General features: G+C 38.3%; 1 protein-coding gene and 1 non-coding gene across 2 annotated transcripts; one reads left to right on the top strand and one right to left on the bottom strand.

The window, feature by feature from the left end:
* Positions 1–32,798: 32,798 nt before the first annotated feature.
* On the top strand, positions 32,799–46,282 carry LOC130949963 (uncharacterized). Its single transcript, XM_057878549.1, has 7 exons — positions 32,799–32,850; positions 32,935–33,165; positions 33,357–33,461; positions 33,585–34,396; positions 45,212–45,538; positions 45,731–45,792; positions 45,907–46,282. The coding sequence occupies exons 1-7, from the start codon at positions 32,799–32,801 to the stop codon at positions 46,280–46,282; spliced, it is 1,965 nt and encodes a 654-aa protein (XP_057734532.1).
* A 17,312-nt stretch (positions 46,283–63,594) lies between these two features.
* On the bottom strand, positions 63,595–63,702 carry LOC130952462 (small nucleolar RNA R71). The gene has a single exon (XR_009074642.1). It is a non-coding gene; the product is annotated as a small nucleolar RNA R71 (small nucleolar RNA).
* Between the last annotated feature and the right edge of the window lie 8,387 nt (positions 63,703–72,089).

The following is a 72,089-nucleotide window of genomic DNA, read 5'->3' as shown; positions in this document are numbered from 1 at the left end:
TAACAAACACCTAGCAAATGCGAACCTAAGGGCAAAAGCTACGAGTAACATGGTGCTGAACTTCGTAAAATACAGTTAATTAATGGCTAATTAACCCATAAATGAGAATTTATTCTAGAAAGCCCTAAATGTGATTTTTATGGCTAAATGTGATAGAGGAGATTGAGACGAGAATTTCGGTACCAATTTTATATAATTCAGACCAAGATTGGACCGAACGGGCCAAACCGGGCCAATTGGACCCAAAGTGGGCCCTTGGCCCAACTAAACTAAATCAAAACCCTAGTTTTCAGCACTCTCTCTCTCCTCATAATACTCAAAAACACGCTAAAAGTTAGAGAGAATGGGGGAAGAACACTCTCTCAAACTTTTATCTCTCACTTGATCTTCAAACCACCATAACTTTTGATCTAGAGCTCCGATTGCCGCTCCGTTTGCGGCCACGCCTTCACCGTGAAGAGCTCTACAAAACCCATACAATTAATCTTGAGGTAAGCAACGTTTTGCTCTTCGAATTTCCAGCCTTGTTTTCGATTTTCATGAGCAAAAATGTTGAGATTTTGGGCTCTTTGATGTTATAGAGCCCAACTCTCTTGAAGGAGAAGGTTAATCTTGTCTCCTTGGACCTTGGGTGTGGTAATATTCTCAATCCTAGTGTAATTTGTTGTTCTATGATGTTTGGGTATTGAGATGTTGTGTATGGGTGTGATGATTGTGGCTTAGGTTGTGTATATGTGAATATTGGAGCTTGATTGGTGATATTAAAAAGCTTGAAAATGGTTTGGTGGTGAAAAATCTATTCTTGGAGGTGTTGAGGCCTTGAGAGCTTGAGAAAAAGTGGTTTGGAAGTGCTCCGGTTGAGCTTGGGAAATCAGCTAAGGTATGGTTTCGGTTTCTCGTATCTAATATGTAATGTGGTAGGAAATACTTAGGCTAGAGGCCCTAAGATAGGCATTGAATTGTTGGTGTTGTTGAATGGTTGATATATATGATGTGGTCATATATGTGATGATGATTATTGATGCCTTAATGGTATGATGTATGAGAAATATGCATGTTGTGATATATGCTTGATGATTGGTTATGGTTGAATTGTGGGTTGAACCATGTTGATGGTGAGTATGATATTGATTGTGTACAATGATGATTTATTGGAATTGGTGTTGTTGAAAATTGGCATGAGGAAGAGTGTGTGATATGTCAATGTGTTTGAGTTTGAGCCACTTGGGTGAAATGGGTTAAAATGATGGGATAGTGATTTTGTAAATTGTGGTAAAGTGTCAATGTGTGAGTTGAGGAGGCTTGATGTTGAATTTGATATATTTTGAGTGATTTTGAAGGAAAGGGGTGAAATTGGCATGTTTTGATTGATTTTGAAAAGAGTTGAAAATGGCTTGTTTAGAAAATGGCACTTTGTGGTTTTGTATGAAAAATATGGTTTTTGGGCATACTTTGACGGGACATAACTTGGACTACGGATCTCTGTTTTGTGCCAAATCTTTTTAGAAATGAAATTGGATCCGGGATGTCCATGCCGTTCGAAAAACGGGTGAAAAACAATTTAAAATGAGAAAGTTATGTCCGTTAGAAGATTGGGGGTTGAATCTGTGAATTCTGCAGCTTTTAACTTAGAAAATTTTTAGCAGAATAACCCCTCACGCGTAGGCGCACTTGGCGCGTACGCGCCGTTCTTTCAGAAAATGCCATCCACGCGTGCGCGTGGTGTGCGCAGGCGCGCCGATGTGCTGCACCCAATGCCCAGCCATTTTCCAGAAAGTTGTGCCAGAATTGTGCGAGATTTGTGCCTGGGGCACGAGAGCACCCACGCGTGCGCGTAGCTGACGCGTGCGCGTCGATTGGCTAATTTTCAATCCACGCGTTAGCGTGCATGACACATACGCGTCGATGAGTTTTTTGGCTATCCACGCGTGCGCGTGGAGTGCGCGTACGCGTTGCCCTGTTTCCATCCCAAAGTTGATTTTTGAGTTTTAAAAGCCAAATCTCATACTTCTAAGCCTACGATCTCACCATCTATGTCTTAAATCATTATGATATGCCTTGCTATGAGAAGAAGGGCTAGTGAATGTGGTAACTTGCGAGTGAAGCAAGGGAAAAATGAATGATCAATGAGGATCAAAGATGATTATGTGAGAGGCGGAGGATGGCGGTGGAAGTGCTTGTTATGCCATGGGCCGAAAGGCCGTATTTGTTAATAAAATGGCTGGTTATGGATTTAACCGTGAGCCAGATGGCTGGTTATGGATTTAACCGTGAGCCGGATGGCTGGATTATTGTCGTGTTACGGCGGAGCCATGATTATTGCTAAGAATAAATGCATATATATGCTGTTGAATGAATTATGAATGTTGCACTTCCATTATCGGAGATGAGAGTTTTCCTGGGAGAAAGTAGTGGCTAGCCACCACGTGCTCCAGGTTGAGACTTGAAGCTCTTTTGACCCTATGTCGTCAGGGTGGCCGGGCACTGTGAAAGCCCCGGATGAGCTCACCCCCATAAATATTCACCAGTGAGGGTGATGGATATGGATCATGATTATGATCAAGTTTATATTGAGTATGACTTAAGTTGGAGAGACACGACAGAGGGACAGTCCAATGGTTAGCTCCCAGGACTTGTCGGGTTGGCTCTATAACCGAAAGATTATATCATCAGCCACTAGGGACAGGCATTCATCATATGCATACTATATGAATTGTATGAGATTGCCTATTTGACTGCATATTACTTGCAAATTATCTAAATACCTTAATTGTTCCTATTTGTATATTTCTTGTTTGATATAACTGTGTTTGCTATATTATACTCCTGTTGGTGGTTGGAAGGTTTGAAGGAATTGGAAAGGGAAGCATTATTTAGACTGAAGAACCTTTAGTCATATGCCCTTTTATGGTTTAGCTTGTTTATAAGCTTGATATTGTCTGGAGGAAGTTCTAGGATTTCCTTTGGCTTTCCTCTATTATTATGTATTATATATGTGGAAGCTGTTACCATGCTGGGAACCTCTGGTTCTCACCCATGCGGATTTTGTGGTTTTTAGATGCAGGACGTGAGGTTTCCCGCTGAGGCATGTTGGAGACTTCTAGATTTGCGAAGATCCTTTGTTCTCGGGACTATGTTTTGGTTTATATGCTTTGCTTAGATACTTTTATCTCCATTAAATAATACAAACATTGATGACTCCCCTTATGGGAGATTTTGGAGAATAGGTTTCTGTATTTGTGTCCCTTTGGGTTTTCTTTGGGGTTTTTCTTATTTTATCATATGTATATATTGCTATGCTCGAACCGGTTATCTTCGCAGCCGGATTTTGAGTCTTGATATTCCTGTTTTTGACACTCTTTTGTATATATATAATCTCGCGTTGGTTTATCCTTGTTCGTTACGTTATCGATCGGAGTGTTGCGCTCTTGAGTTGCGATTTTTTGTTTACCCCTTTTTCTACAAAGGCTCCTAGTTATAATCAATCATTCATACTACTATATGTACTAAATTTTTATTTTAGAGGTCGTAATACCTTGCCATCTCTGAATTATGACTTAAGCATAAGACTCTGTATGGTAGGGTGTTACATTATGGTATCAGAGCAGTTTGTTCCTGTAGAGCCTGAGAGACGGACTGACTATGCTTCTCTGCATTCTCTGTATGTGTGTTATGTGATATTAGTATATCTGCTTGATATAATTGGCATAAACGTTCATGAGCATGCATTTGGGACTTGAAGCACTAAACTTCCGATATTGAAACTGATCAACTTAATATCGATTGTTTGGTGTGTATAGGAACCAGATGGCGCCTCATGGACGCAGTAGAAACCGTGGTAGAGGCCATGGTAGAGGTCGTACTAAAGCTCGTGCATCGGAGGTTAACCCTAATGACCCGATGAACCTTATGACTACGTTGGAAAACATGGCTGCTGCGATGCAAGCCACTGCTGAAGCTCTTGGGCAACGGATAAACAATCATGGCAACACCAGAAATAGAGCTCAAGGACCAATGGAGGTCAGAATTTTCTCTGTGATGGTAAACAAGTGTAGGGTTGCTGAAGAGTGTGTGAAGGAGGCAGCCGCTGAAAGAGAAAATCACAAGGGACCATTCCCACAGAACCGAGGAAAGAACTTTGCACCTAGAGGTCCGCCTTTCAAGTGGGGAAGTTCTTTCACGAGGCCCAACAACAACAACTCCCAAGGGAAAAAGTTTGGGAAGCAACCACAGAATGAGCAAGCTTGTGATAGGTGTGGAAGTCACCATCCGAGAGCCCCGTGTATGGTCGGATGGGGCTTGTGCTGTTACTGTAGTAAGGCGGGACATAAGGTCCCAAACTGTCCAGAAAAGCAGAAACAAGGTGCTGGGAAAGCACAACAGACTGGTCGGATGTTCACCACCTCAGCTATAGGTGTCGTGAGATCCGAGACACTCATCCGAGGTAACTGTGAAATGGCTGGTTAAACTTTAAATGCTTTATTTGATTCAGGATCATCACATTCATTCATTGCATTTGAGAAAGCCCATGAGTTAGGATTGAAGATTGTAACCTTAGGTTATGATCTAAGAGTGTATAACGCTACCCATGAAGCCATGGTGACTAGGCTGGGATGCCCGGAAGTTTCCTTTAGGTTCAAGCAGCGTGATTTTGTTCATAATTTAGTCTGCTTGCCGATGATCGGTCTTGATCTTATCTTGGGATTGGACTGGTTATCTAAGAACCATGTCCTGCTTGATTGTTCTACAAAGTCAGTGTACTTTATGCCGGAAGATACAGAAGGGCCAGTCGTGGTGAATAATTATTACTTGAATTCGATGATGGTAAATTATTCCGGAATCGAATGTCAGGGTATCATGTTGTTAACCGCGGGTGTTTCGGGTGATGATCAAAGGTTGGAACAGATTCCAGTTGTGTGTGAGTTTCTGGAAGTATTTTCCGATGATATTGATGAGTTTCCACCTAACCGAGAGGTTGAGTTTGCTATTGAGTTGGTGCCCGAGGCGGGACCAATCTCAAGTGCTCCTTATAGGATGTCACCGTTAGAAATGAACGAGCTAAAGTCTCAGTTAGAGGATTTGTTGGGAAAGAATTTTAAACAACCAAGTGTCTCTCCGTGGGGTGCTCTAGTGTTACTGATGAAGAAGAAAGATGGGAGTATGCGGCTCTGCGTGGATTACAGGCAGCTAAACAAGGTCACAATAAAGAATAACTACCCATTGCCGAGGATTGATGATCTCATAGATCGGTTACAAGGAGCTGGAGTTTTCTCCAAGATCGATTTGCGATCCGGTTATCACCAGATAAGGGTGAGGGGTGAGGATATCCCTAAGACCGCTTTCAGGACTCATTATGGTCATTACGAGTACACTGTAATGTCTTTTGGATTGACGAACGCTCCTGCAGTGTTTATGGATTACATGAATAGAGTTTTCCATCCGTTTCTGGATAAATTCGTTGTTGTCTTCATTGATGACATACTGATTTATTCCAAAACTGAAGAAAAGCATGCGGAACACTTGAGGACCGTGTTGCAGATTCTAAAGGAGAAGAAACTCTATGCGAAACTGTCTAAATGTGAGTTTTGGAAGAGTGAGGTGAAGTTTTTGGGTCACGTGGTGAGTAAGAAGGGAATAGCCGTAGATCCAACTAAGGTAGAGGCTGTGATGGATTGGAAGCAACCAACCACCGTAATGGAGATAAGGAGTTTTCTGGGCTTAGCTGGCTATTACCGAAGGTTTATCAAGGGCTTTTCACAGATAGCTTTACCAATGACAAAGTTAACCCGCAAAGACACTCCGTTTGTTTGGACTCCTGAGTGCGAGGAGAGCTTTCAGACATTGAAGAAAAAGTTGACCACTGCACCTGTGTTAGTGTTACCTGAGTCGAACGAGCCATTTGAGGTGTACTGTGATGCCTCATTAAAGGGTCTAGGGTGCGTGCTGATGCAGCATCATAATGTGGTGGCATATGCCTCACGACAGTTGAGACCGCATGAAATTAGTTACCCTACGCACGATTTGTAACTCGCTGCGGTTGTGTTTGCCTTGAAGGTGTGGAGGCATTATCTCTATGGGGTTAAGTTCCAAGTTTTCTCTAATCATAAGAGCTTGAAGTACCTCTTTGATCAGAAAGAGCTTAATATGAGGCAGCGGAGGTGGATGGAATTATTGAAGGACTACGACTTTGAGTTGCATTACCATCCGGGAAAGGCGAATGTAGTGGCGGATGCGTTAAGTCGAAAGTCGTTATATGCGGCTTGGATGATACTTCAAGAGGAGAAGTTGCTCAAGGGATTCGAGAGTCTGAAAATTGGTACTCAAGAAGTATCCGTAACCTTGTGTTTAAGCCGATTAGAAATCTCAAGTGACTTTAAGTCCGGACTCCTAAAGGCTCATCAAAATGATGAAGCATTATGGAAGGTGTTACCGGCTATTGAGCAAGGGAAACAGTGGAGAGTGTCGAAAGAAAAAGATGGGTTATGGAGATTCAAGGGTAGGATCATTGTGCCGGATGTTGGCACTTTGAGGCAAGATATCTTAAAGGAGGCACACAAAAGCAGATTCTCCATTCACCCGGGAAGTACTAAGATGTACCATGATTTAAAGGCGATATTTTGGTGGCCGGGTATGAAGAATGATATGGCAGAATATGTATCAAAGTGCCTAACTTGTCAAAAGGTAAAGATTGAACATCAAAGACATTCCGGGATGTTGCAACCTTTAGAGATTCCACAATGGAAGTGGGAAAGTATTGCAATGGACTTTGTGTCGGGATTGCCAAGGACTAGCGCTGGTTTTGATGCTATTTGGGTGATTGTGGACCGACTGACGAAGTCAGCTCACTTTTTACCCATTCGTATGACTTACACCCTTGAGGAGCTAGCACGGTTATACATAAAGGAGATTGTGAGACTTCATGGTGTACCTACTACTATAATCTCTGATAGAGATCCTCGTTTCACTTCAAGGTTTTGGGGTGCATTTCAGAAAGCTTTTGGAACCCGATTAAGCTTAAGCACGGCTTACCATTCTCAAACAGATGGTCAATCCGAGAGGACGATCCAAACACTAGAGGATATGTTGAGAGCTTGTGTTTTGGACCAACCGGCGAGTTGAGATCGGTATATGCCATTAGTGGAGTTTGCATACAATAATAGTTATCATGCGAGCATTGGAATGACTCCGTATGAGGCCTTGTATGGGAGGAAATGTCAATCTCCACTATGTTGGTATGAAGCTGGAGAGAAAAGCTTGTTGGGGCCGGAAATGATAGCTGAGACCACTGAACAAGTCAAGAAAATCTGAGATAGGATGCTTACGGCGCAGAGTCGTCAAAAGAGTTACACCGATCAGAGGCGAAAGCCCTTAGAATTTGAGGAATGAGACCATGTTTTCCTTAAGGTTACTCTGACCACGGGAGTAGGTAGGGCGATTAGAGCAAAGAAGTTGGATCCTCGATACATTGGTCCATTTCAGATCCTGGAGAGGATTGGACCGGTGGCGTATCAGATGGCCCTACCACCTCATCTTTCGAACCTGCACGACGTGTTCCACGTGTCGCAGCTTCGGAAGTACACTCCTGATGCTAGCCATGTGTTAGAACCTGAGTCGGTTCAGTTAAGGGAAGATTTGACGCTTCCAATGGCTTCAGTAAGAATTGATGATACTAGTATCAAACAGTTGCGTGGAAAAGAGGTTTCATTAGTCAAAGTAACATGGAGTCGAGGCGGTGTTGAAGAACACACTTGGGAACTTGAGTCAGAGATGCGAACGGATTATCCGCATTTATTCTCAGGTATTTGCATTTGAATTTTGTGGGCAAAATTCCCAATTAGGTGGGTAGAATGTAAAATCCGGTTAATTAACGGCTAATTAACCCATAAATAAGAATTTATTCTAGAAAGTCCTAAATGTGATTTTTATGGCTAAATGTGATAGAGATTGAGACGAGAATTTCGGTACCAATTTTATAGAATTCGGACCAAGATTGGACCGAACGGGCCAAACCGGGCCAACTGGACCCAAAGTGGGCCCTTGGCCCAACTAAACTAAATCAAAATCCTAGTTTTCAGCACTCTCTCTCCTCACAAAACTCAAAAACACGCTGAAAGTTAGAGAGAATGGGGGAAGAACACTCTCTCAAACTTCTATCTCTCACTTGATCTTCAAACCACCATAACTTTTGATCTAGAGCTCCGATTGCCGCTCTGTTTGCAGCCACGCGTTCACCGTGGAGAGCTCTACAAAATATAATTAATCTTGAGGTAAGCCACGTTTTGCTCTTCGAATTTTCAGCCTTGTTTTCGAGTTTCATGAGCAAAAATGTTGAGATTTTGGGCTCTTTGATGTTATAGGACCCAACTCTCTTGAAAGAGAAGGTTAATCTTGTCTCCTTGGACCTTGGGTGTGGTAATATTCTCAACCCTAGTGTAATTTGTTGTTCTATGATGTTTGGGTATTGAGATGTTGTGTATGGGTGTGATGATTGTGGCTTAGGTTGTGTATATGTGAATATTGGAGCTTGATTGGTGATATTGAAAAGCTTGAAAAGGGTTTGGTGGTGAAAAATCTGTTCTTGGAGGTGTTGAGGCCTTGAGAGCTTGAGGAAAAGTGGTTTGGAAGTGCTCCGGTTGAGCTTGGGAAATCAGCTAAGGTATGGTTTTGGTTTCTCGTATATAATATGTAATGTGGTAGGAAATACTTAGGCTAGAGGCCCTAAGATAGGCATTGAATTGTTGGTGTTGTTGAATGGTTGATATATATGATGTGGTCATATATGTGATGATGATTATTGATGCCTTAATGGTATGATGTATGATAAATATGCATGTTGTGATATATGCTTGATGATTGGTTATGGTTGAATTGTGGGTTGAACCATGTTGATGGAGAGTATGATATTGATTGTGTACAATAATGATTTATTGGAATTGGTGTTGTTGAAAATTGGCATGAGGAAGAGTGTGTGATATGTCAATGTGTTTGAGTTTGAGCCACTTGGGTGAAGTGGGTTAAAATGATGGGATAGTGATTTTGTAAATTGTGGTAAAGTGTCAATGTGTGAGTTGAGGAGGCTTGATGTTGAATTTGATATATTTTGATTGATTTTGAAGGAAAGGGATGAAATTGGCATGTTTTGATTGATTTTGAAAAGAGTTGAAAATGGCTTGTTTTGAAAATGGCACTTTGTGGTTTTGTATGAAAAATATAGTTTTTGGGCATACTTTGATGGGACATAACATGGACTACAGATCTCTGTTTTGTGCCAAATCTGTTTAGAAATGAAATTGGATCCGGGATGTCCATGCCGTTCGAAGAACGGGTGAAAAACAATTTAAAATGAGAAAGTTATGTCCGTTGGAAGATTGGGGGTTGAATCTGTGAATTCTGCAGCTTTTAACTTAGAAAATTTTTAGCATAATGACCCCTTGCGCATAGGCGCACTTGGCGCGTACGCGCCGTTCTTTCAGAAAATGCCATCCACGCGTGCACGTGGTGTGCGCGGGCGCGCCGATGTGATGCACCCAATGCCCAGCTATTTTTCAGAAAGTTGTGCCATAATTGTGCGAGATTTGTGCCTGGGGCACGAGAGCACCCACGCTTACGCGTGGCTGATGCGTGTGCGTCGATTGGCTAATTTTCAATCCACGCGTTAGCGTGCATGACATATACGCGTCGATGAGTTTTGTGGCCATCCACGCGTGCGCGTGGAGTGCGCGTACGCGTGGCTCTGTTTTCATCCCAAAGTTGATTTTTGAGTTTTAAAAGCCAAATCTCATACTACTAAGCCTCCGATCTCACCATTTATGTCTTAAATCATTATGATATGTCTAGCTATGAGAAGAAGGGCTAGTGAATGTGGTAACTTGCGAGTGTAGCAAGGAAAAAATGAATGATCAATGAGGATCAAAGATGATTATGTGAGAGGCGGAGGATGGCGGTGGAAGTGCTTGTTATGCCATGGGCCGAAAGGCCGTATTTGTTAATGAAATCGCTGGTTATGGATTTAACCGTGAGCCAGATGTCTGGTTATGGATTTAACCGTGAGCCGAATGGCTGGATTATTGCCGTGTTACGGCGGAGCCATGATTATGGCTAAGAATAAATGCATATATATGCTGTTGAATGAATTGTGAATGTTGCACTTCCATTATCGGAGATGAGAGTTTCCCTGGGAGAAAGCAGTGGCTAGCCACCACGTGCTCCAGGTTGAGACTTGAAGCTCTTTTGACCCTATGTCGTCAGGGTGGCCGGGTACTGTGAAAGCCTCGGATGAGCTCACCCTCATAAATATTCACCAGTGAGGGTGATGGATATGGATCATGATTATGATCAAGTTTATATTGAGTATGACTTAAGTTGGAGAGACACGACAGAGGGACAGTCCAATGGTTAGCTGCCAGGACTTGTCGGGTTGGCTCTATAACCGACAGATGATATCATCAGCCACTAGGGACATGCATTCATCATATGCATACTATATGAATTGTATGAGATTGCCTATTTGACTGCATATTACTTGCTAATTATCTAAATACCTTAATTGTTCCTATTTATATATTTCTTGTTTGATATAACTGTGTTTGCTATATTATACTCCTGTTGGTGGTTGGGAGGTTTGAAGGAATTGGAAAGGGAAGCATTATTTAGACTGAAGAACCTTTAGTCATATGCCCTTTTATGGTTTAGCTTGTTTATAAGCTTGATATTATCTGAAGGAAGTTCTAGGATTTCCTTTGGCTTTCCTCTATTATTATGTATTATATATGTGGAAGCTGTTACCATGCTGGGAACCTCTGGTTCTCACCCATGCGGATTTTATAGTTTTCAGATGCAGGACGTGAGGTTTCCCGCTGAGGCATGTTGGAGACTTCTAGATTTGCGAAGATCCTTTGTTCTCGGGACTATGTTTTGGTTTATATGCTTTGCTTAGATAATTTTATCTCCATTAAATAATACAAACATTGATGACTCCCCTTATGGAAGATTTTGGAGAATAGGTTTCTATATTTGTGTCCCTTTGGATTTCCTTTGGGGTTTTCCTTATTTTATCATATGTATATATTGCTATGCTCGAACCGGTTATCTTCGCAGCCAGATTTTTAGTCTTGATATTCCTGTTTTTGACACTCTTTTGTATATATATAATCTCGCGTTGGTTTATCCTTGTTCGTTACGTTATCGATCGGAGTGTTGCGCTCTTGAGTTGCGATTTTTTGTTTACCCCTTTTTCTACAAAGGCTCCTAGTTATAATCAATCATTCATACTACTATATGTACTAAATTTTTATTTTAGAGGTCGTAATACCTTGCCATCTCTGAATTATGACTTAAGCATAAGACTCTGTATGGTAGGGTGTTACATTATGGTATCAGAGCAGTTCGTTCCTGTAGAGCCTGAGGGACGGACTGACTATGCTTCTGTGCATTCTCTGTATGTGTGTTATGTGCTATTAGTATATCTGCTTGATATAATTGGCATAAACGTTCATGAGCATGCATTTGGGACTTGAAGCACTAAACTTCCGATATTGAGACTGATCAACTTAATATCGATTGTTTGGTGTGTATAGGAACCAGATGGCGCCTCATGGACGCGGTAGAAACCGTGGTAGAGGCCATGGTAGAGGTCGTACTAAAGCTCGTGCACCGGAGGTTAACCCTAATGACCCGATGAACTTTATGACTACGTTGGAAAACATGGCTGCTGCAATCCAAGCCACTGCTGAAGCTCTTGGGCAACGGATAAACAATCGTGGCAACACCAGAAATAGAGCTCAGGGACCAATAGAGGTCAGAATTTTCTCTGTGATGGTAAACAAGTGTAGGGTTGCTGAAGAGTGTGTGAAGGAGGCAGCCGCTGAGAGAGAAAATCACATGGGACCATTCCCACAGAACCGAGGAAAGAACTTTGCACCTAGAGGTCCGCCTTTCAAGTGGGAAAGTTCTTTCACGAGGCCCAACAACAACAACTCCCAAGGGAAAAGGTTTGGGAAGCAACCACAGAATGAGCAAGCTTGTGCTAGGTGTGGAAGTCACCATCCGGGAGCCCCGTGTATGATCGGATGGGGCTTGTGCTATTACTGTAGTAAGGCGGGACATAAGGTCCCAAACTGTCCAGAGAAGCAGAAACAAGGTGCTGGGAAAGCACAACAGACTCAGCTATAGGTGTCGTGGGATCCGAGACACTCATCCGAGGTAACTGTGAAATGGCTGGTTAAACTTTAAATGCTTTATTTGATTCGGGAGCATCACATTCATTCATTGCATTTGAGAAAGCCCATGAGTTAGGATTGAAGATTGTAACCTTAGGTTATGATCTAAGAGTGTAAAACGCTACCCATGAAGCCATGGTGACTAGGCTGGGATGCCCGGAAGTTTCCTTTAGGTTCAAGCAGCGTGATTTTGTTCATAATTTAGTCTGCTTGCCGATGATCGGTCTTGATCTTATCTTGGGATTGGACTGGTTATCTAAGAACCATGTCCTGCTTGATTGTTCTACAAAGTCGGTGTACTTTATGCCGGAAGATACAGAAGGGCCAGTCGTGGTGAATAATTATTACTTGAATTCGATGATGGTAAACTATTCCGGAATCAAATGTCAGGGTATCCTGTTGTTAACCACGGGTGTTTCGGGTGATGATTAAAGGTTGGAACAGATTCCAGTTGTGTGTGAGTTTCCGGAAGTGTTTTCTGATGATATTGATGAGTTTTCACCTAACCGAGAGGTTGAGTTTGCTATTGAGTTGGTACCCGGGGCGGGACCAATCTCAAGTGCTCCTTATAGGATGTCACCGTTAGAGATGAACGAGCTAAAGTCTCAGTTAGAGGATTTGTTGGGAAAGAATTTTAAACGACCAAGTGTCTCTCCGTGGGGTGCTCCAGTGTTACTGGTGAAGAAGAAAGATGGGAGTATGCGGCTCTGTATGGATTACAGGCAGCTGAACAAGGTTACAATAAAGAATAAGTATCCATTGCCGAGGATTGATGATCTCATAGATCGGTTACAAGGAGCTGGAGTTTTCTCCAAGATCGATTTGCGATCCGGTTATCACCAGATAAGGGTGAGGGGTGAGGATATCCCTAAGACTGCTTTCAGGACTCGTTATGGTCATTACGAGTACACTGTAATGTCTTTTGGATTGACGAACGCTCCTGCAGTGTTTATGGATTACATGAATAGAGTTTTCCATCCGTTTCTGGATAAATTCGTTGTTGTCTTCATTGATGACATACTGATTTATTCCAAGACTGAAGAAGAGCATGCGGAACACTTGAGGACCGTGTTGCAGATTCTAAAGGAGAAGAAACTCTATGCGAAACTGTCTAAATATGAGTTTTGGAAGAGTGAGGTGAATTTTTTGGGTCACGTGGTGAGTAAGAAGGGAATAGTCGTAGATCCAACTAAGGTAGAGGCTGTGATGGATTGGAAGCAACCAACCACCGTAATGGAGATAAGGAGTTTTCTGGGCTTAGCTGGCTATTACCGAAGGTTTATCAAGGGCTTTTCACAGATAGCTTTACCAATGACAAAGTTAACCCGCAAAGACACTCCGTTTGTTTGGACTCCTGAGTGCGAGGAGAGCTTTCAGACATTGAAGAAAAAGTTGACTACTGCACCTGTGTTAGTGTTACCTAAGTCGAACGAGCCATTTGAGGTGTACTGTGATGCCTCATTAAAGGGTCTAGGGTGTGTGCTGATGCAGCATCATAATGTGGTGGCGTATGCCTCACGACAGTTGAGACCGCATGAAGTTAGTTACCCTACGCACGATTTGTAACTCGCTGCGGTTGTGTTTGCCTTGAAGGTGTGGAGGCATTATCTCTATGGGGTTAAGTTCCAAGTTTTCTCTGATCATAAGAGCTTGAAGTACCTCTTTGATCAGAAAGAGCTTAATATGAGGCAGAGGAGGTGGATGGAATTATTGAAGGACTACGACTTTGAGTTGCATTACCATCCGGGAAAGGCGAATGTAGTGGCGGATGCGTTAAGTCGAAAGTCGTTATATGCGGCTTGGATGATACTTCAAGAGGAGAAGTTGCTCAAGGGATTCGAGAGTCTGAAAATTGGTACTCAAGAAGTATCCGTAACCTTGTGTTTAAGCCGATTAGAAATCTCAAGTGACTTTAAGTCCGGACTCCTAAAGGCTCATCAAAATGATGAAGCATTATGGAAGGTGTTACCGGCTATTGAGCAAGGAAAACAGTGGAGAGTGTCGAAAGAAAAAGATGGGTTATGGAGATTCAAGGGTAGGATCATTGTGCCGGATGTTGGCACTTTGAGGCAAGATATCTTAAAGGAGGCACACAAAAGCGGATTCTCCATTCACCCGGGAAGTACTAAGATGTACCATGATTTAAAGGCGATATTTTGGTGGCCGGGTATGAAGAATGATATGGCAGAATATGTATCAAAGTGCCTAACTTGTCAAAAGGTAAAGATTGAACATCAAAGACATTCCGGAATGTTGCAACCTTTATAGATTCCACAATGGAAGTGGGAAAGTATTGCAATGGACTTTGTGTCGGGATTGCCAAGGACTAGCGCTGGTTTTGATGCTATTTGGGTGATTGTGGACCGACTGACGAAGTCAGCTCACTTTTTACCCATTCGTATGACTTACACCCTTGAGGAGCTAGCACGGTTATACATAAAAGAGTTTGTGAGACTTCATGGTGTACCTACTACTATAATCTCTGATAGAGATCCTTGTTTCACTTCAAGGTTTTGGGGTGCATTTCAGAAAGCTTTTGGAACCCGATTAAGCTTAAGCACGGCTTACCATTCTCAAACAGATGGTCAATTCGAGAGGACGATCCAAACACTAGAGGATATGTTGAGAGCTTGTGTTTTGGACCAACCGGTGAGTTGAGATCGGTATATGCCATTAGTGGAGTTTGCATACAATAATAGTTATCATGCGAGCATTGGAATGGCTCCGTATGAGGCCTTGTATGGGAGTAAATGTCAATCTCCGCTATGTTGGTATGAAGCTGGAGAGAAAAGCTTGTTGGGGACGGAAATGATAGCTGAGACCACTGAACAAGTCAAGAAAATCTGAGATAGGATGCTTACGGCGCAGAGTCGTCAAAAGAGTTATGCCGATCATAGGCGAAAGCCCTTAGAATTTGAGGAAGGAGACCATGTTTTCCTTAAGGTTACTCCGACCACGGGAGAAGGTAGGGCGATTAGAGCAAAGAAGTTGAATCCTCGATACCTTGGTCCATTTCAGATCCTGGAGAGGATTGGACCGGTGGCGTATCGGATGGCCCTACCACCTCATCTTTCGAATATGCACGACGTGTTTCACGTGTCGCAGCTTCGGAAGTACACTCTTGATGCTAGCCATGTGTTAGAACCTGAGTCGGTTCAGTTAAGGGAAGATTTGACGCTTCCAGTGGCTCTAGTCAGAATTGATGATACTAGTATCAAACAGTTGCGTGGAAAAGAGGTTTCATTAGTCAAAGTAACATGGAGTCGAGGCGGTGTTGAAGAACAAACTTGGGAACTTGAGTCGGAGATGCGAACGGATTATCCGCATTTATTCTCAGGTATTTGCATTTGAATTTTGTGGGCAAAATTCCCAATTAGGTGGGTAGAATGTAAAATCCGGTTAATTAACGGCTAATTAACCCATAAATAAGAATTTATTCTAGAAAGTCCTAAATGTGATTTTTATGGCTAAATGTGATAGAGATTGAGACGAGAATTTCGATACCAATTTTATAGAATTCGGACCAAGATTGGACCGAACGGGCCAAACCGGGCCAACTGGACCCAAAGTGGGCCCTTGGCCCAACTAAACTAAATCAAAACCCTAGTTTTCAGCACTCCCTCTCCTCACAAAACTCAAAAACACGCTGAAAGTTAGAGAGAATGGGGGAAGAACACTCTCTCAAACTTCTATCTCTCACTTGATCTTCAAACCACCATAACTTTTGATCTAGAGCTCCGATTGCCGCTCTGTTTGCGGCCACACGTTCACCGCGGAGAGCTCTACAAAACCCATATAATTAATCTTGAGGTAAGCCACGTTTTGCTCTTCGAATTTCCAGCCTTGTTTTCGAGTTTCATGAGCAAAAATGTTCAGATTTTGGGCTCTTTGATGTTATAGGACCCAACTCTCTTGAAGGAGAAGGTTAATCTTGTCTCCTTGGACCTTGGGTGTGGTAATATTCTCAACCCTAGTGTAATTTGTTGTTCTATGATGTTTGGGTATTGAGATGTTGTGTATGGGTGTGATGATTGTGGCTTAGGTTGTGTATATGTGAATATTGGAGCTTGATTGGTGATATTGAAAAGCTTGAAAAGGGTTTGGTGGTGAAAAATCTGTTCTTGGAGGTGTTGAGGCCTTGAGAGCTTGAGGAAAAGTGGTTTGGAAGTGCTCCGGTTGAGCTTGGGAAATCGGCTAAGGTATGGTTTCGATTTCTCGTATCTAATATGTAATGTGGTAGGAAATACTTAGGCTAGAGGCCCTAAGATAGGCATTGAATTGTTGGTGTTGTTGAATGGTTGATATATATGATGTGGTCATATATGTGATGATGATTATTGATGCCTTAATGGTATGATGTATGAGAAATATGCATGTTGTGATATATGCTTGATGATTGGTTATGGTTGAATTGTGGGTTGAACCATATTGATGGAGAGTATGATATTGATTGTGTACAATGATGATTTATTGGAATTGGTGTTGTTGAAAATTGGCATGAGGAAGAGTGTGTGATATGTCAATGTGTTTGAGTTTGAGCCACTTGGGTGAAGTGGGTTAAAATGATGGGATAGTGATTTTGTAAATTGTGGTAAAGTGTCAATGTGTGAGTTGAGGAGGCTTGATGTTGAATTTGATATATTTTGATTGATTTTGAAGGAAAGGAATGAAATTGGCATGTTTTGATTGATTTTGAAAAGAGTTGAAAATGGCTTGTTTTGAAAATGGCACTTTGTGATTTTGTATGAAAAATATGGTTTTTGGGCATACTTTGACGGGACATAACTTGGACTACAGATCTCTGTTTTGTGCCAAATCTGTTTAGAAATGAAATTGGATCCGGGATGTCCATGCCGTTCGAAGAATGGGTGAAAAACAATTTAAAATGAGAAAGTTATGTCTGTTGGAAGATTGAGGGTTGAATCTGTGAATTCTGCAGCTTTTAACTTAGAAAATTTTTAGCAGAATGATCCCTTGCGCATAGGCGCACTTGGCGCGTACGCACCGTTCTTTCAGAAAATGCCATCCACGCGTGCGCGTGGTGTGCGCGGGCGCGCCGATGTGCTGCACCCAATACCCAGCCATTTTTCAGAAAGTTGTGCCAGAATTGTGCGAGATTTGTGCCTGGGGCACGAGAGCACCTACGCTTACGCGTGGCTGATGCGTGCGCGTCGATTGGCTATTTTTCAATCCACGTGTTAGCGTGCATGACGCATATGTGTCGATGAGTTTTGTGGCCATCCACGCGTGCGCATGGAGTGCGCGTACGCGTGGCCCTGTTTTCATCCCAAAGTTGATTTTTGAGTTTTAAAAGCCAAATCTCATACTTCTAAGCCTCCGATCTCACCATTTATGTCTTAAATCATTATGATATGTCTAGCTATGAGAAGAAGGGCTAGTGAATGTGGTAACTTGCGAGTAAAGCAAAGAAAAATGAATGATCAATGAGGATCAAAGATGATTATGTGAGAGGCGGAGGATAGCGGTGGAAGTGCTTGTTATGCCATGGGCCGAAAGGCCGTATTTGTTCATGAAATCGCTGGTTATGGATTTAACCGTGAGCCAGATGGCTGGTTATGGATTTAACCGTGAGCCGGATGGCTGGATTATTGCCGTGTTACGGCGGAGCCATGATTATGGCTAAGAATAAATGCATATATATGCTGTTGAATGAATTGTGAATGTTGCACTTCCATTATCGGAAATGAGAGTTTCCCTGGGAGAATGCAGTGGCTAGCCACCATGTGCTCCAGGTTGAGACTTGAAGCTCTTTTGACCCTATGCCGTCAGGGTGGCCGGGTACTGTGAAAGCCCCGGATGAGCTCACCCTCATAAATATTCACCAGTGAGGGTGATGGATATGGATCATGATTATGATCAAGTTTATATTGAGTATGACTTAAGTTGGGGAGACACGACAGAGGGACAGTCAATGGTTAGCTGCCAGGACTTGTCGGGTTGGCTCTATAACCGACAGATGATATCATCAGCCACTAGGGACAGGCATTCATCATATGCATACTATATGAATTGTATGAGATTGCCTATTTGACTGCATATTACTTGCTAATTATCTAAATGCCTTAATTGTTTCTATTTGTATATTTCTTGTTTGATATAACTGTGTTTGCTATATTATACTCCTGTTGGTGGTTGGGAAGTTTGAAGGAATTGGAAAGGGAAGCATTATTTAGACTGAAGAACCTTTAGTCATATGCCCTTTTATGGTTTAGCTTGTTTATAAGCTTTATATTATCTGGAGGAAGTTCTAGGATTTCCTTTGGCTTTCCTCTATTATTATGTATTATACATGTGGAAGCTGTTTCCATGCTGGGAACCTCTGGTTCTCACCCATGCAGATTTTGTGGTTTTCAGATGCAGGACGTGAGATTTCCCGCTGAGGCATGCTGGAGACTTCTAGATTTGCGAAGATCCTTTGTTCTCGGGACTATGTTTTGGTTTATATGCTTTGCTTAGATACTTTTATCTCCATTAAATAATACAAACATTGATGACTCCCCTTATGGGAGATTTTGGAGAATAGGTTTCTGTATTTATGTCCCTTTGGATTTCCTTTGGGGTTTTTCTTATTTTATCATATGTATATATTGCTATGCTCGAACCGGTTATCTTTGCAGCCGGATTTTGAGTCTTGATATTCCTGTTTTTGACACTCTTTTGTATATATATAATCTCGCGTTGATTTATCCTTGTTCGTTACGTTATCGATCGGAGTGTTGCGCTCTTGAGTTGCGATTTTTTGTTTACCCCTTTTTCTACAAAGGCTCCTAGTTATAATCAATCATTGATACTACTATATGTACTAAATTTTTATTTTAGAGGTCGTAATACCTTGCCATCTCTGAATTATGACTTAAGCATAAGACTCTGTATGGTAGGGTGTTACAAACTTAGAGGTTGCGATCGTGAAGGCGACGAACCACGATGACGATCCCGCCGGTGAGAAGTACATATGCGAGATCTTGAACCTCACATCTTACTCTCGCGGATATGTCCATGCCTGTGTCAGGACCATGTCGAAGCATTTGGGGAAGACACGTGACTGGATTGTTACTCTAAAAGCTCTCATGCTGGTACACTGACTCATGAACGAGGATCCATCGATGTTCCAAAATGAAATACTCTACGCGACTAAGAGAGGAACTAAGCTCCTCAACATATCTGATTTCAGGGATGAGGCTCACTCTAGCTTATAGGATCACTCTGCTTTTGTAAAAACTTATGCTTTTGTAGGCGAGATCTTTGAGTACCCTGAGGTTCAAAAGATTACTAGCAAGTTGTTGGAGACCCTAAAGGAGTTTGTTAGGAATAGAAACAAGAGGCCTAAGAGTCCTGAAAAGAAAGTGGAATTGTCCCTTACCACATGCGAAAGAGGAGGAACTGGAACCAGATATGAATGAGATCAAGGCGTTGCCTCCACCTGACATAGAGGTTGTTGATGATGAAAGGGGTGGTCGGGTTTAGGATTGGGAGAGTGGTGGTGTGGAGTAAAATTAGAGGTTAGAGTTAGGTTATATTAGAGGGTAATTTAGAAATTTTATTTTGTTTTTTAGAGTTTAGTTAAGTTTATCTGCAAAAGTTCATCTTTTATGGGTATAACTTTAATTTTCATCTTTTATGAGTAGAAATATCAGTTTTCGAATATGTTATGATTAAAAATAGCTATTTATTTAACAAAAAATGGTATAACTAACATAAAAACTTTAAAGAGTAAAGTATAATTAGGTTCTTTTGTCCTTTAGGTAGCGTTTGGTGGAGAGACAGATACGGAAAGACAGAGACTAAGAGACAGAGACTAAGAGACAGAGATTGAAATAAATCTCAGTATTCTATTTGGTACAAAATGGGAGACAGAAATTGAAATAAGAATGAAACTCTAATTTCATTTGCACAAAAGAAAAAAATTGAAATTAATTAATTGAAATGAAGGTATTTTAGGTATAAAATATTATTAAAGTTTCAGTCTCCAACTCTGAAAATTTTAGTCTCCTATGTCTCTACTTTTTAGAAGTACTGAAATACTGAAATTTTAAAGACAGAGACAAAAATTTTAGTACTAATTTTTAAACCAACAAATATGATACTAAGTCTCAATCTCTCAGTCTCTGTCTCAATATTTCAAAACAAACGCTAGGAAAGCTTATTTCTTTTTATTTTTTTGCTTCTCTGCCGGAGGAGTTGCACATTGTACAATATTGTCAAACACAAATGAATAAATTGAGGTGACATTTTCTTTTATTTCTTTAGTTATCTTATTAATATTACTTTTTCCAGTATCCTTTCGGTCTATAATTGAATGTGATTTGGAATTGCAAGTGAAGTTTCAATTTCCATTTTGAAAATATTCTTAGTTTTTTTATTTTTAAAAAGTAATAAGACCTAATAATATGTATTATGATAATAATTAATTGAGGATTTTTTTTTTCTTCATCTCCTTGCCCCTCTACATTCCATCATTACCAAAAGCATTTTGAGATAATAATTTGTCAATAAGTATCTCATAGCGTTATGAAATGATAAATTCTACAATGGCTATTGAATATGGCTGTTATAATAGTTATGAAACTTTGACAATATTTAAAAAGGATAGCTAAACATGTATTGTTAAATAATTAAAAAGTATGAATTTAATTTTAGCTATACTTTTTAAATATTGTCAAATCTAATAGTCACTTTAAAATATACCTTATATTATTGTCTCAGATGATGTATTAATTGATTAGATATTGCATTATTCTTCTTTTTCTTTTTCTTTTCAATTTTATTTATTTTATGTGTAACATTAACCAAAATTTTGAATGTTATTTTGTTGTGTACGGACCATTTAAATCATTCTAAAATCTAGAGTGTTGACGGATTGAGTTGGTTTATATTTTGAAGTGAAATTAGAACCGAGCTAATTGAATTGTAATTGGTTTGAATTTATATTTTTTTGTGTATTCGAACTAAATCGAACCAATTAAGAATGAATTGGTTATGTTCAAATAATTAGGTACCTAATAAAACAGAAATTTATAAAAAAAATAAAAAAAAAAACAAAAATTTTATTTTAAAAATCCTGTAAATATAATAATTTTTAAACATGTAAAATCAATGAACAAGTCAATAATATGCTAATAATAACAAAATACCCATAATAATTCACAATTATAACTAAATACTTAAGTCATTGTCAAAAATAGTCAATAAAAATTATATACATTTTTTAAATTTATATTTTTTTAATTTAATTAATAAAAGATTTGAATCTATGAGTTGGTTCGGATTCTACATTTTCAAAACTATTACCCAAACCAATTAATAGAGAATGTCACAGGTTCAGTTCGAATTGTACCCGATTACCATTAATTTCATAATCAATTTAATTAGTTCGATAATCAGGTACCCAATACCCATAAACACCCTACTAAAATCTAAAGTAATTTTTAATAAGGATTATGTTGCTCATTAATTTGTAATTGATCCCCATTAGCTATGGAATAACGTTTCCATTTTCTATTTTAAGCTGAAAAGCCCATGCATAAAGCGAGTTATAGACAACAGGTCATGATCTAACCCAAAAAAAAAAAAAAAATAGACAACAGGTCTGCTTTTCTAATAGATTTCGGATTTCCTCTGCGTTTCTTTAGTCTTTGGTCATGTCTTCTTTTCTTTTTTTTCAAATGATCTACTGCCGACTCATCTTTTGTGGGCCTGATGACTCTGAACAGTTTTTCTTAGTTTTTATTTTAAATTCCCTTGGCTCTAGGCGCTAGCCCCATTTAATTAAAAGAAAACAAAAAAGAACTAATTGCTATAGGTTTCTACTCTCAATAGACTTGCCACTTGTTTCTATCTAATTTATAGATTTGTAGAGTTTGAATCAGTTGATAAATAACAAGATGAGAGTAAATATTAGTTACTACAAATAATGTTAAAAGACTTTATTGTAGCTCTGTTGAAGCAAGGCAATTTATGAAAATATATTTAGTAATGTTGGATTATTCTATAAATTATACTCACATTTGTAAAGTTGTAATCCAATATTATTTTATACGTATATAATGATAAAGGGATAAATTATCTTTCTACTCATAAATATTTATAATACTATTGATAAATTTATCTATGAAAAAATAAAATTAATCTTATATCTATAAAAAATGAATTTTTGTTGATAAAATTATTTAACCCCTAAAAAATTATTTAAAATTCTTCAATTAATCTTCTTAACTTAACTTTCTCATTCTCAATCGTAAATTTTTTTCACTGTCACCATCTAATCATCAACCCTTTATTGCTATCACCTTATTTGTTGGTTGGTGAAAATGATACTCAACTATATTTAGATATCATAGACGTGTAAACTCTAAAGAAATCTTGTTATCTTGTTCATGGTCTAGAATGAGGTCAAGAGAAAATTCAAGTTGAGTTTCCCAAACGTATTGCAGTGTTAGAGTGAGCGAACGATGGCTGGTAAAAGGATGGAGCTACGACAAAGACAGTGATCAAGTCATTTGAGAAACTTGCATCCTTATGAAAAAAACTTCTTGATAGAAAGCCTGTCATAGTCATAAATGCTACCATTTTGAGAAGGTAGAACAGATTTGCAATATCAAGGATTTGGGGCAGATTTGCATAGCATTTCATGAAAAGTGATTGTGGTAAGCGAAAAAGTATTTTCACAGACTAATAAAGGAAGAAGAATGAGAAACATTATAATTGACGATATTGTTGAAAGCTTGTTGGAAGGCATGTTCTCAATTGCTTAGCTTGTTTTGATAGCAATTATGAAATGGAAGTGAGGTACACACTTGTTTAAGAGTACATTTGAGTGTGTTTAATGGTTTGGGGACTATGTATTTATTTTAGGTTTGGTGGTCATGGTGGCGGCTGTAATAGTAGCGATGGCAATAATTAGGAATGAGAGTTAGATGACAAAGGATTTGGAAATAGTGGTAAAAGATTGCAGATTATCGGGATGATCGTACTGAAACAATGGTTGGAAATTGAGGGGGATAAATTAGATTAAGAAGGACAGTTAGAAATTTTGAATAATTTTTAAAAATTGGATAGATTTATTAGTAACGTTTTGAATATTTATAGGTAGAAATAATAGTTTATTTATGACAATTTCTATCTTAGTCAATGCAACTTAACCCAGGTTTTATGGACATTGGAATGATATTGTAACAGTATTTATCTCTCAACAATAAAATTTTTTTATATAAGAACAATTATTTCATTTTTTTTATATAAGAACAATTATTTCATTTATAAAATAGTTATATGATACTTACAGATAACAAAAAGACATTAGATTTAAATCTTTATATTGAACTAAAATCAGAAAGTGAATTCAAGAATTGATTCCATGGAATCTTAACATGTAAAAACATAGATAAATTTTGGTTTCTTTTATTTCTAAAATGACACAAATAGTGCTGCAACATTATGAGGTATCTATTTTTCTTCTTGGAGTAAATATAAATCCTTGTCTAATCTAAAAGTATTTCAATAAATAAAATAGTATTTCCGATATTTTTTTTTTTAATTTTAATCTTAACATTACAAGAAAAATATTGAGTACCAAATTTATTGTCGGATTTAGCATCGCACATTAGCATCAACTTTACTGATGGATTTATGGACGGTTTTTATATGGAGTTCGACAGGTCAAATCATTATCGACGGATTCTCGTTTCTGATGGTAAATTCGCTGGAAATAGTTGAGGGGAAAATGGGGAAAATAGGCGCGAAATTGTAGCCTACTTTAGTAGAACACTGTGATTTAGTGACCGCAATGCATTACCGCCAAATTTACCAAGGAACCCTAAAATTCAAAGCGCGAACCCTCTCCCCCTTCATTTCAAAATATCCTTTCTCTCTCTACCCTCTCTTCTCGCACTCTCTCTACCCGTCTCCTCTCTCCTCCAGCACCGCCGCTGCCATCGCCTTCTATTGCCGCCTCCCTCCTCTGCTCCATTTTCTCAAGCCGTACCTATGCTCCATGAAGAATCTGCACCGCCTTGCCACCGCGACAAAGAGTCTGTTACACCGCCAGCCACCTGACCTCCTCCATTTCAAGTAAGTTGCCTGATTTTACCTTTAATATTTAGATGTTGCTATGAAATTGGTTTTAATATATGTTTTATGAACAAATTGAACAAATTTCTGTGAATTTCAGGTTTAGAGTTTAAATTATGTTACCGGCTTTAGGGTTTGGAATTGATTACTATAAAATTAGGTTTAGGGTTTGGATTTTATTACTTTAAGATTTTGTAATAACTAAATTAATCATTCAATATTATTGGTAATAATATGATAATAAGGTATGTTATTTCATTGTATTTATATTAATTATAAATTTAATATAAGAACCAAAATAGTTTGCTCTAGGAATACGACTTTAGTTATTTAAAAAAATTGATGAATTTTTATATAGGGTGTCAAATAAAAATAGTTATCTTAAAAAAAATTAGTATAAGATCCGACATATAAACACGCGAATTTGGTTATAATACTAGTATGTTTATTATTTGTTATATGTATTTTTAATAAATTATTTTTGTTATTTGATATATAAATTATGAAATTAAAATGAAACTTTTTTAACTATAATTTCTAGTTGGCCATTATCAATAAATAGCTGAATTTTCATTTTGCACATATCTAATCTTATAACAATAACAATCCAATTGTTGTTTTATAATAATGTGTTTCTATGTGATATAGGTCATTACAAGTTTAAATAATAATTTATTAGGCACATTTCTATAGATTGAATTGCTAAGTTACTAAGTTTAAATTAGTCATGTTCAAGGCTTATTTATCATTCAAAGATATAAGATATCTAGCTTACATATTATATCTCCAATCTTCATGAGATGAAGGACTATTGCTAGCTTTGAATTTGAATCATGAAGATTCCTTATTTAATTGAGTTTAATTGTTATGAATTTAATTGAATTTTGACCATTGTTCTGAAAATCAAACTGGATCGGCCGGTTCGACCGGATTAACCGGGAACCGGTCCTCTAACCGATTCGGTTAATGTACAAAACTGTTTGGCAAAAAATCGGTATAAAAACCATTCGAACTGGCGGTTAACTGGTGAACCAGTTAAACCGATCGATTTTTTAATGGTTTTTAGAATTTAAAAAAAATGGATAATATAAATAGGATACTTCTTGCAGCCCTAACCCCCAAAAATCCCTAACCTCTACGGCGCTACTCCTCTTGCTCTCTCAGCCTGTAGCCCCTCTCTCTCTCTCAGCCAGCGGCAACAGCAGTCACCGCCTCCGCCATCGCCGAACTCTTCTCGTCACCCAGAGGGTGCCTCGCAGCCGACAGTGACAGATAGAGAGTGCTTTGAGCTCTTGGTCGTCCATCTTCGTCTCCTCCACGTCGTCGCCTTTGGCCGTCCATCCTCGTCTTCTCTACATCGTCTTCGTCTTCATCGTGTGGACTTGCAGATCGAAGCGCGGTCGGCTGGATTCCTCCATTGTTGGTCAGTTTGCTCGATCCCGTCTGTCTCGTTGTTCCTCCCTTGCCGCCTGTTTCGTTCCTCCGTCACGTCAGTTTGGTTCTTCTGTCGATAGCTCTGCTTTAGTTTTTTTCTTTTGTTAATTTCTATGATTTTGACTTTCTATTTTTTTTAAAGATTCAACTCTGTTAGCTTCAATTTATGGTTCTGTATTTTGTTAATTTTACTAAGTTGCTGAAATTTGAGATCTGATTATTGAGTTGCTGTTTCTGTTTCTATTTGTTGTGTTCTGAATCTGAATTGGGGTGAGTTGATATATTTTTTTCTGTTTGTTGTGTTCTGACTTCTGAATTAGAGTTGGTGGTGGTATGATTAATTTTGTTATGGTGTTTTACATTGATCTGCATATGAGAACATAAATGTGTTACAGCTTCTTTATACAAATTTGTTAGACCCAGTAGAAAGGTTGCAAAAGACATGCCCAGAAACAGAATAAAATCTTCACCCTCATGCACTCATTTTTATTCCCTTCCATTTCAGCATTGTTAATTCTACAATGATTTCTTTCTTTAATTTCTCCTTTTGCCCTAAATTTAGGAAATTAAATGTTAGTTTGGATTTTCCTTATTTTACTTTTGAAAAGAATAAGAAGAGATTAGATTTTAGTTTACTTACCAGATATTGTTAAGGTAACCAAAAAAAAAAGGTCATGCTACATGTTTCATTGTAGCTTTAATTTTTAGTAATTTTATTTAATATTTAAGTAAACCGGTTGAATCCCGGTTGAACTCCGGTCGAACCTTTGAACCAGTAAATCAGTCACTCTACCGGTTCATTGACCAGTCCGGTTCTCGCAACCTTGGTTTTGACTGATGCTATGGATTGAGATTGGTTGGATTTATGATAACCGTAAATATGGATATATATTCAACTTTAGAGAGATTATGCCAAAATTTTTTTTAAAATAATATAAATGTTGAAGGATTTATGTGGTATATATGCTGATTAGTGTTAATAATATATTTTCTTTCCAAACATGACGACAGGTAGCAGAGGTAGATCGAGTGGGTCTCATGGTCGTGTGGTAGAGGGAGGGTTTCCACCGAATTCCTGAAAACTGCTTAGTCATTGTCCTCTATCCTGACTACCTCGTCAAACCCTATGACGTCACATGCGGGTCTAGCGGACTAGCAATTCATCATGGTCCCAAAACTCGAGGAAGGAGGTGCAGAAGCTCACACAGAAACTTCACCAACAAGCTCAACAGTCTGCATAGAGGTACAACGAGCTTCTTGTACGCATGGAAAACACTGCAGCTATCAACGAGAAGATGACGGAGAAACTGGAGCGGCTAGAACATTTGCGAGAGTAGATGGAGGTGTACAATGAGCAGATGTGTGCTAGAGGCAGTGACAGCGCTGCTGGTTGGGCACCAACATCAACACCTACTCCATCGCCTCAGCAAGGAAAAGACGACAACGATGGCAACAGCGATTATCGGGATCTATAGGGTCTAGGATTTTAATTTATTTTATGTCTATTTCTTTGTATTCTACTTCTATGACATTTTATTATATTTGGACAATTGATATTTAATAAAATCATTAGTTGATTTTTGGTAATTTTGAATTAATGCCCTAATTATGTTAACAAGAATTTTAATTTGACTACTAATTGTGGCTTAGTTGTGAAAAAAACTACCGTAGAATTTATTGGCAAAAAAATCTAATGATAATTGGGTGCCAAAACACATAACATGGAGCCAAAGTTACCATCAGAATAATCCGACAGTAATCAGCAACTTAATCTCGACAAATTCATTAAAAATCCAACGAAAAATCCACTGATAATTAGCATCGAAAAAAATAATCCGTTGATAAACAATTTTCGGCGCTGCTCATACCGTTGGATTTATTCAATGAATCTGACGGTACTCATTATTTTTCTTGTAATGTAACTACATAACCCATAAAAAGAACAAAACAAAACACCATAAAAGTAGATAAATTACACCACAAGGAATTATTGAAATTAAAAAAAAAACAGAAGTAAACTAGAATTGAATTATTAAAAGTTCGAATAAAAGAAACAAAAATCATGAAAAGCGGAAAGAAGAAAAGAAAAGGGAAGAAAAAACACAAGACCGTCGTGATCCTATTGTCGAAGAGAAATAGATTATACAGATTCAAGACTTTTGGAAAGTACTCTAGCGACAAAAATGCCTATGGCGAGAGAAGTTGGAAGAGGGGTTGGGCGGTGAGAGAAAAGAGAGGCGGCAAGAAGACAGAGCAGGAGGGTAAGAGTAGTAAAAAGGGAGTGGAAGAGGTGAGGCAGGGTTACGGCTGCCTTGTGTATTCTTCTAAAGAGTGCTTCTTGCCTTGGGTGTAGACTTGAGAAAGAAGAAGAAGATGGAGGTTTCTGTGAACAATGAGATACAACTTATCTATGTGCACACATAATAAAAACGACATAACTTTAAATTTTAAAAAGCACACTTGTTAGGAAAAAAAATAACTTAACAAGTATTCTTAGAATTTATTATTTTTGGTCATCAATTAGCCATTAATATTTAAAAGTATGTGATAAAGTATGTTGTTAAATTATTAGACTAAAAAAATTAGAATAAAAGAATAGAGTTGATGATTGGCCAAAAATAATAAATTTTAATAGTCTCTTAATATTTTTTATTTTTATTCTTGAATATTTTAAAAGTTTAAAAAAATATTAATATTTATTTTATTTTATTTTATTACTAATAATTTCAATAAATTTTAATTTTACTACCATCGTTAAATTTTTTTTACAATAAACGATTAGTGAATTTTTTTCCATTTTTTCTTTAATCCTAAATTACCCTTAACCTAACACGACGTCTTTGGGTGCGAAAATAAATTTTAAACAGTTCATGCACGTACAGCCAGGAAAAAATAAAGCAAATTTAATTTTTCATTTTCATACCTATTGCCAACAAAAATAGATCAATATTTTTTCTCATATTTTCTCCATTACTGACAGCAAAAATGAAATAAAAGAGAGGAGAGAGAGTAATTATATTTTATTATTGTAAAACATAATTTAATTTTTTTTGTATTTGTTCAAGATTTGCTATAAAACTCTCTACTTAAAATTCTAAAAACGTCTTTTAATTATAAGAAATTGATGAATTATTTTGAGATTTAAACTACAATGATAATGTTTTTTTGAAATATTTTTTATTATAAAAAAACTAAATTTATAAATATAAATTCATTTATTAATAAATATAAATATTATAGAAATACAAGTCAGAATTTTCACAACAATTTAAAAGTACAATATGAATACAAAATATATACTCAACAAATCAATCATAAGAAATTAAAAATACTAATAAAATTTTATTGTACAATAACCATTAACCAAACAATAAAAAAATTACACAATAATATAATTATAGAACTAATGCAGTACAATTTAATAAATTAAAATTTACAAAAAGATAAAAATAAACCTTTAATTAAATCAAAAGAAATTAAAGAATAGAGTAGGAAAAATAGGAAAATAGGAATATGGAAAAGAGTAGAAAAAAATAGAAGCAGAAAAGTTGGTTCCGGATAATTAGGATTAGGGGGTTGCTTATTTTGACTTTTTTATTTTTTATTTTTTTATTACTATAATTTAATTATCTTTTATTAAATATTTAAAATCAAATTTTTATATATTTATAAAATCAAATTTAATAAAATGTCCTTAAATAACATTATGATTGTGGGGAGTGATGTCAAATTTATTTGTATAGTAAGGATAAATAAAAATTTAGTGCTATGTACTTGAGAATTTTATAAAAGAAGATTTTTTGGTGTCTAGAATATTTTGTTTAAATTGTCTAAAAATAAAAATAAAAAATAGTGGGCTGGGACCATCCTTTTATTTTTAAATTTTATGTGTAAAATTTAAACACCATAAAAGACTCCTTTTATAAAATCCACTGGGACACTTGCCTCCACACTCCACCAAGTGCATCCGTCCCTAGATGGCGGCAATGGATGTAATTTGGAGTGGGATACGGGGTAGTGAGACTAGGAGTTAGGGTTTGGGCTAGGTGGATTTGTGGGTGAGTTAACTATGAGGGAGTTAGGTCTCACTAAATGGTTCAATTGAGTTAGTTGGAAGTGTTAATTTAGTGTTGGAACTAGGGACAGAATTAGGAGCGGTAAAATTGAAAAATAGTAAAATACATATTGACAAATGGTTGGTAATAAAACAAACCAATAAAAAGCATATAATTGAAACATATTTGAATATTAAGCACAAAACTAAAACAAATTAAATTTTAGACATATTTTTAAAATTTTTCAAAAATTTAAAAACAAAAAATATTCTTTACTTTAATTTGTATAACAAAATTTCAATATAAAACTCATCAATAACCTTCATATTACTTAAAATCACAACTTTATTTACAAAAAATATTTGAGATATAATAAAAAATCAACTCATTATCTTAAAGTTATTTTATTTTATATTTTTTCGTTATTATTCACTTTAATTATTTTATATTTCTTAATTATTGCTGAAATACTTATGTATTAAGTGTATAGTTATAAATATTACATATACAAAATTATAAATAATTTTGTGTTATTGTGCTCCTAATATTGCCGTTTATTTATAGAATAAGCATAATAAAACTAGTAACAACTCGTAAATATCTTGTAAATGTATGCTAAATAAAACACATTATTGTTTCTTAAGACCATCAAATGCTTCAGACCAAGTTGTGACTGGTCAAGCCGCTATGCTTGATTTCTATCCAAACTGGCTAGCTCGCTTTTCTTTGTATCATAATGAATATGAATTATATTTTTCTTTTACATTATTACGAACATCCAAATGGAAATAGAAAAAAAAACCAAAGACTCTAAAGTTAAATAATAGTGTAGAAAAAAATGGGTGAGAGCATGAGTGAGCGAGAGCGAGAGCGGGGTGGGAAAACACAGGGCATGGTAGGTCTAGACTTTCTTCAAGATTGGAGAAGGACCTCAGGATTTGGAATCGAGAGGAGTACATTTGTCTAGAATGGGATTCGTTCAGCGTCTTTGTGGCATGCGACATTTCGAAATGAGAGTTATTTGGGCTGTTTTCTTGGACGGGAAGGATTAACGACATATATCTTTTAAAGAAGATGAGAAATGTGATGGTTTACCTTTTCGCATTCATACGGTATAGTACGGAGGGAGGAGCTCTGAAAGCAATCGCAAAGATGAATCGGATGCGATTAAAGGGGTTAGAGATTTTTGTAGGGGAGGCTAAGTACAGGAGAGATGATTCTAAGGGACGAAGAGCTACAATTGCGGTGGTGGCTGAGAGAGGAATTCAGCATCAGTAGCCGGGGGTCAATGCTGACGTAAGGGAGCGCACAAGTGAACTCACGCCATCTGAGAACAGGGACAATGGGAAAAGGCTGACATCTGTGGACACTTCAACACATACTCTCGAGGAGGGTCCGATGCAAGTGGGGGCGAAGGGGCTGGAGGTATCAGTAGCAAAGGATAATTTGGCCTGGCTGCATAGGAGTGTTATTGGGGGCACCTTGAGAGCAATTGACTTCCGGTTACTGAACGACTTCGCCCGAAAGGTATGGCCGCACGTTGTTCAAATCTGTGATTTGGGGAGGTACAAAGTCTTGTTGATTTTTGATAGTACTGAGAATGCGGAGGATGCATTGGAGGGTTACGAGAATGGACTCCGGCAGTTTTTCCATAGTGTGTGCCGCTGGAATGAGCAGGAATGATGTGACAAGAGAAGAGTGTGAATTGCGTGTTATGGAGTCCCGCTGCATGCTTGGACGGCGGATACGTTCCGTGCGATTGGTGCCCAGTGGGGTGAAGTGGTGGATTGTGATGATGGAACTAAGCTCAGCCACGTCGTTCCTGGCTGGACGTGTGCTGATTGATACATGGATGTTTGATACTATTTCTGAAAGGCTCCGATTAACTGTAGGGTCGTCTGGCTTCGAAGTGTTTATTACAAAGATGGACAATGATGTGTATGGCTCCTCGGGTGGCATGACGCATGATGTTGTGGAATGGCATGATAGGAACATTGACAGTAATGCTGGTCATCTTCGAATCCCCATACAGTTAGGGGGGGTGGGACACGACGGCTGAGATGGTGGCCCTACCGAATAGGATGGAAGAGATGTAGGAGGGTAGAGCTGTAATTCATCCCGAGATTTTGAACAAATGGAGTAACAATTTTTTGAATTCAAAAACAACAACGGCAAGTAATACAAATTTTTCTCCCAGAAAGGGAAGGGCTGATCTTGTAGTAGATACGTCAGAGAGGACTCAATCCTGTGATTATGATAGAGAAAGGGTAGTGGTTGTGGGTGAGATCACAAGCAAGGTTCGGTTGGGCTTGAGTGCTAATGAGGCCAGTGACATGTGGACTAGTTCCAGGGCCCAAATTGGCTTACCAAAGGCAACTGAAGACCGGTTGGGCCCAAACACCCAAGGCCCACATGCTGAGACTCATGCTGGGTTGGGGATGGGTCTCACTAATGGAACTGAAGTGGAGCGGGTTGGAGGCAACGCGGAAGGAAGATCTCAGTCGGGTCGGACTGGAAAAAGTGCTGCTCAGAAGCTATGCTGCGATGATAGGATAGGAGACCATGGCGGCGCAGGCTTGCTCATCGCGGGGAGAAGAAGGGAGGCCTGCAGAACCCTCGACATGGAGAACGTGACGCACCCATGTGGTGCGGGTGGCTACCCCCTCAAGGTCTCCCATGATGATGGACGATGCTGGAGCGATGGCGACGGAAGCCAGATTCCGTCGACGACCCGTGCTGAGGGCGGTGAAGTCAGGATGGCGTTGCTGGAATGGTTACCTTGTGTCTCGGGCAGGAAGCCTGTGAGGATTGTGGTGGGAAGGAATCGAACGGGAACTAGGGAAGAGGAGCGGGGGAACGGGTCTGGTGGGCTTGATGCGAGGGCGACACTGGAGGTGGCTGGTGGGTTGGTGGCGATCCTCTCTAACGGGGGAACGGAATCGGTGGTGGCTTGTGATGGAAACGTTGCTGGCAGCCATAAGGCTATGACGTGCTATTAGATGGAATGGGATGGAATAAGGTTGGGTGCCCATGTGAGGAACTGACATGGAATGGGGGTGGGTTAGGAGAGCAGTAAAATGATCCGGAAAGGGAGGGTTTTGTGGAGGATAGTGGCATAGGGGGCTCTCTGGGGATTGTAGATCCTGCATCGGAGTTACAGGCTGGGGTTACGGGGGGAGCTTCAGAGGATTTGCGAGATACCCCTTGTGATGTAGGAAGCGAAGCTGAGCCGAAAATGTCCAAAAACAGATGGGCACCTAAAATGCAAGAAAACTGGGAAGTATGGAAGCTGGCAGTGGAATCTGGAGCTATGCAGTATAATGAGGAAGATGACATAATGGCAATACCACAGTCCACAGGCATAGAACGAGGCAATTACACAGAAGAAAAAATAGGCTAAGCAGAAGGAGAAAGCACGGAGGAGTCGATCGAAAAATCAGAAAAGGTGTGTATAAGTGGTTTAAAATGATCTTTAGTTCCTGGAATATTAGGAGGTTGGCGGGAGTTGGTAAACTGAGCATGGTAAAGAACTTTCGGAGAAAGTTTAAATTGCATATGCTAGGCTTGATAGAGACAAAGAAAGAGGTTGTGACCAACTTTGATATAGTGCAACTATGGGGTAATGGTGCAGTTAAATGGGAGTTTGTTGGATCAGTTGGTGCTTCAGGTGGCCTGTTATTGATGTGGGATGAAACGGAATTTTAGATGAACAATTGCTATAAAGGAAGTCGATGGTTGTGTGTGGAGGGTATGTTACTAAAAAATAATTTTTCTTGTGCTTTCTGCCTAGTTTATGGTCCGCACGATAAGGCGAAAAAGCTTGTTATGTGGGAAGAGCTGAGCTTCCTATCTGGGTTATGTCAAGTCCCATTTTGCTACCAGGGAGATTTTAACGAGATAACTCATATGGAAGAGAGGAAGGGAACTAATTCTTTGATGGTGTTTGTAGCAGAGTTTAAATCATGGATCCAGGATATGGAGCTAGTAGACTTAGCAATCACTGATCGCTTGTTCACTTGGTTTAGAGGGCAATCATACAGTCGAATTGATAGGGTTTTGGTTAGCTTGGAGTGGTTAGAAGAGTTTCCTGAAATAAGGCTGCGAGGTGGACCTAGAGGGTTATCAGACCATTGTCCATTGATGATGGAGGTCTCACGGATTAGAGGGGGGCCAAAACCTTTTCGGAGTTTGGACTCCTGGTTTACTCATGATGGTTTCTTGAGGATGGTAAAGGAGGAATGGAGGATTTTAGGTGAGGTACAGTTTATGGACAAGCTAAAGGCTTTGATGACTCCACTGAGCAGATGGCATAAAAAGAACTTTAGGTTCATGGACACAAGGATTAGACAGTTTAAGGATGAAATAAAGAAAGTAGATGACATGGTAGGTACTGGAGTGGCTGATGGAACTATTGAAGCAAAGAGAAAGGCGCTTGTGAGCTTCTGTAGAAAATGGTATATCAGAAAGGAGCTACATTGGAAGCAGATGTCAAGATCTCGGCATGTAAATGAGATGGATAAAAACATTCGCTATTTCAACAATTTAGCCTCAGCGCGAAGAAGGTCCAATTGGATTGATGCCTTAATGGTTAATGGGAGGTTGGTAAGGAATCAAGCAAGGATCAAGATTTCTATTCGAGACTTTTATAAGGAGCTATATGGTGGACGAAATTGTGATCACATGTTCTTTATACTTTGGTGAGTTTACTCTTAGGGCACTGTTTATTTTCACAACTCCGTTCAACTAACCAGCAAGTGTACTGGGTCGTCCAAGTAATAAACCTTACGTGAGTAAGGGTCGAATCCACAGAGATTGTTGGTATGAAGCAAGCTATGGTCACCTTGTAAATCTCAGTCAGGCGGATTAAACATTATTTATGGGTTCGAAAATAGAAATAAAGATTAGAAATAAGAAAAGGGATAGAATACTTATGCAGATTCATTGGTAGGAATTTCAGATAAGCATATGGAGATGCTGTATGGCTCAAGGACGCCTGCCCTCCCACTGCTTCTATTCAATCCTTCTTACTCCTTTCCATGGCAAGCTTTGTATAGGGGTTCACCATCAGCGGTGGCTACTTTCAATCCTCTCGGGAAAATATCCTATGCGGCTGTCACTCGCACAGCTAATCATCTGGAGGCATCACCCATGGTTGATGACTACATCCCATCCTCGCAGTGAAAACTAATGCTCACGCACTCTGTCACAGTACGGCTAATCACTGGTTGGTTCCCGCGCCTAATGGAATAGAATCCCTTGATTCTTTTGCGTTTGTCATCACGCCCAGCACTTGCAAGTTTGAAGCACGTCACAGTCATTCATTACCGGAATCCTACTCGGAATACCACAGACAAGGTGAGACTTTCCGGATTCCCAGGATCCTACTCGGAACACCACAGACAAGGTTGGACTTTCCGGATCCTCATAAATGCCGCCATCTATCTAGCTTATACCACGAAGATTCTGTTGGGGAATCTAAGAGATACACATTCAAGCTCTGTTGCATGTAGAACGGAAGTGGTTGTCAATCACGCGCGTTCATCAGTGAGAATGATAATGAGGGTTATTTACTCATCACCTTCATCATGTTCTTGGGTACGAATGAATATCTTGGAATAAGAATAGAAGAGATTTGAATAAAAGAAAATAGAACTTCATTAATACTTGAGGTACAGCAGAGCTCCACACCCTTAATCTATGGTGTGCAGAAACTCCACCGTTGAAAATACATAAGTGAAAGAGGTTCAGGCATGGCCGAATGGCCAGCCCCCTAAAACGTGATCAATAGCCTCTTAGGATGAGGAATAAAACAAAACTGAGACCAAAGATGTCTAATACAATAGATAAATGTCCTATATATACTAGACTAGCTACTAGGGTTTACATGAGTAAGTAATTGATGCATAAATCCACTTCCGGGGCCCACTTGGTGTGTGTTTGGGCTGAGCTTAATTAATCCACGAGCTGAGGCTTCTCTTGGAGTTGAACTTTGAGTTATGACGTGTTTTGGGCGTTTAACTCCGGATCATGACGTTTTTCTGGCGTTTAACTCCAGACAGCAGCATGTACTTGGCGTTCAACGCCAAGTTACGTCGTCAATCTTCGAATAAAGTATGAACTATTATATATTGCTGGAAAGCCCTGGATGTCTACTTTCCAACGCCGTTGAGAGCGCGCCAATTGGAGTTCTGTAGCTCCAGAAAATCCATTTCGAGTGCAGGGAGGTCAGATTCCAACAGCATCAGCAGTCCTTTTGTCAGCCTTTTTCAGAGTTTTGCTCAAATCCCTCAATTTCAGTCAGAATTTACCTGAAATCACAGAAAAACACACAAACTCATAGTAAAGTCCAGAAATGTGAATTTAACATAAAAACTAATGAAAACATCCCTAAAAGTAGCTTAAACTTACTAAAAACTATGTAAAAACAATGCCAAAAAGCGTATAAATTATCCGCTCATCACAACACCAAACTTAAATTGTTGCTTGTCCCCAAGCAACTGAAAATCAAATAGGATAAAAAGAAGAGAATATACTATAAAGTCCAAAATATTACTGAATATTAATTTAATTACATGAGCGGGACTTGTAGCTTTTTGCTTCTGAACAGTTTTGGCATCTCACTTTTTCCCTTGAAGTTCAGAGTGATTGGCATCTCTGGGAACTTAGAATTTTGGATAGTGTTATTGACTTTCCTAGTCAAGCATGTTGATTCTTGAACACAGCTACTTATGAGTCTTGGCCGTGGCCCTAAGCACTTTGTTTTCCAGTATTACCACCGAATACATAAATGCCACAGACACATGACTGGGTGAACCTTTTCAGATTGTGACTTAGCTTTGCTAAAGTCCCCAGTTAGTGGTGTCCAGAGCTCTTAAGCACACTCTTTTGCCTTGGATCACGACTTTAACCACTTAGTCTCAAGCTTTTCACTTGGACCTTCATGACACAAGCACATGGTTAGGGACAGCTTGATTTAGCCGCTTAGGCCTGGATTTTATTTCCTTGGGCCCTCCTATCCATTGATGCTCAAAGCCTTGGATCCTTTTTACCCTTGCCTTTTGGTTTTAAGGGCTATTGGCTTTTTCTATTGCTCCTTCTTTTTCTATATACTCTTTTTAGCCTTTTTTTTTCACTGCTTTTTCTTGCTTCAAGAATCAATTTCATGACTTTTTCAGATCATCAATAACATTTCTCTTTGTTCATCATTCTTTCAAGAACCAACAATTTTAACACTCATAAACAACAATATCAAAAGACATATGCACTGTTCAATCATTCATTCAGAAAACAAAAAGCATTGTCACCACATCAATATAATTAAACTTAATTCAATAATAATTTCGAAAATTATGTACTTCTTGTTCTTTTGAATTAAAACATTTTTTCTTTTAAGAGAGGTGAAGGATTAATGGAATTTATTCATAGCTTTAAGGCATGGTTACACACTAATGATCATGAAATAAAGACACAAAACATAGATGAACATAATAATTAAAAACCGAAAACAGAAAGAAATAAAGAACAAGGAATGAATCCACCTTTAGTGGCGTCTTCTTCTTGAAGGACCAATGATGTTCTTCAACTCTTCTATGTCCCTTCCTTGCCTTTGTTGCTCCTCCCTCATTGCTCTTTGATCTTTTCTTATTTCTTGGAGAATGATGGAGTGCTCATGATGTTCCACCCTTAATTGTTCAACATTATGGCTCAAATCTTCCAAGGAGGTGTTGAGTTGCTCCCAATAGTTGTTGGGAGGAAAGTGCATTCCTTGAGGCATTTGTTGATGATGAACTTCCTCATGTTCTTCTTGAGGGCCGTGAGGAACTTCTCTTGTTTGCTCCATCCTTTTCTTGGTGATGGGCTTGTCTTCTTCAATGGAGACATCTCCATCTATGATGACTCCAGCTGAGTAACATAGATGGCATATAAGGTGGGGGAAGGCTAGCCGTGCCATGTGTGAAGGCTTGTCGGCTATTTTGTAGAGTTCATTGGAGATGACTTCATGAACTTCTACTTCCTCTCCAATCATGATGCTATGGATCATGATGGCCCGATCCACAGTAACTTCAGATCGGTTGCTTGTAGGGATGATGGATCTTTGGATGAACTCCAACCATCCTCTAGCTACAGGCTTGAGGTCCAGTCTTCTTAGTTGGACTGGCTTGCCTTTGGAGTCTATTCTCCATTGGGCGCCTTCCACACAAATGTCCATTAGGACTTGGTCCAACCTTTGATTAAAGTTGACCCTTCTTGTGTAGGGGCGTTCATCACCTTGCATCATGGGTAAGTGAAACGCCAACCTCACATTTTTCGGACTAAAATCCAAGTATTTCCCCCTAAACATTGTGAGATAATTCTTTGGGCTTGGGTTCATACCTTGGTCATGGTTCCTAGTGATCCATGCATTGGCATAGAACTCTTGAACCATTAATATTCCGACTTGTTGCATGGGGTTGGTTATGATTTCCCACCCTCTTCTTTGGATCTCATGTCGGATTTCCGGATACTCATTCTTTTTGAGCTTGAAAGGGACCTCAGGGATCACCTTCTTCTTTGCCACAACATCATAGAAGTGGTCTTGATGGCTCTTGGAAATGAATCTTTCCATCTCCCATGACTCGGATGTGGAAGCTTTTGCTTTCCCTTTCCCTTTTCTTGAGGAAACTCCGGCCTTAGGTGCCATTGGTAATGGAAAAACAAAAAAAGCTTATGCTTTTACCACACCAAACTTAAAATTTGCTCGTCCTCGAGCAAGAAAGAAAAGAAAAGTAGAAGAGGAAGAAGAGAATATGGTAGAGAGGGAGAGAAGGAGGTTCGGCTATATGGGAGAAGAAGGGATTTGTGTTGTGTGAAAATGAAGAAGAATGGGAGGGTATTTATAGGGAGAGGGGAGGGTTAGTGTTCGGCCATTTTGGGTGGGAATGGGTGGGAAATTGAATTTGAATTTTATGAGGGTAGGTGGGGTTTATGGGGAAGAGGAGGTTGATGTGAATGGTGAATGGGGTAATTGGGAAGAGGAATTGAGGTGATTGGTGAAGGGTGTTGGGAAGTGTGACATGGAGAATGAGATTTAGGATTAGGAGAGTGTGATTAGGATTAAAAGAAATGTGGTAGGTGGAGATCCTGTGGGGTCCACAGATCCTGAGGTGAGGATCCTGTGGGGTCCACAGATCCTGAGGTGAAAACAAATACCATTCCTTCACCATATAGGCATGTAACATGCCTTCATGCAACATTCTGGCGTTCAAACGCCCATTGATGCACGTTCTGGGCGTTCAACGCCCATGTAATGCATGTTTCTGGCGTTGAACGCCAGTTTCATGCTTGTTTCTGGCGTTCAGCGCCAGTTTGTCCTCTCTGTGCACCATCCTGGCGTTTAACGCCAGGTTGTTGCTTGTTTTGGGCGTTCAACGCCAGAATGGTGCTCTGTTCTGGCGTTGAACGCCAGACAGATGCATCTTACTGGCGTTGAACGCCAGTCTGCGTTACCTCTAGGGTGAAAATTTTTTTCTTCTGTTTTTGACTCTGTTTTTAATTTTTTTTATTTTTTTCGTGACTCCTCATGATCATGTACCTAATAAAACACAAAAATAACAAAGAAACAAAATAAAATAAAATTAGATAAATAAAATTGGGTTGCCTCCCAACAAGCGCTTCTTTAATGTCAATAGCTTGACAGTGGCTCTCATGGAGCCACAAAGTGATCAGGTCAATATTGTGGAGTCCCAACACCAAACTTAGAGTTTGGATATGGGGTTTGAACACCAAACTTAGAGTTTGGTTGTGGCCTCACAACACCAAACTTAAAGTTTGACTATGGAGGCTCTTCTTGACTCTGAACTGAGAGAAGCTCTTCATGCTTACTCTCTTTTGTCACAGAGGGATGGCCATGTGCCTTAAACACAAGGTAGTCCCCATTCAATTGAAGGACTAACTCACCTCTGTTGACATCTATCACAGCTCCTGCTGTGGCTAGGAAAGGTCTTCCTAGGATGATGCATTCATCATCTTCCTTCCTAGTGTCTAGGATTATGAAATCAGTAGGGATGTAAAGGCCTTCAACCTTTACTAGCACGTCCTCCACTATTCCATAAGCTTGTCTTATGGACTTGTCTGCCAATTGCAATGAGAACAAGGCAGGTTATACCTCAATGATCCCCAGCTTCTCCATTACAGAGAGTGGCATAAGATTTATCCCTGACCCAAGATCACATAGAGCTTTTTCAAAACTCATGGTGCCAATGGTGCAAGGGATTAAGAACTTGCCAGGATCTTGTTTCTTTTGAGGTAGAGTTCTCTGAATCCAAGTATCTAGTTCACTAATGAGCAAGGGAGGTTCACTTTCCAAAGTCTCATTACCAAACAGCTTGGCATTCAGTTTCATGATAGCTCCTAAGTATTGGGCAACTTGCTCTCCAGTCACATCTTCATTCTTTTCAGAGGATGAATATTCTTCAGAGCTCATGAATGGCAGAAGGAGATTCAAAGGGATCTCTATGGTCTCTAGATGAGCCTCAGATTTCTCATGATCCTTAATAGGAAACTCCTTCTTGCTTGAGGGACGTCCCAGGAGGTCTTCCTCACTAGGATTTTCGTCCTCCTCCTCCTTTGTGCATTCGGCCATATTGACTATGTCAATGGCCTTGCACTCTCCTTTTGGATTTTCTTCTGTATTGCTTGGGAGAATACTGGGAGGAGTTTCAATAACTTTCTTACTCAGCTGGCCCACTTGTGCTTCCAAATTTCTAATGGAGGATCTGGTTTCATTCATGAAACTGAAAGTGGCCTTTGACAGATCAGAGACTATATTGGCTAAATTAGAATTGTTTTGTTCAGAGTTCTCTGTCTGTTGCTGAGAAGATGATGGATATGGCTTACTATTGTTCAGCCTATTGCGTCCACCATTGTTAAAACCTTGTTGAGGTTTTTGTTGATCCTTCCATGAGAAATTTGGATGATTTCTCCATGATGAGTTATAGGTGTTTCCATAAGGTTCACCTAAGTAATTAACCTCTGCCATGGCAGGGTTCTCAGGATCATAAGCTTCTTCAGAAGCTACCTCTCTAGTACTGTTGGATGCATGTTGCAATCCATTCAGATTTTGAGAGATTATGTTGACCTGTTGAGTCAACATTTTGTTCTGAGCCAATATGGCATTCAGAGCATCAATTTCAAGAACTCCTTTCTTCTGAGGTACCCCATTGTTCACGGAATTCCTCTCAGAAGTATACATGAACTGGTTGTTTGCAACCATGTCAATGAGTTCTTGAGCCTCTCCAGGCGTTTTCTTCAGGTGAATAGATCCACCTGCAGAATGGTCCAATGACATTTTCGAAAATTCAGAGAGACCATAATAGAATATATCTAATATGGTCCATTCTGAAAACATGTCAGATGGACATCTTTTGGTCAGCTGCTTGTATCTTTTCCAAGCTTCATAGAGGGATTCACCATCTTTTTGTTTGAAGGTTTGAACATCCACTCTCAGCTTGCTCAGCTTTTGAGGAGGAAAGAATTTATCCAAGAATGCAGTGACAAGCTTATCCCATGAGTCCAGGCTATCCTTGGGTTGTGAATCCAACCATACTCTAGCTCTGTCTCTTACAGCAAAAGGGAAAAGCATGAGTCTGTAGACTTCAGGATCAACTCCATTCGTCTTTACAGTCTCACAGATCTGCAAGAATTCAGTTAAAAACTGATAAGGATCTTCAGATGGAAGTCCATAAAACTTGCAGTTTTGTTGCATTAAAGCAACTAGTTGAGGCTTAAGCTCAAAGTTATTGGCTCCAATGGCAGGAATGGAGATGCTTCTTCCATCAAACTTGGATGTTGGCTTTGTGAAGTCACCAAGCATTCTCCTTTCATTATTATTATTATTTCCGTCTGCCATCTTTTTCTCTTGTTCGAAAATTTCTAGAAGGTTTCTTCTGGATTGTTGCAATTTAGCTTCTCTTAATTTTCTCTTCGGAGTCCTTTCAGGTTCTAGATCAATTTCAACAAGAGTGTCTTTATCCCTGTTCCTGCTCATATGAAAGATAAGAAAACAGGAAAAGAAGAGGAATCCTCTATGTCACAGTATAGAGATTCCTTTATGTTAGTAGAAAAAGAAAGAGGGTAGAAGAATGAAGAATGGATTCGGATTTTGGATAAAGAGAGGTGAAGAGAAGTGTTAGTAATTAAATAATTAAATAGGAGAAGAAAAGAGGAATAGAATTTTCGAAAACAATTTTGAAAAAGAAGTTAGTAATTTTCGAAAATTAGAGATAAATTGTAATTAAAATTAAAACATGAAACAATTAATTAATTAAAAAGAACTTTTGAAAAAGAGAGAGAGATTTTCGAAAATAGAAGAGGGAGAAGTAGTTAGGTGATTTTGAAAAAGATAAGAAACAAACAAAAAGTTAGTTAGTTGATTGAAAAAGATTTGAAATCAAATTTGAAAAAGATAAGAAGATAGTAAGTTAGATAAGATATTTTGAAATCAAATTTTGAAAAAGATAAAATTTTTGAAAAAGATAAAATAAAAGATAAAAAGATTTAATTCAAAAAATTTTGAAATTACTTACTTCACTAACAAGAAACTACAAGATAAGATTCTAGAACTTAAAGATTGAACCTTTCTTAACAAGAAAGTAACAAACTTCAAATTTTTGAACCAATCACATTAATTATTAGTGAATTTTCGAAAATTACATGTAAAGATAAGAAAAAGATTTTGAAAATAATTTGAAAAAGATTTTTAAAATTTTCGAAAAAATAGAAAAAAATGAAAAAGATATGATTTTTGAAAAAGATTTTGAAAAGATAAGATTTTTAAAATTGAAAATTTGACTTGACTTGTAAGAAACAACTAATTTTGAAAATTTTTTTTGACCAAGTCAAACCAAAATTTTGAAATTTTGGAGGGAAATAAGGAAAAGATATTTTTTTTATTTTTGAATTTTTAAGGAAAAACACAAAAATGACCCAAAACATGAAAATTTTGGATCAAGACACAAGATGCATGCAAGAATGCTATGAATGTCAAGATGAACACCAAGAACACTTTGAAGATCATGATGAACATCAAGAACATAATTTTGAAAAATTTTTGATGCAAAGAAAACATGTAAGACACCAAACTTAGAAATCTTTAATGCATGGAAAATATGAATGCAAAAATGCACATGATAAACAACAAACAACACAAAACAAGAAATCATCAAGATCAAACAAGAGGACTTATCAAGAACAACTTGAAGATCATGAAGAACACTATGAATGCATGGATTTTCGAAAAAATGCAAGAAAAATTTTAAAAGCATGCAATTGACACCAAACTTAAAAATTGACTCAAGACTCAAATAAGAAACACAAAATATTTTTTATTTTTATTATTTTCTAATTTTTTTGGATTTTTATTAATAATTTTCGAAAATAATGTTAGGAAAAATGAAAAATAAAAGAAAAATTTTGAAAAAGATTTTTGAAAAGAAAATTACCTAATCTGAGCAACAAGATGAACCGTCAGTTGTCCATACTCGAACAATCCCCGGCAACGGCGCCAAAAACTTGGTGGACGAAATTGTGATCACATGTTCTTTATACTTTGGTGAGTTTACTCTTAGGGCACTGTTTATTTTCACAACTCCGTTCAACTAACCAGCAAGTGTACTGGGTCGTCCAAGTAATAAACCTTACGTGAGTAAGGGTCGAATCCACAGAGATTGTTGGTATGAAGCAAGCTATGGTCACCTTGTAAATCTCAGTCAGGCGGATTAAACATTATTTATGGGTTCGAAAATAGAAATAAAGATTAGAAATAAGAAAAGGGATAGAATACTTATGCAGATTCATTGGTAGGAATTTCAGATAAGCATATGGAGATGCTGTATGGCTCAAGGACGCCTGCCCTCCCACTGCTTCTATTCAATCCTTCTTACTCCTTTCCATGGCAAGCTTTGTATAGGGGTTCACCATCAGCGGTGGCTACTTTCAATCCTCTCGGGAAAATATCCTATGCGGCTGTCACTCGCACAGCTAATCATCTGGAGGCATCACCCATGGTTGATGACTACATCCCATCCTCGCAGTGAAAACTAATGCTCACGCACTCTGTCACAGTACGGCTAATCACTGGTTGGTTCCCGCGCCTAATGGAATAGAATCCCTTGATTCTTTTGCGTTTGTCATCACGCCCAGCACTTGCAAGTTTGAAGCACGTCACAGTCATTCATCACCGGAATCCTACTCGGAATACCACAGACAAGGTGAGACTTTCCGGATTCCCAGGATCCTACTCGGAACACCACAGACAAGGTTGGACTTTCCGGATCCTCATAAATGCCGCCATCTATCTAGCTTATACCACGAAGATTCTGTTGGGGAATCTAAGAGATACACATTCAAGCTCTGTTGCATGTAGAACGGAAGTGGTTGTCAATCACGCGCGTTCATCAGTGAGAATGATAATGAGGGTTATTTACTCATCACCTTCATCATGTTCTTGGGTACGAATGAATATCTTGGAATAAGAATAGAAGAGATTTGAATAAAAGAAAATAGAACTTCATTAATACTTGAGGTACAGCAGAGCTCCACACCCTTAATCTATGGTGTGCAGAAACTCCACCGTTGAAAATACATAAGTGAAAGAGGTTCAGGCATGGCCGAATGGCCAGCCCCCTAAAACGTGATCAATAGCCTCTTAGGATGAGGAATAAAACAAAACTGAGACCAAAGATGTCTAATACAATAGATAAATGTCCTATATATACTAGACTAGCTACTAGGGTTTACATGAGTAAGTAATTGATGCATAAATCCACTTCCGGGGCCCACTTGGTGTGTGTTTGGGCTGAGCTTGATTAATCCACGAGCTGAGGCTTCTCTTGGAGTTGAACTTTGAGTTATGACGTGTTTTGGGCGTTTAACTCCGGATCATGACGTTTTTCTGGCGTTTAACTCCAGACAGCAGCATGTACTTGGCGTTCAACGCCAAGTTACGTCGTCAATCTTCGAATAAAATATGGACTATTATATATTGCTGGAAATCCCTGGATGTCTACTTTCCAACGCCGTTGAGAGCGCGCCAATTGGAGTTCTGTAGCTCCAGAAAATCCATTTAGAGTGCAGGGAGGTCAGATTCCAACAGCATCAGCAGTCCTTTTGTCAGCCTTTTTCAGAGTTTTGCTCAAATCCCTCAATTTCAGTCAGAATTTACCTGAAATCACAGAAAAACACACAAACTCATAGTAAAGTCCAGAAATGTGAATTTAACATAAAAACTAATGAAAACATCCCTAAAAGTAGCTTAAACTTACTAAAAACTATGTAAAAACAATGCCAAAAAGCGTATAAATTATCCGCTCATCACTATACCACTAGGAGCCTTCGCCAATTATTGGATTCAGGGATGAGCTGGTAAAGCAAATACTCTAGGAAGAGGCAACAGAGCTAGAGATGATGCCAACTACTGAAGAAATAAAGGAGGCAGTTTGGGATTGTGAGTCAACAAAGACACCAGGCAGTGATGGGTATAATATGAATTTCATAAAGAAGTGTTGGGAAGAATTAGATAGAGAGTTCACTGAAGCGGTGAAAGGGTTTTTCCAGTTAGCTAAGCTACCTAGCAAGTTGAATGTCACTTGGGTGGCGCTGGCACCGAAGTTTACTGGAGCCAAAGAAATAAAGGATCTCCGGTCGATTAGTATGGTGGGCTGTGTCTATAAGGTCATTTCTACGGTATTGATTTGGAGGATGCGGAAGGTAATGCCGGGTCTGGTAGGAGAGACTTAGAGCGCTTTCGTGAAGGGCAGGAAAATATATGATGGGGCTTTGATCGCCTGTGAAACCGTGCACTGGCTGAAATCACGGAAAAAGAGCTCCACGATAATAAAGCTGGACTTCCAAAAGGCTTATGATAGAGTCAAGTGGGGCTTTGTGGATATTGTATTGCAGAAGATGGGTTTTGGCCAGAGATGGAGAGGCTGGATCAAGGAGTGTGTCTGCTTTGCATCTATGTCGGTACTTGTCAATGGATGACCTTCGAAGCCTTTCAAAATGGAAAGGGGTTTGCGACAAGGAGACCCACTATCTCCATTCCTGTTTGTTTTAGTTGTTGATGTTCTTCTTAGGATGATTGGAGAGGCAGTGAGGAACGGTCGTATATCTCTCCTACTGGTTGGTAGTGATAACATTGAGTTGTCTCACTTGCAGTTTGCGAATGATACTATTCTTTTCTGCCCGCCTAAAGAGGAGACTATCAGAAACTACCAGCAACTGCTCCGGTACTTTGAACTGATGTCTGGGTTGAGCATCAATTTTGAGAAGTCCAACATTATTCCAGTCAATTGTGATAGGCTGTGGGTCCGTAGGATGTGTCTATTATTGGGTTGTATGGAGGCATCATTACCAATTAGATATTTGGGCATTCCCCTGGGAGCAAATCCGAGACTGGTTAAGACATGGAAACCAGTGATTGACAAGGTGGAAGAAAAGCTGAATTTGTGAAAAGTAAAGTCCCTCAACAAAGCGGGCAAGCTAGTCTTCATTAAATCGGTCCTTAGTAGCCTGCCTATTTACTACCTCAACTTATATAAGATGCCGAAGTTAGTGGCAGAGAAGTTGATCTCCCTACAGCGACGGTTCTTGTGGAGTACAGAGGAGGGGAGGCAAGGGTTACCGCCCGTGAAATGGGAAGTAGTAATGGCTCCTAAGAAGACAGGTGGGTTGGGAGTTGGTGATGCAATTATTCGAAATACAGCATTGCTGTTTAAGTGGTGGTAGAGGTTCTCAAAAGAAGGCTGTCCCTTATGGAAGAAAGTGGTTTGCTCTTGTACCAACATGGATCCTGCTGTGATGCTGCGAGACCAACCTGTTCCCACAAGAGGGGGTACTTGGAAGGATATCTGTCAGTTACAAATCCGAGAACCACGGTTGAGAGAAAAGATGATCAGCGAGTTGTCTATGGACCTCGGGAATGGCAAAGCAATCCGGTTCTGGGAGGATAGCTGGCTACCTAATGGGGTATTGAAAGATATGTTTCCTAGGCTCTTCTCGGTTTCAAACCTTAACGGATTAGTTATAGGGGGATTATGGGTTTTGGGATGGGTTAGACTAGATTTGGAGCTTCCAGTGAAGGAGGAAGTTGTTCCAATGGGAGTTGGATTTAGTAAACCAACTTCATGAGATCTTACAATCAGTCAAGCCTACAACTGAGAGAAAGGATACAGTGGTATGGAAATTTGATAAAACAGGTGTTTATTCAACTAATTCCTTTGTACAGGCATTGCAGGCAGAAGTTCTACCGGAGAAAATCACAAGCTATAACTTCACGAGTGCAGTTTGGAAAGGATTCGTCCCTCCGAGGATTGAGCTCTTGTCTTGGTTTGTGTTGATCGGAAGGGTGAATACTAAAGATAGACTGTATAGACTACGTGTTATTGATCAGAATGATAATATGTGTGTGCTATGTTGTAAGTCTGAGGAAACTGCTTTTCATTTGTTTCTTGATTGTGAGATCACATGGCAGGTGTGGTGTGCTTGGTTGCTTGCCTTTGGAAGGAGGTGGTGCTTTTCAGGTACTCTAAAGGAACACTTTGAAAGTTGGACGAACTTATCAGCAAGGAAGGTTGACAGAAAGAGGTGGTTCATTGGGTTTTTTGCTATTGTCTGGATAATCTGGCTAGGAAGGAATGGCAGGCTGTTCCGAAATCATGCCTCAAGTGTCGTAGCAATTATAAATAAGTCATTTGCGTATGTCGAGAAATGGATTGGTGGTGAGCTCTTTGGTTGTTGATGGTCATGCCAAAAATGATTAAAAGTTAATTGGTATCTGAAATATTCCTGATCCTTGTAACTTCTTTTATTACTCCACTCTATTGTGTTGAGCTCTCTCTAATTAAAAAAAAAATTGTTTTTCTTTTTGTATGTGAGGAATATGAAGAAAGATATTCGTGGGAACACATTATTACACATATCGACACATACAATATTTGTTTACTGATAGTGATATTATTCGATCAATTATTTTGCCACATCACTATTTTATTTTTCTATTTTCGACAAGTTATTAATCTCTCTCCATCGTATATATACATCATATATATACATATACGCATCTTGTGAGTTATGATTTCTGAATATCAAAACCCAAAACAAGATATTTTTTAATTTATATATTAGTATTTTTTCTATTTTTGAAATTGCAAATTCATAACATGTATCCTTGATTAAATATGTAGTTAAAATAAAAGTAATAAATCATTTAGGTAAATTCATATCATATATATCACTAATCAAAGTAATTAATTACTTTTCACACATAATGCAAGAAAAATAAATTTTGGTGAAAAAATATATAGCATAAATATAAAAAATAATATTATTTTGACAAAAATAATTTTGTGAATTTTTAAAATGATTCCTTGATTCTAACTACATTAGAATACAAATATGACGATACTTTTGAGCTATATTTCTTATGCTCAATTCTTAATCACTAAATTATTATTGTTTTACATTATTGTAATTAAGTCCATTAAATGGTCTAATTCAGTCTAATTAAATTTGGCCCACCTAAATTCGTGAATTATACGGTTGACTTGTTTATTTTTTATTTGTTGAAGAGTCATAGTTTTTAGATTTGAGCTGAACTCGATGAAATATATGAGCTAGCCTATTAAATTTTTGTTTAAGAAAAAGTTTCGACAAATTCAATTTTGGGCTTAAATTTTTTTAGATAAAAAACTAGTTTTGGACAAAAACAAAAAGGACATTATTTTTGGGAAAAAATCTAGGGGCCAACAACTTTTGTGTTTTCTGACCAGTATTTAACCATAAAAATAAAAGTGAGTGATCTCCCACCATTAGATATAATCTCATACCATTAAAAATACTATTGATGGCCAATTAATGGTTACAAAACACCAAAATTAATGGCCCCCTAGCATTCCTCTATTTTTAGTGTGAGTCAAATCTTTGGATGGAATCAAGAAAAAGATTAAAAAAAATGCTGGCGTTTATTTTTTAAATACAAAACACGAATTACGTGTTTAACTTCAAGTTAATCGGGCCAAGCCGATTTACTGCTTCACAGATCTAATTTTAGAGCAAAAACATGTCTGATTAAACCAAGTAAATAGGTTGGTTTGATACAAGAATTCATTGGCCAGTAATAAACTTTTAAATGAAGTTTAATATAGTGATAGGTTAGTCTTTAATTTATCAAACTAAAAAATATCATAAAAAAACCAAAAAAAATAAGGCTGGCTTGATGGATTTAGTTTATTTTAATAGTTTTTACATTTTGTATCAGGGTTTGTTTAATTTGGTTAAAAGAAAATAAATGAAGAGAAAGGAAGTAGAGAGAAAGAAAAAAAAAAAAAGAAGTTGAGTAAATTTTTATGTTTAGATAAAATAAAAAAAAATAAAATATAATATTATAAAAAGATCATTTTATATATATATATATATATATATATATATATATATATTATATGTTAAAAATAAGAGAATAGTATTGGAATATGATAAAGTGGTACTTTTTTTTATTTTTCATCTAATATTGGAGGAAAAAAATAATATAACTTTTTGAACTTTTATTTTTTTACTTTTCACTTTAACAAAACAATGAAAAATAAATATAACTTATTATATAGTAGGTAATAATTTTTATATTTTAGTTTAATAAATTAAATAAATTAATATTTGAAAAAATAAAAAAATAGCCATCACATACGATAATGGCTTAATTTATTCATCAAATGAAACTACGCTATGACACATAACAAATTAACAGGAAGAAGATAATATTTTAATAATGCTTTGAATTTATTTTTTTAAGTTTCTTTAAAGTTTTCTAGTGTGAATGTAAATATGCCTTATGTGCATTTTTTTTCTTTTTATTAACTTATTTAATAAAATATTTAAATAAATAATTAAGTTTAAAGTCAGCCTTATATATAGCAATTATTACGATTAGAAGAATATTTGATATAATTATTAAATGAATAAACATCATTAACAGTTTATTTATTTTTTAAAATAAAAATATTTCTACTTAATAATTAGTATTTCTACAACTATAATTTAACACGTATGGTACGTAAACACTACTTTTGGTTATATCTTATACGTGTTGACGGCAAGGACAAAGAGAAAGAGATACATAATTGTGTCCTATCCGTACTGTATGCATATGAAACATTTATATATGTGCATCTTTCTATAATTTTACATATGGGGACTTAACCTATTGAATTATGTTGATGGATAGGTACACAAAGTAAAACCGCGTGGACAATGATGTTAATGTCGTTAATTATTGCAACGAAATTCCAATTTAAAACCAAATGTCATGACCCATGAATACTAAATACGCGGTTTACGAATAAAGACCTTTTGCTAAAGGACATGCATTGGTGATTGTAATGGAAGAATTTATTTATTATGTGATTTTGAGTATATATTAAAGTTACAAAATAAAAAAATTATCAAAAATTTAAATTTTTAATATTTATTTTATATTTATTAAATAAAAATATTTAAAATTATTTATTAATAATAAATTTATCATGTATCATTAAAACATATATTAACTAAATATTTGATGGAATTGGATTATGCCTATTTGAAGTTTGTGGTCGCTTGAATTTAGACAATAGGCATTCACGAATCATCATCACCTCTTATGCCAATCGCTGTCCTCTAATTTAATATAATTGAAATTAAGGATGTGATTTTCAGTATATGGCGCGAGTGAATTATACGGTATGGACTATGGAATGGGGCAATTACAAAGCAACTTCCTACTAATGTGACTCATGTTTTGGAATTATATACACTCAAGACTTCTAGAAATCCCCCTCCCACAAAAAAATCTCTTCCAAATAGTTACAGTATAACATTAAATTATATATTAATTTTAGGATAAGTGTTTGTCACTGTATATGAATACGAAGTACTCAATATTTTTTATATTTTCTGATGAAATATGCAAAAGTGCACAATGAATACAAAAATTAATATTTTATCAAATATGATGTATTTATTTATATTTTATATATGTTATTTCATAATTTTTTTAACAAAGTAACTAGTTATTAGAATAATTAAATTTGACATACTAAAATAATTGAATTTAATTTTTTAATTAAGAAATAAATTACAAAAATATTAAAAAGTTTAATTATTTAATTTTTTATAAAAAGAATTATATTAAAAGTTTTAACCATTGTATACTAATTAAGAGCATCATATAACAAGATTCATTTCAATCATAAAGAGAAAATGCTACCTTAGCTTTGAAAAATGTTATCCTTAGTTTTTTTTTTTCAGGATTACTATACATTTAAATATTTTTTTTATCTAAGTTCATCTAAGTAAATCCAACACTAACAAAAACCAATATCATTAAAAAAGCGTGATTACATGCGTTTTTCACGCTCGTTTCTTCTCACACTTTCTTCTTCTTCTTCTTCTTCTTCTTCTTCTTCTTCTTCTTCTTCTTCTTCTTCTCATGCTGGTTTATGCACGGAGCTTCTTTTTGTTCGCGTTCTTCTTTGCGTTCCTCCTCCTCCCCCTCCTTCTTCTTTTTCGCGTTCTTTTTTCTTCACATGTTTTCTCTTTATCGTCATTCTTTTGTTGTTGTTGTTGCTATATTTTTTTTCTTTTCTTTCTTCTCTCCCTGGTGAAGAAGCAGTAGAAGGTGAGGAGAAAGAGTTTTGAATTATGCAGAATAGAAATGAACCGAAATTATATTCAGAAATGAACTGAAATTATATTTATAATGAACCGAAAATTAAATTCAAAATATAAACTCGTTTCAAAACAAGTACAGACTAAATGCACCTTATTTAGATCCAGAATAAATCGAAATTACTTAATGATTGTGACACACAAACTTAATTCGAAAAACAAACACACAAACCAAATTGAATCATGAATAAAAACACATCCAAATTCATCAAGTGATTTTGCAGTATTATGTATTTCTTCTTCTTTATTTGATTAGATGAACAAGACAAGAAAAGAAGAACATGATGAGAAGTTTTGAGGAATTTTTTCTTCTTATTTTTTCTTTTTGTTTGATTGTTCTTTTCTTTCTCTTGGTTTTGTTCCTCTCAAGATAGTGAAACAAGAAGAATCATAATAAGATAATTCACTCAGAAATCAATTAATTTCGGCTCATTCTAAATATAATTTTAGTTCATTTCTAAATATAATTTTGGTTCGTTTCTGTTTTGCACAATTCAAAATTCTTCCTCCTCACCTTCTACTGCTTCTTCACCAGGGAGAGAAGGAGGAAAAGAAAAAAAAATACAGCAACAACAACAACAAAAGAATGACGATAACGAGAAAATACGTGCAGAAGAAGAAACGCGAAAATGAAGGAGGAATGAGGAAGAGGAGGAATGTGAAGAAGAAGGCGGAGAAGAAAAAGAAAACGGTCCGTGCGTAAACGAGCGTGAGAAGAAAGTGTGCTTCTAAATTATTTGGATAAACTTGGATGATAAAGTTGCTTGCATGTGGAGAATAATTTTTTTTAATTAGTAGTTACAAACTCTCGATTTCAGAGGAGAGAAAAGCACTTAGTGCTTACACAAAAACTAACAAACAACAAACTACAATGACTTACGAAGAAACTAATAACAAGCCAAAAGATAACCGACTCAAACACAAAAGCAACCAAAATAAAATAGAAGATAAGGCACCCGACAAAACTCCTTTTCTCGATAACACAAACACCCTCAACCCCATCAGAGAGACTAATATATATGAAACATGAATCAACCAAAAGGCGCAGACATACCAAAGGACACAAATGAGACCTATACGCCTTACTACCCCTGATCACTTCTTTTTTGCTCTTCTTCTTGTACCAAAACCTACTTTAGAAATATTTCTTCCTTCAAGATTTCTCTTCAAACTGGTGATAATTGTTTCCTCATCGGAACATATTAGACCCAGATCAGTTCCCACTTTTCACGTTTTAAGCGCCTCATTATCAATGTGCTCCTCGACCAAATCATTGGATCATTTTTTATCACTCTCCACATATCTTGTACACCTTTTGATGTTTTTTTGAACCATTTTTTTAACCTTTTAACCTTTCAAGTATCTTTTTTCTTCTTCTAAGTATATTAATAGACTTGTTTCTCTGCCTTCCTCTCATGGACAGTTTACCATCTTCCTTTCCCTTTTTGCAACTCGTCTTCTTAGACGTTATTTTTCTTTTCTATTCAAGTCCTTTTCTGTATTCTGCTAAAAAAATTGTACTCTCTTATTCTCGTGATTCGCCTTATCAGAAATTATTTCTTTGAAGCCTAGGGTACACTTGGATTGAGCTTGACTTTATATCTCCATCTCTTGTGACTAACTTATAGTGATTTATTTCCTTCTGATCCACTTCACTGATTTGGCCACCCTTTAATCCCAATTGAGTTTTATTAATCACCTCTTCAAAATTCCTATCATAAAAAATGCACTTGGTTGAGCTAGATTGCTCACAGTTCTTTATACAGTCCATATCTTGGAAGTCTAGGAACTTTCCTTCTCCATTATGGGCCTCCCATTGACGACACAAAATCTGTTGTATGTCACTAACTTCATCCATCATCTCCACCTGATCATGCTTTCTCACCCACTTACTAACTTCACCATAAACATAGTTTTTGGTGTTATATTCTTCCACAAGCATTTCTCTAACAAGGATCTCAAAAATGGTACCATTTAGGTCAAGGTGGATGGTGTATTGGATCCAATGCAGCCACGTCATGTCAACTATTGCTTTGACAGTGCCATACTTTCCTCCATAGATTGACCATTCTTCCAAAAAACGTACAGACCCCCAAACTACGGCAACACCGTTGAAATTTCCTTCATTCTATACTTGTAGCGGCATCCCATAAATCTCAATAATGCTCTCTTGGATCTATTGGTTTCCATCTTAGATCAGTTCCTTAAATCACTTAAGTAGTTTAACAAAAATGAGGATTGAAGAGCCTCATCTTTGATCTCAATAGAGTCAAAAGTCAAAACCATCTTAAAGGACCCCATAGATTTGACCTCCACCAATGTGTGCCAGTCTTTAAAGAGACTTGGAATGATCTCATCTCCCTTTAGAGGAATAGTTGATTCTCCAACTAAGCTTCTATTCAACTTTTCTATCATTCCTAAGTATATCACTCATTTGATTACTTTAATGGTCATTGAATCCCTTTTTCCATCTCCTTCTCTTGTCTGCATACTCTCCTTCACTTTGTCCTAACCTATTAAGACATTCTTAAAAGATCTTCCATCTTTTCTAACACCAAATCTCTACTCTATTCGTATTTTGATAGTGCACCACTTCTTGTATAGGTCTTTGGTAGTTATGTTCCTATCTATATAGTCTCTCTCTCATTCCATACATAGCTTTTGAGACCATTAGTTGTATCCCATCAACATTTCAATTAACAAACTTCTGAATCACCCTCTAAGCATGATTCTTGTCTACATGTCTCTCAAAAGAAAATCTATACGAGATGTTTCTCCTATTTTTCTTTGCTAGATAAACATTCACCACTTCACCTCCTTTGAAAAAGAGCTCCCATAACTACTGTGTTTTCATCCTTTGAGGAAGGTTATCTGATGCGTGAGCATCTTTCTTATCTTTTCCTAGTGAATTTGCACTTAAATTGTTGAGTTTAATCAAGAATTAATTATCTTTTAGCCACTATGGATGCTACTTTGAGTCTTGTGCATTTCTGTTTATTTTAGGTAGCATTCAGTTGGATTTGATGGAGTTTCTGCAGCACAAGAATTAAAGGAGAAAACCAGCAAAGAGCAACGCGTACGCGTACCTAATGCGTGCGCGTGACTTGGAGCTTTCCATGGCGACGCGTGCGCATGGATGACGCATACGCGTGATTTGAAGACTATCGGCGCGTACGCGTGACTGACGCGTACGCGTGACATGCGCCACGTGCAGAAAACGCTGGGGGCGATTTCTTGGCTGCTTTTGACCCAGTTTTTAGCCCGGAAAGCACAGATCAGAGGCTGCAGAGTGAAGGAATCAAGTTGTCCACATCCATCAATTGAAGACTTGATGATTGTTATAATTAATTTTGATTTAAATTTAAATTTAATTTTTAAATTAGGAAAAGATATTACTTAATTTTAGAAAATAGATTTTTCTAAAATTAATTAGGATTAGTTATAAAAAGGGATTCTATTAGTTAACTTTGGAGGCCATCAGATTGGAACTCAGTACATTTTACCTGAATCCTTATTTTTTCTCTGAACCATGAGCAACTAAACCTCCACTGTTAAGGTTAGGAGCTCTGTCTATTTGTATGGATTGATTTTATTGCTTTTTCTATTTTAATTCATGTATGGATTTATAATTTAAGAATTATTTTCGCTCTTCATCTTATGAATTTGGGTGGAACGGAAGTATGACCCTCTTTCTATTTGAATTCTTGTATAACTTGAAAAAGCTCTTTACTTGAACAACAACTTGAAAACATATTCTCCTAAATTTTAATTATCTGGATTTAACAGGATATGTGACATATAATCCTTTTATTTTTGGGTAATTAGAGTTTTTGTGGTATATAAATTGGAATTTGATCATCACCCTCTAATCGGAATTAATTGACCAAGGAATTGGCTGTTGATAAATTTTAGAGGAGACTAGAAAGGTCTAAGGAATTAGGGTCTAGTCACATATAGTTTGCCATAAATTAAATCCTACATGATTAAAATAGTTAGTAAGAAAAGTTAATTCGGAAAAATAGATAACTTTGAAACCTTAACTGTTTTCTCCATAATTTATTTCCAAACCATTTACTTTACTATTTTAGTTTCTGCACGATTGTTCAATGCTCTTTGAACATCCAACACTCTTTTCTGTTTGCCTGACTAAGCTCATCAATCAACCATTGTTGCTTGATCCATCAATCCTCGTGGGATCGACCTTCACTCACCTGAGGTATTACTTGGTACGACCCGATGCACTTGCCGGTTATTTTGTGGTTGTTAAATCACCGCACCAAGTTTTTGGCGCCGTTGCCAGGGATTGATAGTGATTAACAACTATTAGTTGTTTGATTGCTTAGATTAGGCAATTTAGTTTTAATTTTATTTAACTTTTGCTTTATTAATTTCGAAAAAAATATTTTATCTCTTTACATAGGTTACCTCACTGGGAATTCTCTGCACTCTGACGTAGAGATTCCTATCTTTTCTTGTTTTTTGTTTGTTTATGCATAGGAACAAAGATAGAGAACACCTCTTAGACTTTGATCCTAAACCTGAAAGGACTTTCAGGCGATGTTTACAACAGGCAAGACTTTACAAGGCTGCAGAACCCACTATGGATCCTAATAATGTTGATAATGCCAATGTGGCAAATTCGAATGGGGATGAGCAACAAACGAGAGTGCTTGGCTCTTATTCTGCTCCTACTACAGATCTTTATGGAAAAAGCATTGTGGTGCCTCCTATAGCTACGAACAATTTTGAGTTGAAGCCACAAGTAGTCACCCTGGTGCAACAAAACTGCCAGTATCATGGTCTTCCCCACAAAGACCCAAATTAATTTATTTCCAATTTTTTTGTAGATTTGTGATACTGTGAAGACAAATGGAGTGAACCCAGAGGTGTACAAACTCATGCTCTTCTCGTTTGTCCTAAGGGATGGAGCAAAGCTATGGCTAGATTCCCGACCCAAGGAGAGTTTGGATACTTGGGACAAGGTTGCTACTGAGTTTTTTACTAAATTTTTCCCACCAATGAAGTTGACTAAGCTTAGGATGGAGGTTCAGACCTTCAGGCAGAAGGATGGTGAAACTCTTTATGAAGCTTGGGAGAGATATAAGCCACTGACTAGGCAATGCCCTCCGGACATGTTCTCCAAATGGACCAAACTAGATATCTTTTATGAAGGTTTGGGTGAAATATCCAAGATGTGCTTAGATAATTCTGCAGGTGGTTCATTGCACAAGAAGAAGACATCGGAGGAGACTATGGAGCTTATTGAATTGGTTGCTAGTAACCAATATTTATACTCATCTAATAGGAATCCTGTGAACTCTGAGGCTCCTCAGAAGAAGGGTGTCATGGAAGTAGAAACTCTTAATGCTTTTCTTGCTCAGAACAAGCTTATGTCTCAGCAAATAAGTCTACTTACTCAACAGATGGGTGGCATGCAAGTCTCAGCTATCAATACCCAAAATCCACCTCAAGAAGCCTCTTATGACATGACAGGTAATTTTGTGCAAAACGATAGTTATGATTATGCTCAATTTTCTTCTGAACAGGTCAATTACATGGGGAGTGCTCCTAGAAATCCCAACAATGATCCTATTCTAAGACCTACAATCAGGGGTGGAGAAATCACTCAAATTTTGGGTGGAGAGAGCAACCTCAGAGGCCACAAAATTTTAATCATAATTCTCAAGGTGGTTTTCAATAGAATAATTTTAATAACCACCAATTTTAGTCATCTCAGCAAGAAACTTCTCAGCCCCAATAGAATAGTGATTTGGAAGTAATGTTGATAAGTTTTAGACAGGAAACCAGAGCATCAATCAAGAACTTAGAGATTCAGATGGTCAATTAGCCACAAAAGTTAATGAAATTGATCAAAGGACCACTAATAGCCTTCCTGGTAATACAGTGGTGAATCCAAGAGAGGAATGCAAGGCTATCACCTTGATAAGTAGACAAGTGGCAAGTATGGAAGCACAAGTTACTGAGGAGCCAGTCAAAAAAGATTGCAAGGTTATTCAACTGAGAAGTGGTAAAGTAGCTGGTTCTGAAGCCAAGGTCAATGAAGAGTCAGTTGAAAAAGAAGCTCCAGAGGAGAAGAAGGAAGAAGAAGAGCACTGATAAACCCCATTTGTAGGGTTTATCTTGTGCTTGATTTAGGGGATTTTATAACCTTTTACCCACATTTATTCAATGAAATAGCATGGTTTTATAACTTCTCCTTTAATTGTGTTTAAGAGTGAAAACATGCTTTTTAGGTCTTAAAATAGTTAAATTTAATTCACCTTGATTCCATTAGATGTCTTGATATGTTTGTTAAGTGATTTAAGGTTTAGGAGGCAAATATTGGATCAAGGGAATGAAGAAAGAAAGCATGAAAAGTTGGAGAACTCATGAAGAAATGAAAGAACCGGAAAGCTGTCAAGCCGACCTCTTTGCACTTAGACGACCATAACTTGAGCTACAGAGGTCCAAATGATGCGGTTCTAGTTGGGTTGGAAAGCTAACATCCGGAGATTCGAAACGATATAAGATTTGCTATGGTTGAACCGCGCATGGTAACGCGTACGCGCATAGTACGCGCATGCGCCGTTGCTGCCACCTGGTTCACTTAAAGCAAAACGTGGCCAGCGAATTCTAAAGCCTTGTGGGCCCAATCCAACTCATTTCTGATGCTATTTAACCCAAGGAGTGAAGAGGGAAACACATGTTAGTTACAATTAGTTTAGTTTAGCTTAGTTTAGTAGTTAGAGTTAGTTTCTAGAGAGAGAAGCTCTCACTTCTCTCTAGGATTAGGATTAGGATTAGTTCTTAGATCTAGGTTTTGATCTTTGCTTTCTTCTACTTCTACCTTTCAATTCTTTGTTGTTACATTCATCTTCCTCTATTCTTTTGTTGTAATTTCCTTTATGTTGTTCTTATACTTTGTTGTAGATCTACTTTTGTTTCTTCTACTCTCTTTCAATTCAATCAAGGTAATTCATAATAAATGTGTTTCTTTTGATTGTTGTTGTTTAATTCCTTGCAATTGAGTAGTGTAGATTTACTTTTCTTGCAATTTTACTATGCTTTCCTTTTATGCCTTCCAAGTGTTTGATGAAATGCTTGGTTGGATTTTAGAGTAGAATTTTATACTCTTGGTTTGGAAAGGTAACTTAGGAACTCTTGAGTTACTAATGTCTAAGTGATTGATGATTGGGAGCCATTGACTCTAGTTCTCACTAATTGAATTAGTGGAGAGTTAGGACTTATGGACTAGGATTGATATAGCTCATTTGACTTTCCTTTACTACTAGTTAGAGGATGATTTAATGAGATTAATCCTTGCCAATTCTCATATTGTGGTTAGTGATTAGGATAGAGATCCTTGACTACCAACCCTTGCCAAGACCTTTTTAGGCCTTAGTTTACTTTCTTACCATTTATCTTTCATGCTTCATATCAAAACCCCAAAATAACTCACAACCAATAACAAGACACTTTATTGTAATTCCTAGGGAGAACGACCCGAGGTTTGAATACTTCGGTTATTAATTTTAGGGGTTTGTTATGTGTGATAAACAATCTTTTGTATGAAAGGATTATTGTTGGTTTAGAAACTATACTTGCAACGAGAATTCATTTGTGAAATTCTAAACCGTCAAAAATCCAATCATCAAGCACGCCCCTCCAAAGCATGCAGACAACCCAGTCCCAGACTCTCTTGACACTCATCCTACATTGCCAAAGGCTCCTGAGTACAAGCCTAAGATGTCATATCCTCAGAAACTTCAAAAGGAGACCAAGGACAAGCAGTTTTCAAAGTTCTTGGAAGTCTTCAGAAAGTTGCAAATCAATATTCTTTTTGCAGAGGTTTTGGAACAAATGCCTATCTATGTCAAGTTCATGAAGGAGCTTGATGAGCGGATAATTTATACGTTTTTTGGCATTGTTTTTACATAGTTTTTAATATGTTTTAGTTACTTTTTAGTATATTTTTATTAGTTTTTATGCAAAAATCACATTTCTGAACTTTATTATGAGTTTGTGAGTTTTTCTGTGATTTCAGGTATTTTCTGGCTGAAATTGAGGGACCTGAGCAAAAATCTGATTCAGATGCTAAGAAAGGACTGAAGATGCTTGATGAGCGGATAATTTATACGCTTTTTGGCATTGTTTTTAGTATGTTTTTAGTAGTTTTAGTTGAGTTCTTAGTATATTTTTATTAGTTTTTAATTAAAATTCACTTTTCTGGACTTTACTATGAGTTTGTGTGTTTTTCTGTGATTTCAGGTATTTTCTGGCTGAAATTGAGGGATCTGAGCAAAAATCTGATTCAGAGACTGAAAAGGACTGCAGATGCTGTTGGATTCTGACCTCCCTGCACTCGAAGTGGATTTTCTGGAGCTACAGAAGCCCAATTGGCGCGCTCCCAACGGCGTTGGAAAGTAGACATCCTGGGCTTTCCAGCAATATATGATAGTCCATACTTTGCCCAAGATTTGATGGCCCAAATCGGCGTTCAAAGTCACCTACAGAAATTCCAGCGTTAAACGCCGGAACTGGCACCTAAATGGGAGTTAAACGCCCAAACTGGCATAAAAGCTGGCGTTTAACTCCAAGAAGAGTCTCTACACGAAAATGCTTCATTGCTCAGCCCAAGCACACACCAAGTGGGCCCGGAAGTGGATTTTTATGTCATTTACTCATCTCTGTACACCCTAGGCTACTAGTTTTCTATAAATAGGACCTTTTACTATTGTATTAGAGAGCTTTAGATCATGTTTTTATGATTGAACTCACTTTGGGAGGCTGGCCATTCGGCCATGCCTAGACCTTGTTCTTATGTATTTTCAACGGTGGAGTTTCTACACACCATAGATTAAGGTGTGGAGCTCTGCTGTACCTCGAGTATTAATGCAATTACTATTGTTCTTCTATTCAATTCCGCTTGTTCTTTGTCCAAGATATCACTTGTTCTTCAACTTGATGAATATGATGATCCGTGACACTCATCATCATTCTCACTCATGAACAAAGTGACTGACAACCACTCTTGTTCTACAAGCAATCAAGGCTCTAGTGTTTATCTCTTGGATTCCTGATAACACGATGCATGGTTGATCGCCTGACAACCGAGTGCTCGCCTGACAAACGAGCCAGCCATTCTGTGAGATCAGAGTCTTCGTGGTATAGGCGAGAACTGATGGCGGCATTCAAGAGAATCCGGAAGGTCTAACCTTGTCTGTGGTATTCTGAGTAGGATTCAATGATTGAATGACTGTGACGTGCTTCAAACTCCTGAAGGCGGGGCGTTAGTGACAGACGCAAAAGAATCACTGGATTCTATTCCGGCCTGATTGAGAACCGACAGATGGATAGCCGTGCCATGACAGGGTGCGTTGAACATTTCCAATGAGAGGATGGGAGGTAGCCACTGACAATGGTGAAACCCTTGCATAAGCTTGCCATGGAAAGGAGTAAGAAGGATTGGATGAAGACAGTAGGAAAGCAGAGAGACGGAAGGGAAGGCATCTTCATTCGCTTATCTGAAGCTCTCACCAATGATATACATAAGTATCTCTATCTTTATCTTTATGCTTTATTCGTTTATCACTATACCCATTTGAGTCTGCCTGACTGAGATTTACAAGGTGACCATAGCTTGCTTCATACCACCAATCTCCGTGGGATCGACCCTTACTCGCGTAAGGTTTATTACTTGGACGACCCAGTGCACTTGCTGGTTAGTTGTGCGAAGTTGTGTTTATGCCATGGTATTGAGCACCAAGTTTTTGGGATTCTTTACCGGGGATTGTTTTGTGTAAAAGTATTGATCACAATTTCGTGCACCAAGTTTTTGGCGCCGTTGCCGGGGAATTAAATGTCCTAACTACGGTTTCGCATTTGTTCCCTACAATAACAGTGCCATGTTTTGATCCGGCAACGTGCACCAAGTTTTTGGCGCCGTTGCCGGGGATTGTTCTTGAGTATGGACAACTGACGGTTCATCTTGTTGCTTAGATTAGGTATTTTTCTTCAGAGTTCTTAAGAATGAATTCTAGTGTTTCATGGTGATCTGTTGAAATCTGGCTGGCTGTGAAGCCATGTCTAATCTTATTGGACCGAGTTTTCAACTGATCATCACAATAGCTTGTTGATCTCTATCAATCTTGCTATTGGAGCAATGATCTGCTAAGGCTTGGCTGGCCATTGGCCATGTCTAGTGTTTTGGACCGAAGCTTTCTTTGAAAGCTTGGCTGGCTGTGAAGCCATGTCTAATTCCTGGACCGGAGTCTTAGACTAGCATTGCAATGATTCCTGGAAATTCAAATTGAGAATTCTGAAACCTTTATTTTCTATTTTCACATAATTTTCGAAAAAAAAGCAAAAAAAAAAATTTCACAAAATCATAAAAACCAAAAATATTTGATGTTTCTTGCTTGAGTCTAGTGTCTCATCTTAAGTTTGGTGTCAATTGCATATATTCATTCATGTGTCTTCAAGTAATTCTTGATGATTTCTTACTCTGATCTTTGAATTCTTTTGACTTGAGTGTTTATGTGTCTCATATAGTGTCAGTAGTATACAAACTGCTAAGTTTGGTGTCTTGCATGCATTGTTATTTGTTTCTTGTTGCATTTTAATTATTAAAAAATCCAAAAATATTTTTAATTTGTGTCTTTTCAAGTCAATAATACAAAGAATTGAAGATTCAGAACATACTGCAGAGGAATTACACAGAAAAAACTGGGCGTTCAGAACGCCCAGTGAAGAAGGACAGACTGGCGTTTAAACGCCAGCCAGGGTACCTGGTTGGGCGTTTAACGCCCAAAAAGGTAGCATTTTGGGCGTTAAACGCCAGAATGTATACCATTCTGGACGTTTAACGCCAGGATGGTGCTAGGGGGAAGATTTTGTTTTTCAAATCAATTTTTTTTAAGTTTTCAAAGTTTTTCAAAATCAAATCTTTTTCAAATCATATCTTTTCAATCAAATGTTTTCAAAATCAATTTCTTTCCTTTTTCAAAGATACTTACTAACAATTAATGATTTGATTGAACATCTCAAGTTTGTTGCCTTTTCTGTTGAGAAAGGTTTAATGTTTGAATCATATCTTTTCTTGTTAGGCAAGTCATTAATTTTTTAAAATCAAATCTTTTTAAATTTGTTTTCAAATCATATCTTCTCAATCACACCTTTTTCAAAATAAATTTTCAATCAAATCTTTTTGACTTCTAATTTCAAAATCTTTTTCAAAAATCACTTGATTTCTTTTCCACTTTGAATTTTCGAAAATTATCAATCAATTTTTCAAAATGTTTTTGACATCTTTTTAATTAATTTTCGAAAATTCTCTTCCCTTCTTCCCACATCCTTCTATTTATGGAGTATTACTCCTTCTTAATGCACAATTCGAACTCTATCTAATCAAGTTCGAATTCTTCTACCTCCTTCTTCTATTTTTCTTTTTCCTCTGACACCTCAAGGAATCTCTATACTGTGACATAGAGGATTCCATATTTTCTTGTTCTCTTCTCTTTCATATGAGCAGGAACAAAGACAAAGGCATTCTTGTTGAAGCTGACCCTGAACCTGAAAGGACCTTGAAGCGAAAGCTAAGAGAAGCTAAGGCACAACTCTCTGTAGAGGACCTAACCGAATTCTTCAAAGAAGAAGAACCCATGGCAGCCGAAAACAACAACAATGCCAACAATGCAAGGAAGGTGCTGGGTGACTTTACTGCACCTACTCCCGATTTCTATGGGAGAAGCATCCCTATCCCTGCCATTGGAGCAAACAACTTTGAGCTTAAGCCTCAATTAGTTTCTCTAATGCAACAGAATTGCAAGTTCCATGGACTTCCAATGGAAGATCCTCATCAGTTTTTAGCTGAGTTCTTGCAAATTTGTGACACAGTCAAGACTAATGGGGTTGACCCTGAGGTCTACAGACTGATGCTATTCCCTTTTGTTGTAAGAGACAGAGCTAGAATATGGTTGGACTCACAACCTAAAGATAGCCTGGACTCTTGGGAAAAGCTAGTCAATGCCTTCTTGGCAAAGTTCTTTCCACCTCAAAAATGGAGTAAGCTTAGAGTGGAAGTCCAAACCTTCAGACAGAAGGATGGAGAATCCCTCTATGAAGCTTGGGAAAGATACAAACAATTAATCAGAAAATGTCCCTCAGACATGCTTTCTGAATGGAGCATCATAGGTATTTTCTATGATGGTCTCTCTGAACTATCCAAGATGTCCTTGGATAGCTCTGCTGGAGGATCTCTTCATCTGAAGAAGACGCCTACAGAGGCTCAAGAGCTCATTGAAATGGTTGCAAATAACCAATTCATGTACACTTCTGAAAGGAATCCTGTGAACAATGGGACAAGTCAGAAGAAAGGAGTTCTTGAGATTGATGCTCTGAATGACATACTGGCTCAGAACAAGATATTGACTCAACAAGTCAATTTGATTTCTCAAAGTCTGTCTGGAATGCAAAATGCACCAAGCAGTACTAAGGATGCTTCATCTGAGGAAGAAGCCTATGATCCTGAGAACCCTTCAATGGAAGAGGTGAATTACCTAGGAGAACCCTATGGAAACACCTATAATTCTTCATGGAGAAATCACCCAAATTTCTCATGGAAGAATCAAGAGAAACCTCAACAAGGTTTCAACAACAACAATGGTGGAAGAAACAGGTTTAGCAATGGCAAGCCTTTTCCATCATCTTCTCAGCAACAGACAGAGAATTCTAAGCAGAACCCCTCTGACTTAGCAACCATGGTCTCTGATCTAATCAAAACCACTCAAAGTTTCATGACTGAGACAAGGTCTTCCATTAGGAATTTGGAGGCACAAGTGGGACAGCTGAGTAAGAAAATTACTGAACTCCCTCCAAGAACTCTTCCAAGCAATACAGAAGAAAATCCAAAAGAAGAGTGCAAAGCCATAACCATGGCCGAATTTGGAGAGGAAGGAGGGGAAGTGAACGCCACCGAGGAAGACCTCAATGGGCGTGCACTGACCTCCACTGAGTTCCCTAATGAGGAACCATGGGAATCTGAGACTCAAAATGAGACCATAGAGATCCCATTGGACTTACTTCTGCCTTTCATGAGCTCTGATGAGTATTCTTCCTCTGAAGAGGATGAGTATGTCACTGAAGAGCAAGTTGCTAAATACCTTGGAGCAATCATGAAGCTAAATGACAAGTTGTTTGGAAATGAGACTTGGGAGGATGAACCTCCTTTGCTCACCAAAGAACTGGATGACTTGTCTAGGCAGAAATTACCTCAAAAGAAACAAGATCCTGGGAAGTTTTCCATACCTTGTACCATAGGCACCATGACCTTCAAGAAGGCTCTATATGACTTAGGGTCAAGTGTAAATCTCATGCCTCTCTCTGTAATGGAGAAGCTAGGGATCTTTGAGGTACAAGCTGCAAGAATCTCACTAGAGATGGCAGACAACTTAAGAAAACAAGCTCATGGACTTGTAGAGAATGTTTTGGTAAAAGTTGAAGACCATTACATCCCTACTGATTTCATAGTCCTAGAGAGTGGGAAGTGCATGGATGAATCCATCATCCTTGGCAGACCCTTCCTAGCCACAGCAAAGGCTGTGATTGATGTTGATGGAGGTGAACTGATCATTCAAGTGAATGAAAAATCCTATGTGTTTAAGGCTCAAGGATATCCCTCTGTCATCATGGAGAAGAAGCATGAAGAGCTTCTCTCAAATCAGAGACAAACAGAGCCCCCACAGTCAAACTCTAAGTTTGGTGTTGGGAGGCCACAACCAAACTCTAAGTTTGGTGTTGAACCCCCACATTCAAACTCTAAGTTTGGTGTTGGGAGGTTCCAACATTGCTCTGAGTATCTGTGAGGCTCCATGAGAGTCCTCTGTCAAGCTACTGACATTAAAGAAGCGCTTGTTGGGAGGCAACCCAATGTTATATTTTATATATTTTCTTTTGTTATTTTATGTTTTTTGTAGGTTGATGATCATAAGAAGTCACAAAATCAATTGAAAAAGCAAAAACAGAATGAAAAACAGGAAGAAAAACAGCACACCCTGGAGGAAGATGTTGCTGGCGTTTAAACGCTAGTGAGGCTAGCAGTTGGGCGTTTAACGCCCAGTCTGGCACCCTTCTGGGCGTTTAACGCCAGAAAGGGGCACCAGACTGGCGTTAAACGCCAGAAAAGGGCAAGAACCTGGCGTTAAACGCCAGGAATGGGCACCAGCCCGGCGTTTAACGCCAGAAATGCCTCAAAACGTGATTTTGAGTGCCATTTGGTGCAGGGATGACTTTTCCTTGACACCTCAGGATCTGTGGACCCCACAGGACCCCCACCAACCCCACCACCACTCTCTTTCTTCTTTCCCCATTCACCAATCACCTCAATCCCTCTTCCCCAAAACCCCTTCACCTATCAAATCCCATCTTTCTCTTCACCACTCACATCCATCCTTCATAAAATCCCACCAACCTCACCCTTCAAATTCAAACCACTTTCCCTCCCAAACCCAACCATAATGGCCGAACCATATCACCCCCTCTCTCCTATAAATACCCTTCTTCAATCCTTTATTTTCACACAACCTAAACACCACTTCCCCCCTCCTTGGCCGAATACATAAGCCATCTCCTTCTTCCTCATTTCTTCTTCTTCTACTCTCTTCTTTCTTCTTTTGCTCGAGGACGAGCAAACCTTTTAAGTTTGGTGTGGTAAAAGCGTTGCTTTTTCGTTTTTCCATAACCATTTATGGCATCCAAGGCCGGAGAAACCTCTAGAAAGAGGAAAGGGAAGGCAAAAGCTTCCACCTCCGAGTCATGAGAGATGGATAGATTCATCTTAAGGGTGCATCAAGACCACTTCTATGATGTTGTGGCCTTGAAGAAGGTGATCCCCGAGGTCCCCTTTTCACTCAAAAAGGGTGAATATCCGGAGATCCGCCATGAGATCCGAAGAAGAGGTTGGGAAGTGCTTATCAACCCCATTCAACAAGTCGGAATCTTGATGGTTCAAGAGTTCTATGCCAATGCATGGATCACTAAGAACCATGATCAAAGTGTGAACCCGGATCCTAAGAATTATCTTACTATGGTTCGGGGGAAATACTTGGATTTCAGTCCGGAAAATGTAAGGTTAGCATTCAACTTGCCCATGATGCAAGGAGATGAGCATCCTTACACTAGAAGGGTCAACTTTGATCAAAGGTTGGACCAAGTCCTCACAGTTATATGTGAAGAGGGCGCACAATGGAAGAGAGATTCAAGAGGGAAGCCGGTTTAATTGAGAAGGCATGACCTCAAGCCCGTGGCTAGAGGATGGTTGGAGTTTATCCAACGCTCAATCATTCCCATTAGCAACCGGTCTGAAGTTACTCTAGACCGGGCCATCATGATTCATAGCATCATGATTGGAGAAGAAGTGGAAGTTCATGAGGTCATAGCCCAAGAACTCTACAAAGTGGCGGATAAGTCTTCCACCTTGGCAAGGCTAGCCTTTCCTCACCTCATTTGTCACCTCTGTTATTCAGTGGGAGTTGACATAGAGGGAGACGCCCTTATTGATGAGGACAAGCCCATCACCAAGAAAAGGATGGAGCAAACAAGGGACCCCTCTCATCATGAGATCCCTGAGATACCTCAAGGGATGCACTTTCCTCCACAAGGCTATTGGGAGCAAATTAACACCTCCCTAGGAGAACTGAGTTCCAACATGGGACAACTAAGGGTGGAGATCAAGAACATTCCATCCTCCTCCATGAAATTAGAGAAGATCAAAGAATCATGAGAGAGGAGCAACAAAGACAAGGAAGAGACATTGAGGAGCTCAAGCACTCCATAAGACCTTCAAGGGGAAGAACAAGCCGCCATCACTGAGGTGGACCCGTTCTTTAATCTCCTTGTTCTTTATTTTCTTGTTTTTCGAAATTTTCATGCTTATGTTTGTCTATGTTTGTGTCTTATGATCATTAGTGTCTTAGTGTCTATGCCTTAAAGTTATGAATGTCCTATGAAATCCATCACCTTTCTTAAATGAAAACTGTTTTTATTACAAAAGAACAAGAAGTACAGGATTTCAAATTCATCTTTAAAACTAGCTTAATTAGTTTGATGTGGTGACAATACTTTTTGTTTTCTGAATGTATGATTGAACAGTGCATATGTCTTTTGAATTTGTTGTTCATGAATGTTAAAATTGTTGGCTCTTGAAAGAATGATGAAAAAGGAGACATGTTACTGAGGATCTGAAAAATCATAAAAATGATTCTTGAAGCAAGAAAAAGCAGTGAATACAAAAAAAAAAAAGAGAAAGCAAGCGAAAAAAAAAACCGAAAAAAGAGAAAAGAAAGAAAGAAAGAAATAAAGTTGTGATCCAAGGCAATAAGAGTGTGCTTAAGAACCCTGGACACCTCTAATTGGGGACTCTAGCAAAGCTGAGTCACAATCTGAAAAGGTTCACCCAATTATGTGTCTGTGGCATGTATGTATCCGGTGGTAATATGGTGGACGAAATTGTGATCACATGTTCTTTTGTTTATAAAGGATGTATACTCTTAGGGCACTGTTTATTTTCTTAACTTGAATTCACAACTCCGTTCAACTAACCAGCAAGTGTACTGGGTCGTCCAAGTAATAAACCTTACGTGAGTAAGGGTCGAATCCACAGAGATTGTTGGTATGAAGCAAGCTATGGTCACCTTGCAAATCTCAGTTAGGGAGATTAAAGGGTAATTGTGATTATTGGATTGTAAATAAAAGGGAATGATAAAAGGGATAGAAATACTTATGTAGATTCATTGGTAGGAATTTCAGATAAGCGGAATGGAGGTGCTGTAGAGCTCACGGACGCCTGCTCTCCTATTCCTTCTACTCAATCCTTCTTAATCCTTTCCATGGCAAGCTTTGTATAGGGGTTCACCATCAGCTGTGGCTACTTTCAATCCTCTCGGGGAAATATCCTATGCGGCTGTCACTCGCACAGCTAACCAGTCTGGAGGCATCACCCATGGTTGATGGCTACATCCCATCCTCGCAGTGAAAGCTAATGCTCACGCACTCTGTCACAGTACGGCCAATCACCGGTTGGTTCCCGCTCCTACTGGAATAGAATCCCTCTTTTGCGTCTGTCACTAACGCCCAGCAGGTTACAAGTTTGAAGCACGTCACAGTCATTCATTACCGGAATCCTACTCGGAATACCACAGACAAGGTGAGACTTTCCGGATTCCCAGGATCCTACTCGGAACACCACAGACAAGGTTGGACTTTCCGGATCCTCATAAATGCCGCCATCTATCTAGCTTATACCACGAAGATTCTGTTGGGGAATCTAAGAGATACACATTCAAGCTTGTGTTGCATGTAGAACGGAAGTAGTTGTCAATCACGCGCGTTCATCAGTGAGAATGAAGATGAGGGTTATCTAACTCATCACATTCATCATGTTCTTGGGTACGAATGAATATCTTGGAATAAGAATAAAAGAGATTTGAATAAAAGAAGATAGAATTTCATTAATACTTGAGGTACAGCAGAGCTCCACACCCTTAATCTATGGTGTGCAGAAACTCCACCGTTGAAAATACATAAGCATAAGGTTCAGGCATGGCCGAATGGCCAGCCCTCTCCATGATCAAGTGACCGAATGAATAAAGAGTTTAAAGTGGTCAAAAGATGTCTAATACAATAGATAAATGTCCTATATATACTAGACTAGCTCCTAGGGTTTACATGAGTAAGTAATTGATGCATAAATTCACTTCCGGGGCCCACTTGGTGTGTGCTTGGGCTGAGCTTGATCAATCCACGAGCTAAGGCATTTCTTGGCGTTGAACTTTGAGTTATGACGTGTTTTGGGCGTTCAACTCCGGATCATGACGTTTTTCTGGCGTTTAACTCCAGACAGCAGCATGAACTTGGCGTTTAACGCCAAGTTACGTCGTCAATCTTCGAATAAAGCATGGACTATTATATATTTCTGGAAAGCCCTGGATGTCTACTTTCCAACGCCGTTGAGAGCGCGCCATTTGAAGTTCTGTAGCTCCAGAAAATCCATTTCGAGTGCAGGGAGGTCAGAATCCAACAGCATCAGCAGTCCTTTTGTCAGCCTTTTTCAGAGTTTTGCTCAAATCCCTCAATTTCAGTCAGAATTTACCTGAAATCACAGAAAAACACACAAACTCATAGTAAAGTCCAGAAATGTGAATTTAACATAAAAACTAATGAAAACATCCCTAAAAGTAGCTTAAACTTGCTAAAAACTATGTAAAAACTATGCCAAAAAGCGTATAAATTATCCGCTCATCACAACACCAAACTTAAATTGTTGCTTGTCCCCAAGCAACTGAAAATCAAATAGGATAAAAAGAAGAGAATATACTATAAATTCCAAAATATCAATGAATATTAATTTAATTACATGAGCGGGACTTGTAGCTTTTTGCTTCTGAACAGTTTTGGCATCTCACTTTTTCCTTTGAAGTTCAGAGTGATTGGCATCTCTAGGAACTTAGAATTTCGGATAGTGTTATTGACTTTCCTAGTTAAGCATGTTGATTCTTGAACACAGCTACTTATGAGTCTTGGCTGTGGCCCTAAGCACTTTGTTTTCCAGTCTTACCACCGGATACATAAATGCCACAGACACATAACTGGGTGAACCCTTTTCAGATTGTGACTCAGCTTTGCTAAAGTCCCCAGTTAGTGGTGTCCAGAGCTCTTAAGCACACTCTTTTGCCTTGGATCACGACTTTAACCACTCAGTCTCAAGCTTTTTTACTTGGACCTTCATGACACAAGCACATGGTTAGGGACAGCTTGATTTAGCCGCTTAGGCCTGGATTTTAATTCCTTGGGCCCTCCTCTCCATTGATGCTCAAAGCCTCGGATCCTTTTTACCCTTGCCTTTTGGTTTTAAGGGCTATTGGCTTTTTCTACTGCTCCCCTTTTTTTTTTTCTATATACTCTTTTTAGATCTCTCTTTTTTTTTTCACTGCTTTTTCTTGCTTCAAGAATCAATTTCATGATTTTTCAGATCATTAATAACATTTCTCCTTGTTCATCATTCTTTCAAGAGCCAACAGTTTTAACACTCATAAACAACAAGATCCAAAGACATATACACTGTTCAATCATTCATTCAGAAAACAAAAATTATTGTCACCACATCAATATAATTAAACTAAATTCAATAATAATTTCGAAAACTATGTACTTCTTGTTCTTTTGAATTAAAACATTTTTCTTTTAAGAAAGGTGAAGGACTAATGGATTTTATTCATAGCTTTAAGGCATGGTTACATACTAATGATCATGAAATAAAGACACAAAACATAGATAAACACCATAATTAAAAACCGAAAACAGAAAGAAATAAAGAACAAGGAATGAATCCACCTCTTAGTGGCGTCTTCTTCTTGAAGGACCCATGATGTTCTTCAACTCTTCCATGTCCCTTCCTTGCCTTTGTTGCTCCTCCCTCATTGCTCTTTGATCTTCTCTTATTTCTTGGAGAATGATGGAGTGCTCATGATGTTCCACCCTTAATTGTTCAACATTATGGCTCAAATCTTCTAAAGAGGTATTGAGTTGCTCCCAATAGTTGTTGGGAGGAAAGTGCATTCCTTGAGGCATTTGTTGATGATGAATTTCCTCATGTTCTCCTTGAGGGCCGTGAGGAACTTCTCTTGATTGCTCCATCCTTTTCTTGGTGATGGGCTTGTCTTCTTCAATGGAGACATCTCCTTCTATGATAACTCCAGCTGAGAAACATAGATGGCATATAAGGTGGGGGAAGGCTAGCCGTGCCATGTATGAAGGCTTGTCAGCTATTTTGTAGAGTTCATTGGAGATGACTTCATGAACCTCTACTTCCTCTCCAATCATGATGCTATGGATCATGATGCCCGATCCACAGTAACTTCAGATCGGTTGCTTGTAGGGATGATGGATCTTTGGATGAACTCCAACCATCCTCTAGCTACAGGCTTGAGGTCCAGTCTTCTTAGTTGGACTGGCTTGCCTTTGGAGTCTATTCTCCATTGGGCGCCTTCCACACAAATTTCCCTAAGGACTTGGTCCAACCTTTGATTAAAGTTGACCCTCCTTGTGTAGGGGCGTTCATCACCTTGCATCATGGGTAAGTGAAACGCCAACCTCACATTTTCCGGACTAAAATCCAAGTATTTCCCCCTAACCATTGTGAGATAATTCTTTGGACTTGGGTTCATACTTTGGTCATGGTTCCTAGTGATCCATGCATTGGCATAGAACTCTTGAACCATTAAGATCCCAACTTGTTGCATGGGGTTGGCTAGGACTTCCCACCCTCTTCTTTGGATCTCATGTCGGATTTCCGGATACTCATTCTTTTTGAGCTTGAAAGGGACCTCAGGGATCACCTTCTTCTTTGCCACAACATCATAGAAGTGGTCTTGATGGCTCTTGGAAATGAATCTTTCCATCTCCCATGACTCGGAGGTGGAAGCTTTTGCTTTCCCTTTCCCTTTTCTTGAGGAAACTCCGGCCTTAGGTGCCATTGGTAATGGACAAACAAAAAAAAGCTTATGCT

This window comes from Arachis stenosperma, chromosome 9 (assembly GCF_014773155.1).
Source record: "Arachis stenosperma cultivar V10309 chromosome 9, arast.V10309.gnm1.PFL2, whole genome shotgun sequence".
Taxonomy (NCBI): domain Eukaryota; kingdom Viridiplantae; phylum Streptophyta; class Magnoliopsida; order Fabales; family Fabaceae; genus Arachis; species Arachis stenosperma.
Note: the sequence above shows the minus strand (reverse complement) of the source record. Positions and strands in the feature narration are given on the sequence as shown.

Coding starts and splice junctions, on each gene's coding strand:
- LOC130949963 (XM_057878549.1), top strand. CDS start 32,799: ATGGGATGGAATAAGGTTGGGTGCCCATGTGAGGAACTGACATGGAAT. Junction 45,539..45,730: donor TGATTTGGAGGATGCGGAAG/GTAATGCCGGGT, acceptor ATTGTATTGCAG/AAGATGGGTTTTGGCCAGAG. Junction 45,793..45,906: donor TGTGTCTGCTTTGCATCTAT/GTCGGTACTTGT, acceptor TGTTCTTCTTAG/GATGATTGGAGAGGCAGTGA.